Source organism: Lathamus discolor, chromosome 6 (genome assembly GCF_037157495.1).
Source record: "Lathamus discolor isolate bLatDis1 chromosome 6, bLatDis1.hap1, whole genome shotgun sequence".
Taxonomy (NCBI): Eukaryota; Metazoa; Chordata; class Aves; order Psittaciformes; family Psittacidae; genus Lathamus; species Lathamus discolor.
Genome location: NC_088889.1, coordinates 19181752 through 19252981, shown reverse-complemented (window position 1 = coordinate 19252981; position 71230 = coordinate 19181752). Strand labels below are relative to the sequence as shown.

At 42.5% G+C, this 71230-nt stretch overlaps 2 protein-coding genes and 1 long non-coding RNA gene across 10 annotated transcripts; 2 read left to right on the top strand and 1 right to left on the bottom strand.

Moving 5' to 3' along the window:
- The first annotated feature begins 4966 nt into the window (after window positions 1-4966).
- On the top strand, window positions 4967-6647 carry LOC136017474 (uncharacterized). The gene is made up of 2 exons (XR_010613941.1): window positions 4967-5405; window positions 6516-6647. It is a non-coding gene; the product is annotated as an uncharacterized LOC136017474 (long non-coding RNA).
- Window positions 6648-15583: 8936 nt separating this feature from the next.
- DHRS7 (dehydrogenase/reductase 7) lies at window positions 15584-35688 on the top strand. Its single transcript, XM_065682706.1, has 7 exons — window positions 15584-15799; window positions 19914-20066; window positions 25969-26075; window positions 27019-27258; window positions 32599-32721; window positions 34545-34760; window positions 35481-35688. Exons 1-7 carry the CDS (start codon window positions 15664-15666, stop codon window positions 35514-35516), a joined length of 1011 nt encoding a protein of 336 aa, XP_065538778.1. The 5' UTR covers window positions 15584-15663; the 3' UTR covers window positions 35517-35688.
- A 2115-nt stretch (window positions 35689-37803) lies between these two features.
- Window positions 37804-56914, bottom strand: PCNX4 (pecanex 4). Of its 8 annotated transcripts, XM_065684127.1 has the most exons (12): window positions 56066-56555; window positions 55467-55634; window positions 49479-50205; window positions 47674-47853; window positions 47068-47582; window positions 46135-46235; window positions 45865-45987; window positions 45251-45614; window positions 42548-42651; window positions 41052-42088; window positions 40299-40485; window positions 37804-39933 (listed from the first exon to the last, which is right to left on the bottom strand). In XM_065684127.1, exons 3-12 carry the CDS (start codon window positions 50165-50167, stop codon window positions 39682-39684), a joined length of 3552 nt encoding a protein of 1183 aa, XP_065540199.1. In that variant the 5' UTR covers window positions 50168-50205; window positions 55467-55634; window positions 56066-56555; the 3' UTR covers window positions 37804-39681. The 8 variants fall into 8 exon arrangements, with proteins under 8 accessions (XP_065540199.1, XP_065540200.1, XP_065540198.1 ...); XM_065684128.1 differs by lacking the exons at window positions 55467-55634; window positions 56066-56555 and adding an exon at window positions 56575-56914; XM_065684126.1 differs by lacking the exon at window positions 55467-55634.
- Window positions 56915-71230: the final 14316 nt, after the last annotated feature.

Sequence of the window (71230 nt, the reverse complement as noted above, 5' to 3'; positions counted from 1 at the left end):
GGTTCTCAGAGCTGATCAAATCACCTGCATTTCACATGCTTCTTTCTATGAGTAGCAAAACGGCACTGAAGACCTGGTAGCCAGGAAACTTTGCTTTTCATGTGGAATAGCAAAATTAAAAAAGAATGCCAATATAGTCTACAAGCATTTTAAAGAAAATGAAAAATGAGGGAAAAAAAGCCATTTAAATACTGAGTCCCCCTCCTCTTCGCCAGAATTTCAGCTGCCTCAGTAGTTGAAATGGAAAGGTCTTGGCCTTTTGTCCTGTTTGTCTTGAACTTGTCTGGTTTGCCCCTTTTTATATAACATGTCTGATGCCTGAAGAAGTGCTGGCATGGCCTGCCAGAGTAAGCCAGTTCATTTTGGTTGCTGTTCATCTACTACATTCATGAAGGTACTATATAAGTGGTCTTGTTAGGACTGTCTGCTTTGCTCTTCAATGCAGAAACCATCAACCAGCTTGAAGCAGCATCAGTAAAAAACAGAAGTTGGTTTGAAGTACTCTAAGGGCTGGGCTGAATTGACACATGACAGGACTCCAGCATAGGCACCTTTCTGAGGTTCTTTCCAAGCTGAAGGGGATACACCTTATTACATCTTCATCTATCAGTGGTCAGTGCTTACATCTTCATGTTCAGTTGCTGAAAGTTTAATTTTCTTGACAAGATCTTCTTTTGCTATATGATGAGGTGTGTCCTGGGTTCAGCAGTAGCAGTCATTTTTCTCCTTCTTAGTAGCTGGTGCAGTGCTGTAGTTTTGACTTTCGGCCTGGGAACAGAGCAGGTAACACCAATGTTTTTAGTTACTGCTCAAATGTTCAGGCTTACTAAGGACTTTCTGAGCCTCATGCTCTGCCAGGGAGGAGGGGAAGCCAGGAGGAAGCAGAGATAGGACACCTGACCCAAACTGACCAAAGAAGTATTCTTTGGCCACGTCATGCCCAGGATGTAACTGAGAGTTACTGGGAAGGGCTAGTGGATAGCGGGGTTGGACGAGCTACTGGTCGGTGCGCAGTCAGTCAGGCGTGTGAGGTGTCGTATTCTCTTTCCTTGTTGTTTCCTTTATCATTATTATTATTGGTGTTAGCAGTAGTGGTTTGTGTTATACCTTAGTTACTAAACTGTTCTTATCTCAACCCGTGGGAGCTGCATTCTTTTCTATTCTTCTTTCCATCCCTCTGGGAGTAGGGGGAGGGAGGAAGGGGGGAGTGAGTGAATGAGCTGCGTGGCTGGGTTTAAACCACGACAAGCTGTGAAGTAGAAAACAACCAGAATATTTTATCAACTAGACTTTAGCCCATTCTGTTCACTAGATGGTTCTTCTGTTTTAAAAATGTTAGGGTAAATGTAAGTTGCTGTCTTCATTTGCTATTAGTAGTCTGTGCATGAAGGCCTGTATCCTCACTGAAGCTGGGGACAAAGCTTCCATTGACCTCAGTGTTGCAGGATCAAACCCTTAGTCATTAGCATGTTGTAAAAACAGCTGTTATCCCAGCCAATTTTAATGGACCTGCCGACAATTGTCAGTTGTTTAATCTAAAAATTAGCTTAGCAATCTCAGCTAGAATTGCATATCAGACTGTTGATGCATAAGAATACTTCATACTGAGTCATCGAGAGTCTTGTGATGTTTTTAGAGTCTTATTAACATTTGAGCAGGAGATTCTGAAATTTAATAAAGACTGAAATTTCCAGATGTGAAGGAGATTAGCTGTGATGAGAGGATAAAATTTATATTCTGTAAACTCTTTTTTTTCATATTACTAGTCGTTTTTGTTAAAATAGCTGGATCTAGTTGCCTTCTTTGTACAGCCAAACACAAGTTACTTTTTGGTATGTTCATTCATATAAATCTGCTGAATCAGCTGTCTCTTAAGAAACCTGTTAGTTGGGACACAACTGAGGAGATAATTCTCTGTGTGTGTTTATTAAACAGTAAAATTACACTAAAAGCAACATGTCAGAATAGAACAGCCAATGTGTGGAGATATTTGAAATCTGAACCTTGCTTAGTATTTTTCAAAATAGGTTTTCCACAGTGCCAAGGATTCTGGAGAGTCCAGGATTTAAAGGTTAATCCTGTTCTGGAGCTGGATTTTACCACTTACGTCTTTTTTTTAGTTGACAACAAAACTGAAGTTTAAATTTAGTTTCATTACATAGATGCTGATGTGGTATGACTATCAAAAGTAAAGACATTATTTCATGTTTGCTGGTGTAAGGGACATGATAAAAATGGATATGAGATCACAAGCTATATTTGATGGTTTTCTTAGAAAAGCAAAACAAGTATAATTTGCCTTTTTAGCATTTTTGTGACAACCCATGATGGTGTGTTTCTTTATGGATGGTGAAGAACAAAATACTAGCAAAGCATTACCACTGTGAAAAGAATATGCTAGTTGTGCAGGTCAAGGTCAGAGTTTCAGGAGGAGGAACCTATCAGGAAAAGATGAATTGCAGGTCACTTTAGCATATGTTCTTTTGTAGAACATTTAAGTGTAAGTCATGTGATGCAGCTTTGTCTCAAGAGTATTACTCAAACCATGGATGCTACTTAGAGATGATCCAAGTCTCCACCCTAAACAGAAAGATATCCTTCCATTTTGGGAAATTTCAGTTAATCCACTGGATTAGAAGGCCAGCTACTTTTTGAGAGGTTTGGGAATGTGTTTTCTTTTAAAGACTTGAAATATGTTTTCTTGATTGTTTCAGTTTATTGTATATCACTCATGTATTTATTAAGATAAATCTGTGTTTCCATTATATTTGTGTGTGTAAAGGCATACATTATATTTTTACAAACACATTTCTTTTTTAATTTTTTAACCTTTATAGGAATAATCAAAATATTTGGCTAGTGCTTGACATTTATTGTGTTGCATTCTCATTATTCCCTTGTGATCACAGAATCACAGAATCACAGAATCCCAAGGGTTGGAAGGGACCTAAAAAGATCATCTAGTCCAACCCCCCTGCAAGAGCAGGGTAACCTACAGTACATCACACAGGAACTTGTCCAGGCGGGCCTTGAAGATGTTTCTGTGATGGGGCTATGGAATTGATGGACAGGGGTAGAGCAGTTAATGTCATCTACCTGGACTTGTGCAAAGCATTCAACACTGTCCCGCGTGACATCCTTGTCTCTAAATTGGAGAGACATCATTTTGATAGGTGGACCACTCAGTGGATAAAGAACTGGCTGGATGGCTGCAAGCAAAGGGCTGTGGTCAGTGGCTCAATGTCCAGCTGGAGACCAGTAACGTGTGGTGTCCCTTAGGGATCGGTGTTGAGACCGTTCTTGTTCAACATCATTGTCGATGACATGGACAGTGGGATTGAGTGCGCCCTCAGCAAGTTTGTCAATGACACCGAGCTGTGTGGTTCGGTTGATACGCTGGAGGGAAGGGATGCCATCCAGAGGGACCTTGACATGCTTGTGAGGTGGGCTGATGCCAACCTTATGAAGTTCAACCACGACAAGTGCAAGGTCCTACACCTGGGTCGGAGCAATCCCAGGCACAGCTACAGGTTGGGCAGAGAAGAGATTCAGAGCAGCCCTGTGGAGAAGGACTTGCGGGTGTTGGTAAATGAGAAAACGAACATGAGCCAGCTTCAGTGTGTGCTCGCAGCCCAGAAAGCCAACCGTATCCTGGGCTGCATCAAAAGGAGCATGATCAGCAGGTTGAAGGAGGTGATCCTGCCCCTCTACTCTGCTCTTGTGAGACCTCACCTGCAGTATTGTGTGCAGTTCTGGTGTCCTCAACATAAAAAGGATGTGGAACTGTTGGAACAAGTCCAGAGGAGGGCCATGAGGATGATCAGGGGACTGGAGCACCTCATGTATGAAGACAGGCTGAGGAAGTTGGGGCTGTTCAGCCTGGAGAAGAGAAGGCTGCGTGGAGACCTCATAGCGGCCTTCCAGTATCTGAAGGGGTCCTATAGGGATGCTGGGGAGGGGCTTTTCATCAGGGACTGTAGTGCTAGGACAAGGGGTGACAGGTTCAAACTTAAACGGGAAGTTTAGATTGGATATAAGGAAGAAGTTCTTTACTGTAAGGGTGGTGAGGCACTGGAATGGGTTGCCCAGGGAGGTTGTGAATGCCCCATCCCTGGCGGCGTTCAAGGCCAGGTTGGACGAAGCCTTGGGTGGCATGGTTTAGTTTGAGGTGTCCCTGTCCATGGCAGGGGGGTTGGAACTAGATGATCTGGAGGTGGGGTTGGAACTAGATGATCTGGAGGTCCTTTCCAACCCTAACTATTCTATTATTGTATAATTCTAGGTTTTACTTTATTTTATGTCCAAAATAAACAATATAATACCTTGTTCGAGCTAAGATGAGGAAGAGGAAAAAAGCTTGTCTTACAACCATGAGAAAAATGATGAGGTGAAAAGGGAAAACAGTGGCAATATTAATACGCAGCAGCCTGCTGGAAACAGGCTTGAATTATTAGCTCACTCTACAGAGGTCACAAAATTGCCATTCTATGACATAAATTTCAATTAATATAGACAGTGTCTCAACACAAAAGTAGCAGTTGACCTGAGCTGAACCCATGTTACATGAGAAGCTCATGACCAGTAACAGTTAGCAAACATGAATTTTCCTGCAATTGCAAACTGAAAAACAAAGTTACGTACCTGCAAAGCACTAAGCAAACATTTCATTCTGCTGCTCTCTAGGCAGAAATTGTGAATCCTCAAAAATAGTTGATGTGCAATGCTTCGTTCTCATCTTGCTGTGAAAGCAACCTGCTGAGAAACCTACAGTAAAAACCACCACCATCCTAATGCAATTTCTAGTGTTGCTGACAAAAATGAAGTTTAGGATCTTTTCTGAACATGAATCCTAGAAGTGTTGAAGTTGTTCCAATGCCTTTCAAGTTAAACTCAAGATTCCCACTGACATCAGTGAGTCTGGATTGGGTTTATATTTCTTATCTGCTTGGGGAAGCATTAATACTGTCAAAATAACTTCCATCAGTTTAAGATGGAGTAATGATACAGCAGTCACTTTTCATAAAATCATAGAATAATTTTGGTTGGAAGGGACTTCTGGGGGTCATCTAGTTCAAGCCCTGGCACAAGACATGTACAGTGATATGGACTTACTTAGGTCTTTGTCCAGCTGAGTTTTTAATATCTTTGAGAATGGAAATTCCACCTCTCTGGGCACCTGTTTCTGTTTCCAGTCAGAACTTCCTGCATTGCCATTTTTGTCTGTTGTGTCTTTTCTTATCACTACACACCTTGAAGAGTCTGCAGTTGAAGACAGCAATTAAAATCCTCCCTTTTCTTTCTTTTCTTACAGCTCAACAAAGATGGTTCTCCAGGTCTCTCTTCATCTTGGTGGTCCTCCAATGCACTGTCTCCAGTATGTTGACGAATCTACTTACCCAGGAAAGGTACCAGGAGAATTGCTTAAATAGCTTTGATTTACATACTTGTAGGTAGTATTTTGCCTGTTGCTGTGACACATATCATCCTTTTTAACCTCATTAGAAAACTCAGCTATGCAAAATAAAACATTACTATATTTTGCGACTCTCCTGAACCTCTTTGTGTTGACACCTGGGCTACCATACACAGAAAGCCGTATGGATCCTCAACAAAGGCTGCTTTCACTGAGGCTTAATGTCAAGTAAAAGTTGGCTTCAGAAAGTGGAATAGGTGAAATGCTCCTCAAAACACATACACATCTTGGGTTTGTGTTCCTGTAGATTTTAAACAAAACTTGCAGCATACCATCATACACACCTTGAAGAGGAATAGGGTCCTCCTGACAGATCTATATCTCCTTTCCTGGGCAGTGCAGGAGACTTGCTTAGATGCTGGTAGTATTGAGAGTGGTCTTAGAGCTGCCTTTTCTTGGTTTTGGTACCAGAAAGAGACTGTTAGAGTACCACATGCGCCAAACTTTCCCTCTCCCAGTATCAGCATGTCCTACCCTTCAGCCAATTAAGAAAGCACTAGGCTCTAATTTACCTTTCTGACACTCAGGGATTTTCTGAGATGAATAATTAGATCAGCTTTCTGTTTTATTGTGTTGCTGGAAGGGAAGCTAATATTTAGCCATGGTATTTCCTTATCACTGACTCCTTAAAATATGTATTATCTAAGCAGGACTATTGTCCATGACTTCTGCTAACTGAGATACACAGGGAAAAAACCCATCCACAGTAGCATATGCTTCTAGAGCTCCTTGCAGAACATCATCATTAAAATGCCGATCACAGGGTTCTGCTAAAGCCAGGTCAGGCTGTGATTAGATTTTTAGGCCATGTTCATTTTTGGACTTTTTGCCTGAGAAATTCCACAGGTTCACATGCTTGATTACACAATTACTTTCTTGAATTCATTAAAAATCTCTCCCCATGCTCAGTTTATAGGCTCCAAACTGATCTTTTGCATAATTTATGTTCTGATAGTAAAAGGTTAATAAACAGAAATCTGGATTTTTCCTTTAAAATGTTGGCAATGATCATTCTCTGTTATTTTGTGTTCTATTTTGGTAGAACCAGCAGAGGGTGCCTGAACTAGAGAACAAGTCCGAGATTTGTGCTGGAATTGATAATGTAAGTGTAAAAAAGGAAATAAACTTTGATTTCCTTCTCTATTAAAACCAATGAGGAGTATGTTAATGAAAATGAAGATTGAAACTAACTGTCTTAGGGAAACTGAACTATTAAAAACCTGTCAAAAAAGTAGTGCTAATAATGAAGAGGAAAAATATTTGGGGACTAGGAAAGGATTTTTCATTATCTGATTCTGTCATTGGCTAACAGCTACTAAAGGACTGGTTCCTTGTGTTTACTGAACACATAAGCTACTCCATAAGATACCTCTGTGTAAGGGGACAGAGCAAGAGAAAATCTTTCAGTGCAGGATTCAGAGCAAGCTCCTAATTTATGTTCCCTGGCCGCCCCACAATGGAGTTAGTTCCTGCTGACTATAGTGGGTGCTCAGGGAGACAAAATTCAGCAGAATCAGACTTTTGGACACCACCTTCTCCTCCTCCTGTCCCTCAATATTAAATGTTGCAAGAGAGAAAGTTTTTGGTAGTTCCTTTCATGAATAGTCTTTTCAGTACCAGTACAGAGAGCCCATGCAGAAAGAAACATGTATAGATTCATCACAATATATTTAAATTGAATAAATATTGTTTTACATATCTAAATATGTAACTGGAAAGTGCCCCATGTGGAAAGGGGATTGACTTTGGTGACCTTGGAACCCTTAGCTCAGGAGGATAGATTCAGAACAGGGATCTAAGAATCAGAATGTACGTATCAGTGACAAAGTCTGCCTCTTCTTCACCATCAGAAGAGGTTTGTTCTATATGAAGAAAGCAATAAAGCTTTTTTTTTTCTTTTTAAAGAAAAACATTAAATACTTTATTTCCCTCAGTTATCCACCTATGATAAGATTCAGCTAACATGGTTTGTTCAGCTATGTTCTAGCCTTACCTATGGCTATTCCTCTGAGGAAAAGTCCTTACATATCTGTATCTTGATGACTTCTAATATTTCATTTGTTTGAATAACCATGAAGCGTTATGTAGAAGTAATGTCACACAATGGCATTATCAGCAAATGGAATTTTGTTCAACCTACCTGAACATGTTCTGTATTTCTGTTATTTATATAAACACAGGTGATGCAGTCACACCCCTTAATGTAAACTAGTGAAAGTATGTTATGAAAGGGAAATGGGTAATACTACTCAAGGAACCTGGGTTCCATCACTGTCCCATCGTGCTAAACAAATCTTGTCTTCATATAAATGGCCCATCTCCTGCAGCAAAGACTGGAGTTTTTCTGGAGTTTTTCATTATTTCTCTGAGTAAAAGTGCTTTTAATGTTAATAAATAGAAGTCAAAGTAGCGTGGTCTAGAGGAATGCGCAGAGCTCAAGCAGGTATACCTGAATAAAATTCACCCTTCTGCGAAGGAGAAAGCTGGAATACTTAAGTCACCTTGAAATATCCGGTTAGGTCAGTGTGGGAGACTTGATGCCCAGGAGCTCTTTGTCTGGAGGTAAATGTCCTTTAAAAAGTGACATGCCCCTTTTAAGCAGATACAATTAATGCAGTGTCAGTAAAAGCTTGTGGAGCACTTTGCAAATGACAAGTGAAGTTAAGCAGTTTGTAACCTAATTGAAAAATCGTGCATTTGCAATTTAGAAGAAGGGCAGGGCCGAGCATCACTGCAGGTGGCTGGGATCACTGTGGAGTTCTACAGCTTTAAACGTAAGTGTCACACTGCGTAGAGGGTAGGAAATGGCTCTCACCTCTTATATTGAGGAAATCCTTCCCAGGGGATGCCACAGAAAGTCACTGACTAGCAATTAGGAATCATCTGCTTCTGTGTCTGAAGATGTTTCCTGTATTTGTCCTGGCTGTCTGAATAAGAATTGCCTTGCCACTGTGTTTTCATATTACTGTTTTGTATTTTTTGTGATTCTCTGTTGTTAGGAGATGTTTTCCTATGGTTTTCTGAGGGAGGAAACAGTGAGGTGTAGGGTGAACCCAGGACAGGAGGGAAGAGGAGGAAAAAATTATTTACTCACAATTACACTACTTTAACTTGGCGTTTACTTGACAGTTGCAAAGACTTGTGTAACCATCTTTGCTATGTCTTTGCTAGTAAGTAAAACAGTCTTTGGACTTTCTATTCCTGAGACCAACTGGCCTGCCCTGGCTTGTGTCTGTAGCTGATGTCGCTCAGACATACATCACCTTCCTTGGGACAGTGTGGGCAAAGCCATACCATGAACCACAACAACTGTTTAGAAGTATGGATGATCAGCTGCTACTGTATGACTCCTTGCCTTAGCCGGGTTTCATTTACTGGTTTAGATGGAGCTTACTCTGGCAAAAAAGTGATTTTTCTGGTTTACTTTCTATTGCTTGGGAAGAGGTTGTACTGAACTGTAATGCAGTGGCCAGGAAGGCAGCACCAACAGCTTTATTTACTGTTTTAAAAATGGATAGCAGACATGGTAGCTCAACTTGCCCTAATTAGAACTAGACTTCAGGTTTTAAATTAATGGGAGCTCACAAACAAGACCTTAACTAAACACACTGAAATGAAAAGGATGCGATAAATAAGTCAGATTAAGGAGAGATCTGAACATTGGAAAGATGGAAGTTACTTCCTTCAAGCCTCTGTAAGTAGCCTGAGTAAGGAGGCAGAGGGATGGGGGACTGTGTGTGAAAAATGATGAAGATAGAGCAACATGCTAAAAGCTGAAATAAGAGATAAGCATAGGTAGGAATGCAGAGACTTAAGCACACAAAAACTCAAGGACTTGAACTCAAGAAAGTAATGCTGAAAGCAGACACCTTGTGCTCTGTCCTGAGTTCAGCAGTAGCAGCCATTTTTCTCCTTCTTAGTAGCTGGTGCAGTGCTGTGTTTTTGACTCTCAACCTGAGAACATTGCTGATAACACCTATGTTTTTAGTTGTTGCTCAGTAATGTTTACTCTGACCAAGGACTTTCTGAGTCTCATGCTCTGCCAGGGAGGAGGGGAAGCCAGGAGAAGCAGAGACGGGACACTAGACCCAAACTAGCCAAAGAGGTATTCCATACCACAGCAAGTCATGCCCACTATATAAACTAGGGGCAGTTACCTGGAAGGGCTAGATCACTGCTCGGGTCAGGCTAGGTATCAGTTGGCAGGGGATCAGCGGTTGTATTCTCTTCCCTTGTTATTTCCCTTATCATTATTATTATTATTGGTAGCAGCAATGGTTTGTGTTATACCTTAGTTACTGAACTGTTCTTATCTCAACCTGTGGGAGTTACATTCTTTTAATTCTCCTCCCCATCCCTCCGGGAGTGGGGGTAAGGGGGTAGGGAGTGAGTGAGCAGCTGCATGGTTTTGTGTTGCCGGCTGGGCTTAAACCATGACAGTTCTTTTTGGCGCCCAATGTGGGGCACGAAGGGTTGAGATAACAACAGATCTGACTGGAGTGTGTCTAATCGTATTTGTGATAAGCAGTCATTGTTTTGGATTAATAGTCACTTGTCACAATGCTGATTTATTGGCTCTCAAAGTTGTTGCTCTTGATCTCACAGTTCCAGCATGTCATACCTTACAGCAGGTATTTGCTGTGTTAGTGTTCATTGGCTCGGGGCTTTAGGCTAAGGTTCTTGTTTCATTGTACGTTATGGTAATGACTTGTAATACAATAGACTCATTGCTCATGAAACTGATCTGGCTTGCTTTCCCAGTGTGGTCACCTCCTCTGTACTTTGGGAGATATATAATAGAAGTGTATAGCAATTACACATCTTTTTTCCCCTCCTTGGGTGGTCAACCTGTGAAGGAGACATTCCCTTACCTTCCCCCCCCCCCCCCCCCCCGACTGTTTACAGCATAATTTGAGAGTTCTGAAGGTTTTGAATGGCCTTTGGGTACCCTTGAGACCTGCCTGCTGATTGTGATGGGGATCACCATGTTGGCACACATACAGAGTGTTTTTTACCCATGACCATTTAGTCTGATCTTGAAAGTTAAGCAGAGTCGGGTTTGGGCCTTGTCTAGGATTAGATGACGATACAGGAGGACCAAGAGATTTTCCCCGAGGCTGGACAGTCATGAGTGGCAGGGTGTGTGGGATAGTACGGGCAAGTATCTAGGGCAGTGGACCCCTCCAGTGCTTTGGAATTTCACCACTGAACAAGTGCAAAATCCAGAAAAATTAGTAAAACATTTAAATGAGGTGTGTTGTCATCCCGGTCATACCAGAGAGGGACAAATCACGGCAATGTGCTGGGGCTTGGCCTATGCTTACAGAGCCCTGTTCAACACCATCCAGCACCTTCGAAGGGAAAAAAAATATCTCTGGATCTGATGGCAAAGCAACTGACAACGCAGCTACTCTAACTCCAAATACAGCAGCTACACCAACTCCAAATACAGCAACTACACCAACCCCAGCGACAAGTACAGCAGTTACTCAAACTCCGACCGCAACAGACAGCGCAGCTACTCCAGCTCCAAGCACAGCAGCTATACCAGCCCCAGTGACAAGTACAGCAGCTATTCAAACTCTGATCACAACAGACAGCGCAGCTACTCCAGCTCCAAGCACAGCAGCTACACCAGACCCAGTGACAAGGACAGCAGCTACTCAAACCCCGACAACAGATACTGCAGCCGTTCCAACCACAGTGATAATCACTGCAGCTAAACCAGAGAACCAATTCATGCTAATATCGGTTGCCCCTGTATGCAAGGTGAAAAGCAAAGAAGAGACAAGAAATATGAAGAAGCAAGATGAAGAAGCAATGGCAATGCACTTACTACCCGGGACAGTATCTGATCAGGAGTCATCATCACACGAATCAGAGGAAGAAGAAGAAGAAGAGGTGACTTCTCAACCCTGGACTCCAACTGAGCTATGGAATATGCGGAAAGATTTTACCTTTCAACCAGGGGAGCACATCATTACCTGGTTGCTCCAATGCTGGGTCATTGGAGCTGACAGTCATGAACTAGAAGGTAGGGAAGCTAAGCAGCTGGGATCACTTGCTAGGGAAGGGGGAACTGAGAAAGCAATTGCAAGAGAGAAACAGTCCCTAAGCCTTTGGAAGCGGCTCTTGGCAGCTGTGAAAGAAAGGTTTCCATACAAGGACAATGTTATGAGTCGTTTGGCCAAGTGGACTATTCTAGAGAAAGGCATCCAGACTCTGAGGGAATCAGCCATTGTAGAGATGATCTATCACAAGCCGGATGCCAAGGATGCACCCATAGATCCAGATGAAGTCGAATGTACATGACCCATGTAGCAGAAATTTACACAGAATGCACTGTTATTATATGCTCATTCATTGGCAACAGTAACCTGGAATGAGGTAGTACCACCAACAGTGGATGAAGTGATTCACAAACTCCGAGAGTTTGAAGACAACCTCACCCCTTCCATCATCTCAGCTGTGGAAAAACTGTCCCAGGATCTCAAATAATTGAGGGACGATCTATCTGATCTATCCAGCTCCCTATGTGTACCAACACACGTCTCAGCTATTAACAAAAGGTGTCCTACTGCTCAAGAGAGAAGATATAAAAGGTATACGCCATGGGCCACCCTATGGTTTTACCTGCGGGATCACAGAGAAGACATAAGGAAGTGGGATGGAAAACCTACCTCAGCTCTGGAGGAATGGGTGCGAGAATTGAAGAGGAGAACAAAGGTCAAGGATAATCATCCCATGAAAGCTGCAGCTTCAGTCTCTGGTGAGCAGATTCCCAGAAGGAGTGGAAGAGCTGATTTTACTCCAGCTCCTGTGATAAAGAAGAATAATCCCTTTCTACAAGACTTAAGTGTCCAATGTTGTGATGACTATTAGAGGGGCCCTGCCTCCAGCCAGGTGGAGGTAGGGGACAATTGGATTTACTGGACTGTGTGGATCAGATGGCCTAGCACATCAGTCCCACAGAAGTATAAGGCTCTAGTAGATACCAATGCACAGTGTACCCTGCTGCCATCAAGCTGTCAAGGGGTGGAACCCATTTCTATTTCTGGAGTGACAGGAGGATCCCAAAAGTTGACTGTACTGGAGGCTGAAATCAGCCTGACTGGCATGAAGTGGCCAAAGCACCCCATTGTGACTGGTCCAGAGGCTCCATGCATCCTCGGCATAGACTACCTGAGGAAAAGGTACTTCAAAGACCCAAAAGGGTACCAATGGGCTTTTGGTATTGCTGCTTTGGAGACAGAGGAAATTGAACAGCTGTCCACCTTGCCTGGTCTCTCAGAGGATCCTTCTGTTGTGGGGTTGCTGAAAGTCGAAGAACAACAAGTGCCAATCGCGACAACAGTGCACCGGCAGCAATATCGCACCAACTGAGACTCCTGGATTCCCATCCATAAGCTGATCCATAGACTGGAGAGCCAAGGAGTGATCAGTAGGACCTGCTCACCCTTAAATAGCCCCATATGGCCAGTGCGAAAGTCTAATGGAGAGTAGAGATTAACTGTAGACTGTCATGGCCTGAATGAAGTCACACCACCACTGAGTGCTGCCGTACCGGACATGCTAGAACTTCAGTGTGAGTCAAAGGCAGCCAAGTGGTATGCCACAATTGATATTGCCAATGTTGTGGTTTAAGCCCAGCCGGCAACCACGCAGCCGCTTGCTCACTCTGCCCCCTCCCCTTCCTCCCCCCACTCCCGGAGGGATGTGGAGAAGAATCGAAAGAATGTAACTCCCATGGGTTGAGATAGGAACAGTCCAGTAACTAAGGTATAACACAAACCACTGCTGCTACCACCAATGATAATAATAATGATAAAGGAAATAACAAGGAGGAGAATACAACTGCTCACCCCCCGCCAACCGATACCCAGCCTGACCCGAGCAGTGATCTAGCCCTTCTGGGTAACTGTCCCCAGTTCATACATTGGGCATGACGTGCTGTGGTATGGAATACCTCTTTGGTCAGTTTGGGTCAGGTGTCCTGTCTCTGCTTCCTCCTGGCTTCCCCTCTTCCCTGGCAGAGCATGAGACTCAGAAAGTCCTTGGTCAAAGTAAATATTAACAACTAAAAACATAGGTGTTATCAGCAATGTTCTCAGGTTGAGAGTCAAAAACACAGCACTGCACCAGCTTCTAAGGAGAAAAATAACTGCTACTGCTGAATCCAGGACATGCTCTTTGTAAGAAACATGGAAACATGTCACTGACCTAGTGACAGCAGAATTGTACCTCAAACCAGCATCGATCAAAATTATTCTTGCATTTAAAAGGCTCAAATGGCTGTCCCTTACCTCAGATTATTTTTTCTGTTTTCAGTAGATGTTATTACAAAAGAGACATTTTCTTAAATAATCTTAGGCAGTTAAACCGGATATGAAATAAAAACTATAGAAAGAATGTACTTACCTACTGTCTAATCAGACAGATGCATGTAGGAAGGATTTTTGGCACTCCATTACATTTATGTGGGACTGTCTTTGCCTGGATGTGTGTTTGTGTGTCTCCTCTTCTAGCAACACTAAGCCATATGGCGTAGGTAGCATTCTGAAGCAGATAGCCTTATTTCACTTGCACTCATTTTATGATGGGTTCTCCCTAAGGTTTTATTTTCCTAAACAAAGCAAAGAGTTTTTCTCCTTAGAAGCTGTTCTGTTTTCCTCACAATGGACGAGGAAATACAGGGAACGGGAATATAGTGCTGCTGTACTTACTGCTATTTGTTTTAATGTTATTGTACCCACATAAATAATTTAGTGAAGTAAGAGATTTTTCAAATCTATTTTACACAGACACTGGAATAATCTCAGGTAATTGCTCTGGAGCTTTATTTACTCTAGCATAGATCAAAGAAATTGCATGGTGGTACCATGGAAAATATTCATACTCATGCTCCTGCAGTATTATTACCAAGCTGGCATCAAGCCATCTGAGGCCCCCTTGTGAACGTTCAAAGAGGAAGCACTTCACCCATACATATCTCTGAAAATGTACTCATTTTATAAAACCATAGAATGGTTTGTGTTGGAAGGGACCTTAAAGCTCATCCAGTTCCAACCCCCTGTCATGGGCAGGGACACCTTCCACTAGAGCAGGTTGCTCCAAGCCTCCTCCAACCTGGTCTTGAACACTGCCAGGGATGGGGCAGCCACAGCTTCTCTGGGAAGCCTATGCAGTGCCTCACCACCCTCACAGGGAAGAACTTCTTCCTAGTATCTAATGTAAGTGTATCCTGCGTAGGTCTGCATGCATTTCTGTCGAGTGCCTGGCAAAGAGGCAGGAATTATTATGGCCTCCCCTTTTATATTTGTACCCTTTGATGTGAAAGACTTTTAAACATTCAGGTAATAAGAACAGAGTTTTTCTTGTCTGCACATAAACGCTAGCAATGCAGTGGTGAAGAGCTGTAGGTGAGAGTGATGCCCATAAACGCCGCAGTCCCTGCGTTTTTAGCAGTTGTGGGTCTCCAGCACCACGAATTTGAGAGCCCGGGGTTCAAACCCGGTGCCTGAAACGCCGGCCACAGCGGGTGTAAGTGAGAACCGGCTGCGCCTCCGCAGGCGGCGCCGCGGCAGGCACGTCAAAGGGCAGGGCTGCTGCAGGAGCACGGCCGAGGAGGGCTCCACGCTGCGGACGGGAGGCACATGGCCTGTGCCCAGGGCCGGGGGTGCTGCAGCCAGGCTGGCTGCCGCTGCGGAGCTCCGGAGTGACCGGAATCGCTGCTGTCCCCAGGGGTCAGCCGCGAAGCTTTCCTCAGTAAGGCCACCACTGGCTCTTGATCTCTTAACATCAGGCGTGCAGGGGCCAGCGGCGTGCAGGGGCCAGCGCTGTTTACAAGCAGAGAAAGGCCGGCCAACCCAACCCGGCCCTCCCCGCCCCTCCCCTCGGGGCCACGTCCAGGGAAAATCAGAGCGCCCTAACCCCGAAAACGGCCTTCACCCTTGTCGCACGCGTGGCCTCTCCCCTGCAGCCTTGACTGCTCCAGCCCCGCCAGCCCGGGGCGCCTCGGCCTGGGCACCGCACGGACAGCACCACTCCCCACCCTGCCCGGCGGGGAAATGGGGTGGCAGGCGAAGAGAGAGGCGGGGAAGGGGCCGGCGCTGGCTCCAGGCGGCGGGGCGGCTCCCTCCGCGTCGCGGCCCTGATAAAAGGGCCCCGCGGGCAGGTCGGCGGTGTCGGCCATGGCGTGGGGCTGTGCTCTGTGCTTGGTGCTCGCGGGCGGCGCGCTCCTGGTCCTGCTTGTGCAGGTGCTGCGCTGGCTGCGGGCCGATGGCGACCTCACGTTGCTGTGGGCCGAGTGGCGGGGCAAGAAGCCAGGTAAAGCCGCGTGCCAGCGGCCGCCGGGAGCGTGGCGGTGGGTCTGCGGCGACCCGTGAGGGGAGAGGGGATGGCGGCGTGTGGGGAGGGGAGGGGACCTCAGCGGTGGGGATGAAGTAGCCGCAGGCTCGGTAGAACCAGTCCTCAGCAGCTGCCCGGAGGCTCGTCTGTAGAAATAACCCCCAAAGCGTAGTTTTCGTGCCCTTACCCAGCAAGGTGTGCGGTGCTTATCGTGCCAGTAAAGCAGTTCTAAAAGCAGCTTGAGAGAGTAGTGAGCTCCAGCAGATTTAAGGGGAGGGCTGGCTTGTTTGGCCCAAAAAGGCTTGTTTTGTACTGTTCCTGGGCAGATATCCAGTTCTGGCATGAGCATGCGGAGGAGCTGAGGCTGCTTGGTGAGCACGTGATGGAAGGACTGTGTCAAAGGAAGGGCTGATAAGGGCCTGTAGTGATAGTAATAAGATACACTGCTTGCTGTATTGTGCACGTGCAGTTGGTAGCCACAGTCGCAGTTACTGCATCTTGGGCCTAGGACCAAGTGACCCTCTTAAAACAATAAGGAATTTATGGGTCCCTCCAGATTCTGCTTGTGTTTGAAGGATCAAAGGACAACATCCAAAGTGACCATTCGATTAACTAATCTGACAAGAGAACTAACATTTTGAGTTGTCCGACAGTGACCTGTCTTCATTATAATATTAAAAATCATGGCCACAGCTCAAAAAAACGCCTGGCCCAGGTGGAGACCCTTCCCCTGAGCATGTGTAGGAACTAGAAATATCACAGCAAATACTACAATTATATGTAGATTACAAACAATCACTGTAATTGGGAGTGTACTACTTTTTGTAGTAGCTTTTGTGTATAAATGTACAGAAGAAAGCCAGCATTGATGTGCTTCATTTGTGGAACAGTCTACACTCAGGCCTGAATAAACAGTATCTTTCGTGAGCGTGTGGAATTGATTTACTGCATGCTGGGCACAAATCTGTTTGTCGGACAACAATAGGGTGAGGGGTAGTGTTTTTAAATTGAAAGAGGGTAGATTTAGATTACATGTAAGAAAGAAGCTCTTTACTGTGAGGGTAGTGAGGCCCTGGCACAGGTTGCCTAGAGAAGCTGTGGTTGCCTCTTCCGTGGCAGTGTTCAAGGCCAGGCTGGATGGGGCTTTGAGCAACCTACTCTAGTGGAAGGTGTCCCTGCCCATGGCAGGGGCACTGGAACTGGATGAGCTTTAAGGCCCCTCCCAACCCAAACTGTTCTGTGATTCTGTCTCTTTCTCTTGTGCTGTAAACCATAATTATGGAGAAAGGTCTTAATACAGGTTAGACTAGTTTAATTTCAATTATTCAATTCTAGAAGGAGAATTCAGTTCTGGATTGTATCACTATCAGGTGCTGTATTGCTTCCCATCCTCTAAATACTTGTGTGGATGGGAGACAAGGGTTTCTGGGTGCTGGGCAACTTTTCCTGATGGGTTGTGTATTTCATCACCTGAACAGCAGTCACTCTAAACAGTGTGCTTTTCACAGGCAGAGTAATATTATCAAGACAAGGAGGATCCTTTTATCTGTGAAAGCCTACATATCTGAGAGCCAGCTCCTAAAGCTGGGAATAATGGTATGTTTCTTTAGGCCTGTGGGGAGGATGTTCTCCTTTAAACCTCCCCACCCCAAAGTTTTTTCATAAATGAAAGGACATGGCAACCTTGTGCTACAGGAGCTATAAAATGTTGGGAAAGAAACCTAAATAGAGCTACAAAAGCATTTCCTGGATCACCTGTGGTACTACTCTGTTCAGCCTCTCGTGTGCTATACCTTGTAACACAGTAGTTAATGGTTAGTATAATATGATTTATTTTTTAATTTGGCGAGGTTAATTTTTAAGCTTATTTCCAGTAGCAACAGGACATTAATTGTGAAGCAAGCTGGTGGTTTGATACTTGTTCTACGTTGGCATTTGAGCTAGTTTTTCCATTATGTTAACTCCTAGTAACTCAGTGCATAGTAACTGTCAGTGCTGGGGAATCATTGGAAAACTTTCCTTATTTCAGTTAATTATTCTGCCCACAGAACAAGATCCTGAATAACTGCAGTGAAGCTGCCCAAGACAGGTTGGGAACAGTGAAACTAAGTGGTAGAGGGAAGTGGATTTCTTTTCAGTAGCAAGAGGAGATAGATGAGTGTGGTAAGCAGGGTTCAAAGTATGTCCATGTGTTGTTTTGTTCACATAGTGTTTTGTCTACATGGGTTTTCTGCCAAAAAAGTAACAGGAGAGATGAGCCCCCATGTTTCTTGTGGCTAATTCAATGAATTTGTAATGTATTGGAAAGAGTGCGAATAGGCTTTACAGACAGCAGCTGTTTGGTATAATGAATAATACCGTGATCATACCTACAACTTCAGCAACACCCCTTTCCAATTCACAAGTTCGTAACCTTAGAATCCATCTCTCGCTTAGAAAGTGATTGTTGTTGCTGCCACTGTTTTTGGAAAAAAACCCCAACAAAAACCAAAAAACCCCAAACCATCAAAGCTTGGTTTTTGGAGAGGTTTTTCTTTGGCTAAAATACAGTCAACTTAAAAAAAGATGAACAACAGTCACTGTCAGTCCCAAAAACTCCAGCTGAGCTCTGATAGTCTTAAGTGCTCTCTGCTCTTATCGGAAGGGTAGAACATTTTGGTGCTGGTCTCTTCATGGGATTTGTGTCATTAAGACTCTGAAAGTAGAAATTTGAAACATGCTGTGGTGTAGAGAGAACTAGGAACTGATTACTGAAGTAAGCAGGAAGTAAAAGCACTTCCAGCTTGTGGCTGCAGTTAAAAAGAAGTACTTCTGCTAACTTAAAAGAGTGGGTAAATTTCAGTAAGCTGAGAAGTGCTGGTCTGGCCTTTATTTAAGAGTAGAGCTGGCTTTAATTCTCAGGAACTGTATTTGGCTCTGCTGTTTGAGTTATACCATGAAAACTTTCTTGGTATAATATTGTTCAAATGCTCTTCTCTACAAAGTTGAAAAATAGAAGGAAGAGCTCCTGTCTGTGCTCTTGAGTACTTGAGTCAGATTTCCAGTAAAACTAGCATTTGCCAATCTTGAACACATGCAGGTGTTAAGCAATGATGTGTTCTGGAAAGTGCTCTGATATTAGTGATCATTCATCATAGAATCATCGAATGGTTTGGGTTGGAAGGGACATTAAGGATCATATAGTTCCAACTCTCCTGCCACAGACAGGAACACCTTCCGCTAGACCAGGTTATCAAAAGCCCTGCTTTGTACACTTCCAGGAATGGGGCATTCACAAATCCTTAAATCACATTCTAGAATTAAATGGGTGGTTTTCAGGCATCTATTGTATTTGATTATTTTGGATGTGTGTCTGGAAAGCTAAGCCTCTTCTCAGTCCCCAGGTGTATCATGAAGTGGGGAAGATTGCAAACAAGGGGAACAGGCATATAAGCAGAGGAGTAAAGGGAGTAATTTTTACTACCAGTTGAAAAAGCGTGTCTGGGCAGAGACTATGAGTACATGGAAAATTCACACATGAGCTTATACCTTGGGAACTCGATGTACTGTACTCTGTCCAATGCGAGAACTAACCTGCATCAGATACAAACCAAAGTGGATGAACACGCTTTTGGTTTGTTATGGTTAATTGTCTTTGTTCAGAGAGTTCTATTCTGTTGGCAATTACTTGGGAACATTTTTGAGGTAGAACATTGTTGGGAAAGGTTCACATAGGCTTTTGTTTGGATTTGCGATACAGTAACTGTTTCCTGTCATTTTCAAGAATTCTCTTGTCTGTTTTCATCTGAAGCTCTTCTTGATGAGGTTAGTGAAAATGTTGTGTATGGATGGCTTGCAGAAATGCCATGCCTACTATCTGGTCAATAAACAGTGTTTATTCAGGTTAGCCTTGGAACAGAGTTCAAGTGGCAACAGAACAGCTATGAACAATTTCACAACTACGTGTGACCAAAACATAATGAAGTCAGGATTTTGTCATAGGCCCTCCAAAAAACCATATTTCTTAAAAACATTGAGATTATACCCCTGCAGTGACTTTGTGTTTCTCCTAACATTGGCAGTATGTGAACTGCTGTCTTGATTATTTTGATAGAAAATGAACTGCGTGGAAAGGTAGTGTGGGTGACGGGAGCTTCGAGTGGAATAGGAGAAGAACTGGCTTACCAGCTATCAAAGATAGGAGCCTTGCTTGCCATCTCAGCAAGAAGAGAGGATGAGCTGGAAAGAGTGAAGAAGAAATGCCTTCGTAAGTACAACTTACTACTTCATGTGAGCAGTTTTGGTCTTGCTGTGATGAAGTTGCTGCAGAGATACTAACCCACATATTGCAGGAATGAATTTCATGGTGAAAGTAAACTTTATACATAGCTTCACTGGACATTTGAAGCTGGTGTTTTTTTTTTTTTGTGAGTGAGAAGCCCTTGTATAGCCTTGCATTATGAGTTCCTTCATAAGCTAGTGTTACCTAAGTATCTTATGATCATTTGCAAACGGTCTTGTAAGATTCTAGATTAAGAAAAGGAATAAATGCTGTGGGGAATGGAGGAAACAGTCTCATGGGTATCATCCTATTAAGAACCAAGCCATATGGCTGCATGCTGCTAAGTCTTCTTTCTTCAGGTTTGTGCCTGTTACAGACAGACTGGCAGCTGACTTTCCTTTTTGGGGAAGGAATTCATAGAAATGTTCAGAAAAAGTTGTTCTGAGCAAATGCAAGAAAAGGTCTCCTGTAGATCAAGAGGAACAAATGTAAAGTAGAATGTTAAACTATTTCAGTTATCTTTCATATGTCTCAGTCAGTGGGCTTTCATTTATCCTATCTCTTTTTCCTTTCTGTTTTTGTGCTCAGCAGTGAAGGAGGTAGTTAATTCATGCTAATAAACAGAAGTTTTGAATGTGATTAACATATCTTTATCAATCTATTTATCCTCCACAGCTCAGTATGCAGTGTTTTATACTGCATTATCACAGTTCATTCCCAGTAATGTTAATAGAATGTCCACAGTTACTTGGAATGTATGCTAGTGAATAATGAAGTGTTTGTCTTGGGTTAGCATCTCAGCATTTCTAGAAATCTAAAAGTTGGCATACTCCAAAAATCTGTCAGGGAGCTTTCACTGTGCAGTTCCTTAGTTCTATTTTCTGATGCTTAAAAAGCTCACTCAAGTAGTTATCTATCGTGTGGTGAAGTGGTAGTTTGTCAGGGCAAAATTCCAATGCTGTATGGTGCAATGTTTAGTGGTCAGTAGTACACAACTACATTTGCGCCTGTGGCTGGTTTTGACATTGCAAAAACCCACTAGATAGGCTGGCAGGAGCCATAATCATGGCTATGCATTTTCAGACAACACTTGTATGAGAGTGCAGTATGCTAAGGAATACTCAAATAGTATCTAAATACATGTGAACCAATTTGTCAAAAATTATTCCTACCTCTGCCGACTTTTAAGTGACCCTGTGAAATGTCTTAGCTGTGGTATATACTGGCTTATAGTCTTATGTAGCCATGTGTTTTGCAAGTATATGCTACTGAACTGTAAATATAGGTCAGATTAGATGTATTGAAACTCTACAGTGACATAGTTATTCCATGTTTTCCATAGCCAGCCTTTAAGTAGTGGAAGAGAGTAATTGGGGCCACTTCCCCTCTTACCCTTCTCAAGACTGTGTAAACCCAGCTTCAGCCCCTTCCTTTGATTATGATGTGCAGTAGCCCCCCCAGCCATCTTAGTGGCCCCATATGCTATCTCCAGTTTATCGGTATTTGTCTTGAGCTAGTGGTGTCCAAAGCTGCACACAATACTCTAGATGCAGTCTTAGAACGCCGTGCAGAGGCACTTAAAAATCACCTCCCTCAATCTGCTCTTGTTAGTGCAGCCCACTAACATCTGTAATTGCCAGAGCTAATCGCTGAATTACATTCAACTTGCTGTTGTCCTTCCATCTGGATATTAGGTCTTGTTTGGAGAGCTGGTAGGTAGCCATTTGGGTGTTGGCCTGCAGTAGTGCATAGCATTACTCTGTCTCAGGTGTGAAATTTTGGATTTGACTTACTGAGCTTAATGAGGTTTGTCAGACAATTCTTGCAGCTTGTTAAAACACCTCTGAAATGACAGTCCTACCCTCTAGCACAGCAACTGCTCCTTTGAACTTGATGTTAACTGGAAGCTTGATGAAAACCTGTGTTTTGTTCCATCATCTGGGTCATTAATCAAGACATTAAAAGATACTGATCATGGAGGGATACCACTGGCCACTAGTTAGACTTTGAATGGTTGGTTACTTTTTTTTTTTTTCCCCTCTGGTGATCCAGCCTGTTTTTTCACTGGCATTGTAATCCACTTGCCTAGAACCCTGATATTTCCCCAGTATAGCTTCCAGGATGCTGTGGAAGACAACATAGAAAGCTACTTAGTCAAGGTAAAGAACCTCCACTGCTCTCCTATTGTCCCCAGAGCCAGTCATCACATAAAGCAGTTAAGTTGGTCAGGCGTTATATAGTCATGCTAAATCTATGCTGGATTTTCCCATTCACCTTCTTGTCCTTCATGTACTTGGAAATTGCTTTCAGGAGGAATTGTCACATAATTTTGCCAAGGACTGAGGTTAGGCTGTGTGATGTCTGTGTGATACTTGGTTTTCTCTAGTTAATGGAGAGCTACTTGACTTACCAGGTACCTTCCAAAGATGAGTGACATTGGTCAGCTCTTTTGAATCTTGGATGTGTATATTGCCCTGCTTGTATGTGAAGTTTGTCCCTAACTTGGTCTTCCTCTGACATTGGTAGTATTTCTTTCCCCCAGTCTAGCCTCAGGAGTGCAGGAGACCTGAGAAGAGATCTTGCCAGTGAAGACTAAGGCAAAGAAGACAATGAGTACCTCATGTTTTTCTGTGCCCTTTGTCACTTCCTCACCATTCCTATTCAGCAATGAGCTCCCTCTCCTGTCTTCCTTTTGTTGGTGCTGTACCTATAAGTCCTTGTTGCCTTTCACATTCCTCACCTGTTTCAACTCTGAGAATTGATCTTCTTGATCCCATCCCTGCATGTTTGGGCAGTGGGTCCATGTGCTTCCTGGGTGGCTTGTGTTTGCTTCCACCTGCATGTTTTCTTTTTGCAGCTGAGTTCAGGAATATTCTGTAAGGTTTGAGTAGTGCAGGATGGATTAAGATTGAGCTGCAGCACGTAACATCAATTTGAATTTGGCTGAACTATAAGGCATACTTTGAGCTAATGGCCTGCTGTAGATGCTGTACACAGCAGCAATGTAACTAGGTGATTTTTATATTAATGTCAGAAACCAGCACATGTATCTTGGTCAAAATTTAGAGACACCACCCTGTGATACATGTTTATGCATTCTGCACTGCTTAAAAGCTGAATGAGAGAGAGAGAAGGAATGTACCGTAAAAGCTATGGTAGTACCTGTTGAGTCATGCATATGCCAATTTAACACTTCATTGCACTTCTGCAGGAGGGAGAGAAAACAGCTTGTATAGCTTGCATGGTTCCTGCAGGTGGCTTCTCTGTTTCCCCCAACCCCTCTCTGCAGCATGAGTTGAATTTCAGCAGTAATGTTGGAGGCTGTTTTCTCTCAAAAGCCCAAAAAAGTAAAAATGTAGGTGGGGGAGATGTTTCTTGGTTTGACAAAGCTCAAATAGGATTTAAATATGGGTAGGCCCAATGAATGACAGACAGTCTGTAAATTGTGGAATTACATAGTAATTAATGTTGGAATGGACCTCAGGAGGTTATGTTGTTCAGCCTCTGCTAAAAGCTTATTATCTATTAAAGGACATTATACAAGATAGAAATAAAAGGTAGAAGAAGAAATGCTGAAGAGCTGGAAAATAAAGGCCCTATGCTAAGTAATACTGATCATGTTACAAGAAACTGCTAACTTGGATTAACATGTATGTTGTTAATCTTAAACCTCTAGGGGATCCTGGGGGAAGGAGGTGTACACTTGATGTTGTAACAAAATACTATTCTAAGTCAACATTACTTAATGCAGCTGTCTTTCGAAAAACAAGTTGGCTTTGGGTGATTATAATCATGTTCTAGTTAAAAAGTAACTAGAACTTAATGGGCCATAAGCAGGGAAGAGGCAGCCCTTAATTGCTTTAATAGGAGAATATCAGAAGACCTGCTGCTTGGTGGCTGGGCAGTTTGATCCCAACCAGAAGCCATGTAGTGTAGAACTGCTATGTGAGGAGACTTTAAAGGACCTCCAGAAAACATAAAGCTGTTTCACAGCTGAGTGAAAGTGGCCATTGTTCTGGGTAGACTTGAGCTTTGAGAGCTCAGTTTCAGGTATGTCGCACCTGAGAGCTGATGGCTGTGTGCAGCTGACACTGTGGCTGAAACACATCACTAAAGGGTGTTTGCTGAAGTATGTTAGCATTTGCGTAAAATGATGAACTACAAACTAAGGTCTGGGAGCAAGTGTTTTTCTGTTCTTTGTTATAATTGATCCCTTAAAAACATTGGTTTGGTAACAGGCAGAAAAGGAGGTGGAATACTAGGGGTAAAAGGAAAGGAGAAGGTAATTTTGACAATGTATAAATTGGGACATGCATGTGCCTTCAACGCTGTGGACAGTTCAGGTCATCTACCAGATTAAAAACAGGATGAGTGGACAGTACAAGTATAGAAAAAGCGTAACAAGAATGTCAGAAGTCTTGTAAAAGCTGCCTGTGAGGCGTGACTAGAGCAAAGATTCCTCACCCTAGACAAGAACTAAGGAAAGTAATAGAGATGTACAAGTCTGAGTGTGTTGGGGATGGAAGCCAGATTGGACTGCAGATTGCTCCAAAAGAAGAACTGTTCTGGTTTGATATTTCCTGAAGTTTCTTACATTATGTAAAAGAGCATTTCATTCCTTATCAGCAGTCTCTGTCTCTTCCTTTGCTGTTTTTTCCCCTGCCTGGATAACTTTCTTGGCTGAGTTGATTACGTGGTCTTGTTAATCCACAGCAGAAACATGCCTTATCTCAGTAGGTTTTAACTGTGCAGATCTGCTTGAGGGAGCATGAGGTAGAGTTGTGTCTCTCAGAGAGGGGGTTAAACTACATGGATTTTAGTGGTGTGTTTCTGGAAGAAATGGAGGGGAAGATGCACATGGAATTGTTGGAGGGAGCACTAAGTGGAAATACTGGCAGCTTTAAACCAGACAGATGGTTTTATTTTAACTAATAGCCTAAACACTAATGACCTTTGAACAGAAGCAACTAACAGATTTAACTAACCTCCTTGTTTGTACATCACTGTAAAGGTAAAGTTCAACCTTACCTGTGTATGTGAGAAGTAGTAATCAAAAAGTCAGCCCTTGGCTCACTAAGGAGGGCAGCTGGTTAAAGGGGAGTAGGTACGCTTAGTTGTGGCTAGGAATCGATTTAGAAACAAAAGTAGCACTACCAAGCTAACATAAAAAAAGTAGAAAAAAAGAATCCTGTTAAATGTAGCTAAAAAAACCCTGAAAAGGTAAACCTTAAAAAGATTTTATTTTTGTGAGTCATCTGCCCCCAGATCCCAGGGTCACACATCATTGCTCAGGAAATATTTTGTGTGGAAAAGGTCAGTTCTGAAGGGACAGTGGTAAAAACGCTCAACATGAAGGCTTGCTGACAGCTGGCTTGTATTTCAGGAGATGGATATATTGAAAGCTGTCAGTTAAACAAAACCCTTCTCCTTCTGCCTCCTTCAGTAACTCTTCAACAGTCTAACTTCTCCGGACTCTGCCTCATAGCTACTCATATATAAACATGCTTGACCAGCTAACATACAAGCAAAGTGCCAAGGCTGCTAATACATCATGCTTCTGAATGTCTCAGTGAAAAATTTCAGTTATGTGTTACTCCCCAGAGTTGTAATTTATTTGGGGAATTGAGTGAAAAGCTACACAAAGTCAAGCTTTTCAGAAGCAAAAGCATAATGATGAGAAACATTGCTCTGTTGGTAGGAACAGATTAAAAATGAATTCTATGTGGACATCAAAATGAAAATGAAGCAAGCATTTTATTTCCAACTCAATGTTCTGGCTTCTTGGGTTCTTTTTAGTGAAAATTTAGTGTTTAAAAGCACGTTACATTTTCCGCAGTTGTTAACGTTAGTAGTCTTACTGGTTCCCATTTACTTTGTTTGTTTTTAGAGATTAGCAGCTTGGATGAAAAAGATATCCTTGTTCTGCGTCTTGACTTGACTGATAGAAGCTCTCATGAAGCTGCAACCAACAGTGTTCTTAAGCATTTTGGCAAGGTAAGGTATGCTTTTGGGGTTAAACTTCTTTTTTTCCTATGCCCTATACTTGTATTTATGTTCATGTTTCACTTCTGTTCTGTCATATGGTAAATCCACTTGCCAAAAAGTACCTGAATTTTCATCCCTTTCATTGCTTGTTTATGGGTTTCAACAGGCTTTGCAGAGGTGCAGCAATGAACAAATAATCAGTGGTCATTGCCAAGAACTAAAAATTCACTTGCTTGATGTCACTGAATTTCTGGGCCAACTGGAGCAATTTAGAGCTTAAAATTGTGTTTGGAAGTCAGAACATTTATTTTGTAGCTTCAGTAAGGCATGTAATTTGGGCTCAGAACCATGTGAAACAAAACCGGTTGTCAGGCACAACTATTTGCCTTCTGTGGTGCAGAGTTTTCTTGATTGCTAGTCCAGAGTACAGAGTTTAGGCAGTAGCAGTCAGATCTAGCCAGTGTTAAAAACAATGTACAGAAGTTTAAGCCTTTAGATCACTTGATTTCACTGTGAAAATAGTGGTACCAGGTTTGTTTCTTCTTTACTTTAGTTGGTTTCTGCTTTTGCATAAGACTTTTCAGAGGTTACCTTGCAGGACCCAAATGTTAGGTGCTATTTGCTGCAGTGCAGTAAGGTTAAAAAAATTGTAGTGAGGAAAATAAATTTTCAGCTGCCAGTGTTCTTGTACTAGGAATTAACCTTGTTTAGCATCAAACACTGTATTCCTGTTGTGTTGACTCAGCCCAAAATAGCCAGCCCTCCATTCAAAGAGGATATCTATTTGGGGGGGGGAGCAACTGCTGAAACTTCTTCAGCAGCTGATACATCTTATTGGCATATGGTAGAGATGACACTAGAGGGAAGGGAACAGCCACTTAACAATTGCTTGAGAAAGCACAGGTATTAAAGGAGATGTGTTCTATTAATTTATCATTGTATCTTTCCTGAGATTGATGTTTTGGTCAACAATGGTGGACGTTCCCAGCGCTCCTTGTTTGTGGATACAAACCTGGATGTCTATAGTGCCATAATAGAGCTCAACTACCTGGGTACAATCTCTTTAACAAAACATGTCCTGAATCACATGATCCAAAGGAAAAAAGGAAAGATTGTTACTGTGAGCAGTGTGATGGGTATCATGGGAGCTCCCCTTGCCTCTGGGTACTGCGCCAGCAAGCATGCTCTGCAGGTAAGTTAAATTTCTGAGGTTAACTAAATCATGTGTAATAGACCAGCATAGGTTAGTGCCATAGGAAAGGACGTCATTCTGCAGAGAAAACAGAAGTGTCACCTGTAATTGCACACAGCATGATGTAATTTCTTCAGGTTTTGAAAGTTGTTTGGAATTTATTTGCTCTGAAATGTGAAATATGTCTGCTCCCAGTGTAAATTTGTTTTCCTAACTAAAATTTAAATGTCATCTTAGTCGGGCTTAACCACTACATAGTTAAATACCAATGAGAAACCCAAGACCTTACCCTCTGGCTTTCAGATGAAGGAATACCTAAATCTGTGGATTATTCTGTTGCATCTAGAAACCCTAATGTTCTCACCTTAGTTCAGTTAGGGAGAAGTAAAAGTCACTGGTGAGAGTTTTAAGACTACTGGCAGTCTTTAGGACAGTAAAGTGAGAACGGTGAGTGGTAAAGCAGACTATTCAGAGATCAGAATTCCTGATCTGGTGGGGAACATCTGAATGAGTCTTCCCAACAGTTCTGAATCTTGCTGTGGTGTGAAGAACCAGCAGCTCATTGCCTTTTAGGGAGTTATCCTGTGCATAACCCTTAACTTTCAGTACTGCTTGGAGAGAGTTTTTGACAGGAGTCTCATTTGTGCAGAAAAACATTGAAGAGCTCAAAGTATCTGGGGGAAAAATACTGCCTGCATCACAGAGGAGCTGCTTATTTAAACAGCAGATTTGTTCAGATGTGTCTTTCATCACTGTTTGATTTCTGGTTTATGTACATTTTGATCTCAGTAAAATAAACTTTCACTGTGCTCAGGTTTGAAAAAAAACCTGCACCTTTTTACTCCCTGCTGGGTTTAAGCACATAATCTGAGTAAATAACATTGCTTAAGCTATGGGATCAATGGCCTTTGATGGTTTGTCTGACAGCAATAAAAATGTAACAAGTGGCTGACACTGCAAAGCCACCAGTTGCTTGGAAGAATGAAGATGTAGAAGACAGTGACAGGTGTCTGCTAATAAACTGTTTTCAGTTAGTGATGGGGAGAGATCTGCTGCTCTACGTTTGAGTGCCAGTGGTGAAATTGCCCATTAGAGGCCAACTTTTGGGTTAAGTCTAGTAGATTTAAATTAGAAGAATGCAAGGAGCAGAAGCATGAATTCCCCTTATGCTCCTTTATTTATTATGTATTCTTCCGGTTGAACTATCTTTTGGGTGTGGTGGGGCTGATTTAAGCATGGCTCATTAGTTGCAGAGCACAAGGAATTCACATCTTGCTGTAAAACCCCAAAACAACTCAGAACTCTGAATCTCTTGTTAAGGTGGAAAATATGGGCAAAGCTTTAAAGAGAGAGTTTCTGGCTTAATTAAAATAAGCTAACGGAACTGCTTGTCTCTTTGTTAGCTTCTTCCCCTGCTCAGTAACCAGGCCAGACCCCAAGCTTCCTTTCATGGTTTTCTGTCAGAGCAGTTCTGCTGTACGGAGTTGCAGGTGTTAAAACATGTGATTTGCAGAGTAGATTTTGGAAAGGCTCTGTCTGAGAGTCTCTGGTCACTCTGGAGTCGTGGCTGGATGTGGGCATGGAACCCCCAAAAACTAGAGAAGGTTTTTTTAAATATCAAACTTCACCAGTAAATTCAGGGAAGGGAAATCTGTCGGAATGGCAGGCCTCTCCAGTAGCCTGTTAACCAGCTCTGATGATGACCAAGAAGAAATCTCAAGAGAGAGGGTAGGTTAAAGATGTGACAAAGCATAAAGTGATGCTTTTCCTGTTGCACTTTCCCGGCATGGATCAGCCCATATTCTAAGATCTTATTGAAATGAAGATTGCATTTTGGCCACCAGTTATTAAATATGCAAGCCTATCTGACATGAATTCATCTATTACGGTTTTGGGGTTTTTTTTTTAATTCATGCTTTGGAGTCCACCACAGCTGACACAGTTACTGCTGCAATCTTATACAATCTTAATCATGCCTTTTATGAAAAAAGTCCCTTCTTTCTTCCTTTTGTTTGGCTTTGGTTGTAGTTTTTGGGTGGTGGTGTTGTTTAATTTCTTTTAAATGGCAGTTGGGGGAGGAAGGAAGGAATTCTGTTAAGAATTAAAGTTTGTTCTTGATACAGTCCTGCCTTTGATTCATGCCAACTGGAATTCTTCATGACAGTGTTCTACTGATGAAATTACCCTTTATTTCAGTTCTGGGAGTGCTGTAAGAACATGAGTTGAGGCCATGGGAGTCTGCATGTGACTGGTGCAGCTTCTCTCCCGGTGTGATGATGCTCATGGAGATCATGTGCCATTCATCTAGTTGCAATTCATGTATTGGAGGCATGTGGGGTGGATCAGAAATGGTGGCTTTCAAAATACTCCTTAATCATGAACTTGTCTAATGAGCACATGGACTGCACTGAACAGCAGCCATTACTCTGTTTTCTGGTCATTAGGGAATAGTTTCTGAATGTTTCTGTCATGATAGAAGTTGGCTCAGCCTTGCTGCCTTTAGCATCTCCTAGGATTTGTTTACAAAGCTGGAAAGGCCCAGGGGAAGGAGGAGGCACGCAAACCTCTGGAAATGGAGTGGGATAGCAGAATGGCCACAGAGAAGAAACAGGAGCTAGCTGTGATCTCTAGCTACATGCATTGCACCCCTTTAATAAAAGCACACTGACTTTGACAGTGCAACTCAAACAGCATTCTGGAAAAAAGCCTCAGCAGCCCTGTGTACTCCAGCTGCCGTGAAGGTGATTTCCAGAGATAACATAAGCTCACTGAACCAATGCGCAGGTTTTGGTACCTTGCAATTTGCTCAGGTGAGCAGGGCTCCACTTGGGATACTGGGAGAGTGGTGTGTGCTGCAGCCAGTGCCTTCTGCAGGAGGGTGTCTGAGGTTGCCTGCAGCATTGTGTGCCTCTGGTGGCTGCTCAGGGCTGCAGGCAGGTGTCTGTTCGTAGGTAGAACTTGGATCCCAGAAGCCTGCCAGCACTTGAGCTGATTTAGTGCTTTGTCACAAGGGATCAAGTGATGTTTCTGGATTCCTTTTCTATCACAGCATTTCCAGACACAAAACCTTTCAGCTCCTGGAAGCAGAATGGTAGAATAGTTAGGGTTGGAAAGGACCTTAAGATCATCTAGTTCCAAGCCCTGTGCCATGGGCATGGACGCCTCACACTAAACCATCCCACCCAAGGCTCTGTCCAGCCTGGCCTTGAACACTGCCAGGGATGGAGCATTCACAGCTTCCCTGGGCAACCCATTCCAGTGCCTCACCACCCTTACAGCAAAGAACTTCTTCCCTATATCCAATCTAAACTTCCCCTGTTTAAGTTTTAACCCATTACCCCTTGTCCTGTCACTGCAGACCCTAATGAAGAGTCCCTCCCCAGCATCCTTATAAGCCCCCTTCATATACTGGAACAAGTACATCTTGTGTTTATGTTCTTCAGGCAAAATGGGACTCAGTTCTGTTCCTCAGCACCCCAAATCCACAGGGTGTGACAAGGGATTGTGGGCTGGGAGAGGTCTCACTTGGTCCTGCTCATTAACTAATGATTGCCTAAAGGAGGGAGGACAGCTGTATAGGCCACTCTTCAGGCTGTGCTTCTAGGAGAGCCTGGCCTTCCCATCAGTGCTGGGTGAGGAGGATATAAAGCACTCACAAACAAGGAGCAGCACCACATCCTCCCCTTGCCCATGTGGCCATGCTCGTGACACAAGCTGCCTCCCTCTCCCCTTTGGGGTCTGGTGTCTTTACACTTGTTATGTTCTCCTCAGCAGGACTGGAGCAGTCCTGTCACAGAAGTTGTGCCGTGACTTGGGAGCTAAGGGGGCTTTCCTGAGATAAGTGGGCCCAGGACCCCTCAGGGAATGAAGGGGATGTGGACGGTGCAGGTTGGGGCTGTGGTACTAGCCTGAAGACAGGAATAGAGCCCAGTGTATTGGTGCCATGTCCGAAGGTGTGCACCGGGACTGGAGGAAGCTCCTTTCTTTCAGTGCAGGAGGCAATCTAGGGGAGGGCCTGGGTTTTTAATCCGAAACAGCTGGGTGGTTGGCAGATCTCCCATGCTTTCCCATGTGTTTGGAAGCAGACTCCTGGTCATATGTATCTTAATGTTAGCATTTAATCCTCTGGAATTTGCGCATATCTAGGCTTTGATAACATGCTGTGAAGGTCTGATACCATAGAGTCAGGGCCTGCAGGTACTTCTAACTTTAAATACACACTGTAAAGAAGCTGACCGTGTATGCGGTCTATAAGCTAGAATTAGTCACCAGCAACTGGGAAATTAGAACCTGTGTTCTTGGTTATATGTGTGCACCAGCAGCTTGCAGCCTGGCTTTAGTGTATAGCCCTAGATGATGACTTGTGTGTCAGCACAGGAGTATTTTTGGCTGATGTTAGCCCTCTGTTGCAATTTCTGAAGGGCTCTGGATCAGCCACCCCTCTTCCTGAGCTGGATGGGAGTACAGATTACACATTTTTAGCACAGTGGGAGAAGTTCATCAGCCTGTGCTCAATGTTTTATGATAAAAAATTGTGTGCTAGAATAAACGGGGAAGTGTTATTACCCAGGTCAAAGATAAGACACTGTGTGGTATTTGCTGAATCATATCTCTGCAGTGCTTGACCAGCAACTTTGGTAGGAAGCACCTTCCTGAACTGGTCACATTCCTATAATATTTGCTGTCTAAATGTGAACTTGTACAGAGATTAAGAAAGCTTTTATCCTGTTAGCTTAAAGGAAAGAAATACTTGCAGCTTTTGTAATTATAGTTTAACCTAGATATACTGGTAGCGTATTCCTGAGCTGAAATAAGATTTATAACTACGTGAATGCAAGTATCGAACTTTGCAGTGAATTCAGCAGTGTAGAGTTACCTCCTAAAAATATCAGGATGCGTCTTTGACTTAATATGCTGAAAAGTTTTCCTCCTCTTACATGGAACCAGTGCCACTTACTCAATAGAAACAATTGAAAATAGGAACACCGCAAAGAGCAATTCACCTGCAAAAGGTAATTTCCACAATATTGTAGTTCTTGAAGTTGGTGGTGCTTCCACTGCCAAGGCTGTCAGGGTTGGCCTCGGTACAGGGACAGCAGCATCTGGCTGTAGTTCAGAGAAACTACTGTGTATGTGAGAGGTCAGCGACACATACCAGTGTCTGTAATTGCAGATATTAGCCGCTGAATGTGAAAACTGAAAGAAAGTAGTAGGAATTGCTTTCAATGGAATACTGTTACCTTTACAGCATAGAGTCACTGGGTAAATATATAGTCAGGTAAACCTTGCTACATGTGGCAACATGGCAAAGCTGGATTACATCCTAGTCTTTTCTCCTAGGGCTTCTTTAATTCTCTTCGGACTGAGCTGACTGACTACCCAGAGATCAGTATTATCAACATATGCCCAGGGCCTGTACAGTCCAAGATTATACAAAATGTGTTTACGGAGAATCTTGCAAAGGTAAGGACCCAGTTCTGTTTGAGATAAACCTGACTTTTGCTGCAGGGTCAGTGATCCTTTGTCGTGGTTTAAGCCCAGCCGGCAACACAGAACCATGCAGCTGCTCGCTCACTCCCCCCTCCTACCTTCCCCTGCTCCCGGAGGGATGGGGAGGAGAATTGAAAGAATGTAACTCCTACGGGTTGAGGTAAGAACAGTCCAGTAACTAAGGTATAATACAAATCACTGCTGCTGCCACGAGTAATAACAATGATAAGGGAAATAACAAGGGAAGAGAATACAACCGCTCACCATCCGCCAACCGATAGCACAACCCTAGAAGTGATCTAGCCCTACCGGGTAACTGCTTCCAGTTTATGTACTGGGCATGACGTGCTGTGGTATGGAATACCTCTTTGGCTAGTTTGGGTCAGGTGTCCTGTCTCTGCTTCCTCCCGGCTTCCCCTCCTCCCTGGCAGAGCATGAGACTCACAAAGTCCTTGGTCAGAGTAAACATTACCGAGCAGCAACTAAAAACATCGGTGTTATCAGCGCTGTTCTCAGGCCGAAAGTCAAAACCCCAGCACTGCACCAGCTACTAAGAAGGAGAAAAATGGCTGCTACTGCTGAACCCAGGACATCCTTCCCAGAGGTCCCGGTTTTCTTTATCTCCTCCTAGCATACACTGACCTCACCTTCTTACCAAGAAATGCTTTGGTCAGTGTAGAACTATATATGGTCTTGTAATTATTCGTGGTATCAAGTCCATATCAAATGAAAATAAAGTTTGAGAGCTGTTCTGCCTTGTCTCTTCCAACACACACAATCCCAGTCTGGTAAAAATTGCCACGCTGCTGCTGTTCAGGGGAAAAAGCCAGGATTTTCTAGTTCTGCATGCAGAATACTGCCCTTCCTGCCCAGGTGCCTTTTTGTTTGCCCTAGTCCTGAGATGCCCTGCTTGGTTGATGCTGCTGTTGGCAAAGCCACTGCAGTCAGCTGGGGCAAGACATGCATTCCTTTCCTGTTAGTTATTGTTCAGGGAGAAAAAGCAAAACCTTCCAACTGCACAGTTGCTTTTAATAAGCAATTTAAATTTTTGCCTAACAAAATAGCTGGCAAAAATGGCTATTATGATACATCAAAATGTAATCTGTCATAAGTGCAGTGAATTTAAAGCTTGGGATAACCCACCAGTGAGGGGAGTAGGGGTGGGGGAAATCTCCTATGGTTGAATTGAGTTCTGAAAGGATTTTTTGGGTTGCAAAACTTCATCCATCTGTGAAAGACAAGATGTACTTTTTGAGCAGTCTGGAAAGCTTGCAAAACAAATTCCTCAGATTTTAGCATGGCAAAAGCCCTAGGAAGAAGAGCAAATCTAGATCAGAATTGCTTTTGCTCTGGGAAATAGGAGAACAGATTGCTACAGCAGTCTGTTATTACTAGGGTGACACATACATGAATTCACATGGCTGTGGCTTAAGTCCACTAAGTGATAGGCACGCACAGGACTTCAAGACACCTCTGACACTGAATAAGCCTGTTGCTTTGCTTTTGTTTGAGGTGGCTCCTTGCACAGCAGAGCTGGCAGAAATATTTAAGATAATGGGGAACATGGTCTCATCTGCTAACCCAGTTACTGAGCAACTTGTAGCATACAATGGAAACTGGAGGATAGTGAGGGTTGGGTTCCCCAGAGCCAGTCTGCTGTACCGGCTGGATTATTCTACTTGTGCCAAGTGAAGAAGCTGGGAGGAGTGTGCCTGTGGCACTGAGCTCAGCCCTTCCTTTCCTTCTGCTGCTCACAGAGATCCAGGTCTAATACCTCCTTGCTCTCCCCCCTCCAGTCCATAGAGAACAGTGGTGATCAGTCCCACAAGATGCCAACCGACCGCTGTGTCCGGCTCACCCTGGTGAGCACCGCCAATGACCTGAAGGAGGCTTGGATCAGCGACCACCCCTACCTGGCTGTTTGCTACCTCTGGCAGTATGCGCCCACTTGGGCCTGGTGGCTGATGAACAGAATGGGCAAGAGGAGGATACAGAACTTCAAGAGTGGAATCGTAGGTTTATTCCTCTCCTCTCCTTGCTTATTTGCCTTTTTTACTCTGCTGATAGACTCTTTAGCCATGGGAATGTTGGGATTGCATTTTGGATCAGTTTCTCTTTTCACTCCTCACTTCCCGGCAGCTGGTGCCAGGCCAGACTCCATTGCCACATGCCTGCTTGTCTTTGAGTTACTGCAGCATGGGCAGCACACGGCCAAGTCAGAACGTCTTGCCCTGATCTTCCTCACATGGGCTGCACGTTCAGAGCTCACCGTTAATGCAGAGCTGAGCTATAAGGCACTAGGATAAATTATTGAATGCAACTTGGATTTAAGACCACTGAAAACACCTCCCTGGTTGTAGCTATTTTTTGTATCAGGTATGTAATCTGAGCACCTCCTAGGAGTATGTTAAGTGATACCCCTGTCTGTTGGGGTTCTTCACTCACATTTTCCTCCCTGAAGACAGAAGTGCAGTGCAGGGCTCTGTTCTTTCAGAACAGAATTGGTATTTATTCCTGTTGTGGTTTAGTTGAACTTGGTACAAAACCCCATGTACTTCAGAAGCAGGAAATGCAAAAACAAGGGTGGCACGTGCAGCTTAAGACTTCCTGCTTCCACACTGTAACTGCCCACTGTCACAAGCCATTTCAAGCAAAATAACATTCTGGGTGAGGGACTTAAATGCTGAAGCAAGCAGGGTGGGAAATACTGACTGGATGTACTCTCACTGCAGGATGCCGATGCCTCTTATTCAAGAAAGAAGAAGTAAGGAGAAGCTTGTGCAAAACCCTGTTGCTCTTCTGCTAAGGTGGAGAAACTGTTTTCATGTTGTGTGACTGCAAACAGCAGCTTTTTTCATCTGTTGTACCTTTGTCATCATGTAAGCTGACAAATCTATCAAGCTGTATACACACTTTGCTAAATAAAAGTCTTTTTAAACATACCTGTTTCATGTCAAACTACCACAGGGTGAAGTTTTAAGCTTATAGGAACAGAGGCAGAAGAGGCAGTTTTTCTGCTGCTGTGACATTGGCAAACACTTACTGTGCAGGCTAAAAATTCTATGCCCGCAGGATCCCGTTTCTGTCACTTTCATTTCTAATGGACACGGAGGAAAGAAAAAACAGCCCACACGTGGAACAACAGGTGAGGATGTGCAGTTTGTGTCTGAAGTGTTCCTTTGGGAAAGGGAGGTTCTTTCCTCTTTGCTGAGAGCAAAATGCATGTTTAGGGCTAAATCCCTTAACTTCTGCCACAACATTTAGATGTATTTAACCGTTGGGTATCAGCACCACTGCAGTGTCCACGTGTATGCTGGACATGCGTGTTGGACAGCAACAGCCAGGAGGAACTGAGGACTGCTTTTAAAAGATTTACCATCCCACTGCCACTTAGTTCAGCTGTCAGCGGGGAATACCTCTTGTAATGGTAACTCACCTGTAGATACAAGCTCGGTGATCTTGCTGCTGACAGTGTCCTCTGAAGTATGTTTGGACATACCTCAGGCCACACACTATCCAGGTAAAAATTCTTACATCTGTCATTGATAATAAAACAACAACAGCCCATTTAGAAGTTGTTGACACTTTGCAACTACATCAAAGAGTAAGCCAAAAGTGATGTTTTCAATGTGACACTTGAGAAAGATGGAAACAACTGTCTAGGGACAAAACTAAAGACTAATAAAGTGACAAGGATCTGGTCCCACCTCCTTCTGGGAAAGAGGAAGGTTCAATTCCCGTGCTGTTGTTTGTGGAACATGCTAAGGAGGCAGTAGCAAGTCTGCATGACAAAACACAGTGACTTTAAATACAACACACATGCTTTTGTCTCCATGCCCTAATCCACAGAAGATGTTGCAGCACTGCACCCTACAGATGGCTTGTTTGCAGTTTACATCTAGGTTTTTCTGCTTTTCCCAAACAGCATGAGCCTTTGTGCCCAGAGAGGAGCTCGCTTCTCGTGCCTGAGCTGAGGCCAGGTGCTGCTGGACACGTTAAGCACAGACCTGCTGTCATGGACCATGCTGTGGCCACCACCAGCCTGAGAACAGAGACGACGGGAAGCAGGGGATGACAAAATTACCTGTTAGAGAGGAAGCTGATGTTCAAGGAAAATGCCAAAAGCAGAAACTTTCCAAAAAGAACAAAAGCATTTGCAGTTTGCAAATGTCACCTCCCTAACACTTCATGCCACTAAACTGATTCCTGTTGCTTTATGGTACACAACTGGGACAAAGGCAGTCTCCAGTATTGAATGTTTTTGGTAAAGGCATAAAAAAAAGGGGTGAAAATCCTCCAGTCAGGATTTAAAACTCTTTAAAACTGGTTCTCCAAAGCCATGATGAAGTTGTCTCCTCCTTACCTTTGTGTGATGAACATTGCAACCTGTAAAGCACGTAGATGTTCATGAGAATTAAGTAAAGCTGATGCACATACCTCATTAGAAAACAGCAGTTCTCAGTGGTTACATGGGAGAACGGTGGGGTGGGCTGTTATCAGCTTGGTCCTAGACACTGAGTCCAGCACTAGTACTGCGTTGGTAATCCCAAGTGCAGCACGTATGAGAGACAAGGCCAGGTTTGAAGACGCTCTAAATTCCTGATAAATCAAATAAATGCTCCAGAACAAAGCAGAAACAGTTCAAGAACACGCAAACAAAACAGCATGTTTAACAGGGGCACTTGGCTCCACGTATCTGTGATACAGGATAAGAGGCTGTAACTTGTGTTTCTGCCAAAATAATCTGAAGAGGGTTCCAGAAAATCATAATGTCAGTCGGGGTCATACTGTTGCAAAACACACTGGAACACGCAAACTGGACAGGCTGCCTGCAACAGCAGGGGCCAGGATGTTACGCTGCACTGGAGCCTGATGCCACATTCCCGTGCACAGACAGGGATTCTGGACATTTCTAAGTCTGTTCCTCCATCTGGTACCAACCGGGATCTCTGCTGGAACACCAGGGCTGGTTACCAGCAATGCTCTTCAAGTAGTTTGGGCACCAGATGGAGAGAACCAGAGGAAAATAAGAGGAAAGGATCACAGCACACTCCATTTTTTTCTCAATTAGTTTATTCAGTTTACAGAGGAGGAAGAAGGAGGGTTGAAATACAGCTACCTTCAAATGAAAGACTGCTGCTGCAAAGAAAAAAAGGTAATAAAATTTTCTGTGACCATACAGAAGACAAGTACTAAGAGGCTTACAAAGAGGCAGGGAGGTTAAATTAGATTTAGGAAAAACCCAACTGCTGCAAGAACAGCAGCAAAGAAGAGGAGTGAACTACTTGATGAGTTCATGATACTCCTGGTATTGGAAGTTCTAAATCCGATTATGCATTTCCCAGGAGTAGCTCCTTTTGAGCAGGAGCTGAAATGGGAGCTCTCGAAAAGCCCTTCCAGATCAGTTTCCATGAGTCTCTATTTCTAGATAGAGCTCATGGCCAAGCAAGGTGATTCTGGATTACCAGTGCTTTCTTATTTACACTCCTGTATGCCAGCCAATCACATTCTAAAAGCTGCTTACACTAATGTTTGGTGTGGATTTCATCCTGTACCTCGGAGTGCTATACCATGGAGTTTGACAGGGGTTTCTTTACCACCTCTGAAGTCCACTGCACCATCTGTATGTTTTAAAAAAATCATTTATGGTTACTGATCTAAAGAGCAGCAAACAGCTGAGTACACAGTCCTGTGACAAATGTTACCTGATACAAAAATGTCTTGAGGAGTAGAAGTCATAAACATGCTCCAGATAATACAACGCTGGGTGTTCTAAACCAGTACTAGTTCAGTTATGGATCAGATCTGATTTATATTGATTCTACAGGTTAAAGACAGACAACGTCCTACATCCCAGGCAGCACATGCAGCAGTAACTATGCTGTAACTACCAATCTATGGAGAAAACACTTACGTGCTAATGACTGGTGGTAACAAACAGGATAAATGAGCCACTGGAGAGATGACCCAGACCTGTTTTCAAGGAGCCCTGTAATGTTACAAACCAACTGCAAATGATGTTTTAACCTGTGGTAAGGTTACAAAAACTAAATAACTTCTGGCATGGACAGCTGCATTCCCATCCTGCCCCCCATTATCAAATTCTTTCAGTGTTTGTGGAAGACCGGTTAGTGCTATGGACACAGGCTGCAAACAACATATACACCCACGCACACACCACACACACATATATATATATATATATAAAATATATGGATATTGGAAGAAGAGATAAAGTTAATGCATTTGGCCTTAAATTCCTTCCCTCCCCTAATTATACGTTTACTTCATCAGTAGGTCACACAGGTTAACACAGTGTGCTATATATAAATTCTCTTTGCCCCCAAAACAAGTACATTGGTACAAATCGTCCTTCACAACTCACTTTCTTAAAGCACAGAGATAACTTACTGCAGCCAAGGAAGACAGCTGAAGTCATATAACAAATGCTAAAACTGAACTCAGTACAAAATGGCAAGAATAAAAAAAAAATCATATAAATAGTTGTATGTACACCTCGGTTACCAACTCTGCGGCTGATGATAGATACTACAATGAGCTGTAACCTGACTGTCAGTGCAAGTCACCTGTCTTAAGAAATAAAAATACACCAGAATACACCAAAAATAGTTAATGATCAGAATTATGCTGCTCTTCTCTAAACTGGAGAAGAGAATTTCAGCATCTCCTGGCTCATCAGCCACACAGGCAATGGTGTCTCACATGTTCCAGCAGCCAGAAAACTATTCAAAATTCCCTGCCTGCCAAAGGTCCTGGCTAGCACCACTGCTGTGCAAATCATGTACACTGGCTTGGCACTGCCACCCAGCGCCACTGCGAGAGCAGTGTATAAATGTTACACAAACACTGGATTCCCAACATGCGGATGGCAAATACAAAATAGCAATTAAAAAAGAAAGTGCTACTGACATTCTAGAACAAAGGTAGATGCAGAAGTTCAGAGGAATACACGGGGTAGCCAAGAGGTGGATCTGCAGCTTGCACAGTCAGGTTTCGAAGGAGAACAGGGTGTGCCTGGATGCTGTAGCGTTCTTCATCATCGTTTGTAGCATACAGTAGCTCCCAGGACAGATTTGCCCACTGACCTCGGACAGCTTCATCATTAAGTTTTCCCACTTGTACTAACAGCTCCTGAAGCGTGAGGACTCGCCCAGTGTAAATTCCCTGTAAGAATAAACAGATCCAAACATTCAGCACTCAGTACATTCTCCAAGCATTTTGGTTCCAAAGCACTAAATGAAGCTTTAGGGCTACATACTATGAATATCATCCCTTTAAAAATGGCGAAGCGTGTAAACCAGTCTCCTTGCTTCAGTTCTTCTGCCTAGAAAGATAATCAGGAAATATAGCTGCATCTGAAGAACAAAGTAGTGTGAACTTTCAACAGCAGGGATACGAACTCCTCTCCAGTATGAACCTGAACTTCTTTGCCCAGCCTTCATGTTTTGGAACACACAAGAAAAAAACACAAAAGCAGTGGAAAAAGCCCCCAAACTCTGACCTTGCTTACTGGTAATTTTTCTGCTTACCATGTTTGGGTCATGCCCCAGTGAAAAAAGGTATGGCTTTTCCTGAAGAACTGCTTGCTGCCACTCCAGATCTGATACCAGTCCAATGTACCAGTCGTTCTCATATTCTTCCAGATAGTTAACCAGCTCTTTGAAGTTCTCAATAGGACCCAGGCTTGCTTTGTCAACCATCAGCTTAAAAGTGTATCTGGAAGATACAGGAAGTCATACAATAAGTAGCACAGCAAAAGACAGGAGGAAGAAAGCCTCTTCAGGCTACAGTGGGTGGAGAGGCACCATTGAATGTTACCAAGCACTAGCAACTTTGTCAGTTACTGCTTGTCAGCTGAGTCACTGGAACTTGGTACAGGTGTGCTTTCAGCTGACCCAGATGTAAAACACATTAAGCTTAAACATCTTTTCATTCACCTCAAATGCTGTTCCTGCTCCCTGATAATGGAAAGTGCCAAACATCTGACCCCATCACATTTTCTTAGATTAGGGGGAGAATGAAAATGGGCTGATTTTTCCCCACTTAACACAGCAGATTTCCACTGCTGGAGGCAGCTTCTGCAGGGAAGGGAGGAAGGAAAGAATCTCCATATCCCTCTCTCCACTGCCTGGGGCTACAGGCAGTATTTATGTGGGAAGAAGCCACAAATGTATTTAAATGATACGGTTTTAATATGAACTACTCTTAGGGAAGTGTTACTTACTTTCACAGCACAGGACTCTCTAATAATTTTTATAAACTGAGGAAATGTTTTCTTTTACCTGAATGCTTTTAACGCAAGTTGGAAGAGCTCTGGTTTGCCGGTTAGCCAGTCCAAACCAACAGACCATGGAATACCACCAGTGTATGCTCTGAACACATGGCTTGGGGCAGGCACAGTGTTATCCAGTCCAAACAGACCAAAACAACACGACAATACTCCATGAACGTATAAGTCTTTCAAAGCTTTATCTTTCATAAGGGCTTCAGGTAAATTGTAAGGCTTTTCTTTCAGATGAAAGAAGTCCAGCTGACTCAAAATGAAGTGGTACCATTCTTCTGGAAACCTCTGCCTCATTTCATTTACTTTGGAAGGTGGAACCGGGGCTGTTCTCCATTCTTCAGGGATGCTCAATAGCTCTGAGTAAGAGCAACTAAATTCAACCCGAGGTAAAACTTCTTGCTGTTTCCCTTTGTCTACAGCAGGAAGCCCAAGCACAACAGCCCTGTATAGTTTATCTTCTGGTGACATTTCCTGTGGGAGGCCTTGGCCCTGTGTTTCTACAGATCCTGGAATAGACAGATGCACTTTTGGTGTATCTCCCAATGGCCCAGGTTCTTTTCTGTCCTTCATTCTGCTGCTGGGTTCAAGATCAAAAATGTCACTATCATCAGTCCAGTCCTCAATTGTATCAACACTAAAGCTATCTTCTTCCCTCAGAGGCCTGGATCTTTCTACTGCACCTTTACGCTGGTTTTCTGAAAATGATCCTTTTTTGCTCTTGTTGGCACTGCTTGGGCTTTCCCATGTTTTTGATTTTTTATAACAGTACTGAACAAGCATCCATACAAGCACCTTAATGAAATCATCTTTCAGATGCTTTAAATTCTCATGAGAGTCAATTATTCCAGATAACACATTTCTGGCATCAGAATACAGCCGCACGGGTAGAACAGTACAAGGAGTCAAAATGTGTCCAAAATGGTGATTAGGAGAGAGAATCTTTGTGTGCTCCTGATGTTCAAAGGCCATTTCAAAAATTTCATCGACTCTGTGAGCTTCAGCTGCATGACAGGATGTTTCCTGCAATTCTAACCCCTAAAGCATAAACAAAACCAATTCGGTTTTAGCCTTCACCAGTTCATATCCTTAAATGCTAGCAAGCTGGTTTCTTGCAGTGATTTTTTTCTGAAGAAGATACATTCCATTGCCAGTACTTCCACAATTGAACCTACAAATCTAACTAGAGATAATAGTAATACTAAAGCATTCATTACAATAATAGACACAGCTCGATATCTAAAAATAAAGAAATCTTTGCCTCAAACAGATCTTATTAGCCAGCTTATTAAAGATAATGTGTCACAAACTAGATAATAACAAAATTCACATCCACTAAGTGCATGTCAGTTGCAAGACTAGTTAGTATAGCAATAACCCACATCTTAAACAATCAACTTTAACATCAGGTTAATTAGTTACACTGCTGACATGTTATACAGAAAAAACATCAGTATGATTCAGAAACATTAATGTCAGTCCTCAGCATGCAGTTACCTTAATGTTAACACCACAGTAAGTGAAGCCTTTTTCTAGCACCAATACCCACATCAGTCTATCCTGAAAGCGGCACAAGTAGTGTGATCCAGGTAGAGAGAGACCTAGACAAGGAAAGCAAGCAAACAAAACAACTCAAAACCTATGGTATTATTGTGGTTTTATACTGATGAAAACTTTTCTACAGGCCAACTGAAGAATTCAATTGCAAACACAAAATATTTCTGCATCAACACCAAAATCAGTTCAAACCAGCTAACTAGTACCCTGGAATCTTAAAGAAAGTAGCTGCAAAGCTCAATCTTGCAATTGCAGTGGTATGTTTGAAAAAGTCATGGAAAACTGGGAACCCCTCCGAACTGCAGGACTACAGGATTCACGCTGCACTGGGGTTAAGTCACCCCAACCTCAGTTCCCTTTGTAGAGATGGCTTCAAAGATTAAAGATCATCTTTGGTTGCATTTCCAACCGCACAGTTCCCACTGATGTCACCTAGAGATCTAAAATTCTTATGACCACCAAACACATTAAAGAATCATCATGGCACATGAGTATCTTAACAGTCCTATTTGCTGTGGAGCATGCAGTTTATTTGTTATGGAAGAAATAAAAAAGCAACTCAAAGGGATTTGTTACCTACACTACCAGTTCCTAAACAGACTTGTCTGTATTCCGGAATGATTAGAAAATATCCCTTAGGATGTGAAATCCAGAGTGTAAATCATTCTTTTCAAGTGTCAGCTTACCAGCGACACAATATAACACCCATTTTATGGATACATAAATAGAGGCAAAGCAAGAGCACCTGCTAATCTTTAAAGATGTGTGAATTAGCAGCATACACACTGAACACTAACAGTAAATACAGTAGAAATCATCTGTAGTCTTTCTGAAATACCTCTGTGTGTGGGAATAAATCTGATGCCACTGTATTGTTTGACATCACCAAAAGTACAGCCACACAAAATAAACTGGAATTTGACATCAAGTCCTGAACAATTTCAGATCACACAAAGTAATTAGTACTCAAAACCCCCACAACCTGGCTCTCACTGTAAAAATTAGGTAACACATGTCAAAAAAAGGTACCTTTTTTCTCTTCTGCCTATTTCAGTAGAAGTGCAATGCTGAACTTCCTAGCAACTGGTGTATTTCTTAAGTTATCCCTACTGTCAGCTTCTCCAAAACAGTGGTGCTGGTTTTAAGCACTCCATTTGCTGCCAATTTATGACCTATTTCTGCTGTCTCTCTTATCCAAATGACCACTCAATTGAACAGAGAATTTTAGATTTAGAATGTTGTAAGATGAGATCAGTGAAACCAACCATTAAGCTGTAGTTAAAATTTAAGTAACCTTTTCTATCCCACTGAGCTAATGAAGTGCATTTTCTTGCTAAGATTTTGCAAAGATTTTAATTATTTTCTTGCTAGCTGTTAAAGCTACTAGAACTCCTTTACATAGAAAAAAGCATGGTTTTAGACACACACAAAGTGGTACCTCTTCATTTTGAGCTCATCTGAGAACACCACATTTTTTCGTGCTTGAAGACATTAATTCACAGATTTTCCCATTAAAGAGAAGACTCTCACCCCCTCAAGACTAGTGTTTTAAATTATTTAATCTGGGGCATACATGCTGCCATAGTCATGATGGCTGTGGTGTCATGATGGGGATATATATAAAAAATACGTATATATTGAAAATATGTATAGATATAACAGATATATAACATATATATATAAAAACATACCTAGGTTTCTATATGCAGTAGACAAACTGAAGTGTCTCTCTTCTTTAGAGAAGAGCTTCTTAGCTTTATTTTTTAATACCTTTCTCTACACCAGTACTCTTCAGAAAAATGTCATTAAGGTTCATTTCCACTCCCTTCAAGTATTAGCCCATTTTTCTAGTCATAGGCCATTTTCTAAGAGGCTTATGTAGATATTTATGCCTTGTCTAAGAATCAGAATCCGAGAATACCAGGCTGGAATGGATCTCAAAGATCATCTGGTCCAACCTCTCTGAGCAAAGCATGACCTAGACTAGATGGTCCAGCCACCTGCCCAGCCAAATCTTAAAATGTCCAGTGTTGCGAAATCCACCACTTCCCTGAGGAGATTACTCCAGTGGCTGATTGTTCTCATTGTGAAAATTTTCCCTCTAATGTCAGATCAAATCTCTCTGGGAGTAACTTTACACCTGGGAATGTCCATTACACCTTGCCTTTTCCATGTGACTCCTTGTAAAAAGGGAGTCTCCATCTTCTTTGTAGCTACCCTTTAAAAAGTGGAACATGGTGATAACGTCTCCCCTGAGCCTTCTTTTCTTTAGGCTGAACATCTTGGTTCTTTGGTCAAGAGAATTCGATTTATTCCCTCTAATCAGGTGGGATGAATGCATACTGTTCTTTTTTATACTATATAAAATAATTAGGAGTGATACCGTTTCATCACCATTTAATTTCTCCTTATTTTAACGATAAACTAGAGGTTGTTTTTTTTTTTTTTAAGAATGTAACAAATGGAGATATGAGAAAGATGAAAGTACTCCCTTTCTCCTTAATTGAACAATCTCTGAACATCAGCTTTAACCTACGCTGTGAAACGTGGTTTAAAAAGATGCTATGAATCTCCTGGTCTCCAGTAAAATTGTTTCCTAAAGCATTGAGCTCCATTCCTTCACAGTGTTGCTAGTGTACCTACCTAGGCTACCGGCTGCTAGTGCAGACTGCAGAGCAACTGCCAGACTTGGAACCATCTGCTGGTAGTACACAGTATCGGAGCAAACACACGCTGTAGTGCCCACAGGTCCCGGCCAGCTTCGGACAGGCCTGGGAAATCCAATCAAAAACACCGGTAACGTGAAGAGTGGCAGCAGGGGAGAAGAAAGGAGCGCAGAGATGGCAATGAAGGTCAGCAGGATTGGGAAGAAAACAACATTGAGTGTGATTAAGGTGGCAGTAGATTTACGGCGTTGTTTTTTCTCTGTCCACGATGTCAAAAGAATAGCAATGGCAAACTGCAACTTTGAGACAAACTGGAGCAGTCGATCCCGTAGGATGCCAACCTGCAAGATACATACAACAAGGAAGTTTATTTGTATCCTGTATCATAGTGTATTCAGCACTGCCAAAGCTGCCTTATCAACACTAATTTTTTATAAAATGAAGCATGATTATCACTAACTGGTGTTAAGAGTTTATGGTACACAGTTTTTTTAGCTTCTATTTGCTAGGTTCTGGACTCTAAAGGGGAGGGCAAGGAAACAAAGGCTGTAAGTGACAACTATCAGCTCAAATTTACATTATGACAATTACCAGCAAGAGTCTGATTCCTGTATCAAGGCTCCTGTTCCACCAGAGGTCTGGATTAAACACCAACATTTGTGCTACTGACACAACCACTATGTCCATTAGGGCATTTTCTGTATTCTGCCAGACCTAAATAAAGATACATTAGACATACATTTAAAACTGTATTTATCTATCTCTGCTTTCATGACCTGGAATATTTCTTCCAAGTCACCTTAATACTTAAATCACATACAAGAGAATTTCTTAGGCTAACATATTTAAAATTCAAATTACCATCCTAAATATCCTTGTGAATCCAATGCAAACAGACACAGAATGAAGATTTTGTAGCGAGCGGTCTAGTGCCAGGAATGCTATCATAGCAAATGGAGACACTGTAATTAAAATAAAACAATTACTGATTTCCTTTCAAATCCATAATTAAAGAATAAGAGGTAAGCAGTCTTATTTCAGAATGGAAATCTTAGCATAAAAAGAGGATTCTTCCCTCCATTATTACAAACTCCTCTTTGTATTACGCTTTGAGGTTACCAGTGTATTTGCGCTAATGGCCTGAGACGGCAAACATTTATATTGATGCTTAGCTGTTACTTGCTATTACTTTTTTGTTGTTGTTTCCCCAAAAGAATGGGAAGACTTGAACAAGTGAAAAACAACAAACATGGGAACAGCACTCATCAATCCACTTCCCCAAACTGGTCGTTCTTTATGAAATTAAATAATTCAGATCAAACCTTGGTTCCCCCAAAGTAGATACGTTTGTCCCTGACCTACCAGAAAGAAGACTGTTCTTTTTACTAGTAAGTTGTAAGAACCAAGTCTTCAGTAACCTTGAAGATTCTCAACTGTTTCCAGATGGCTTTTAAAAAGATCTACAAGAGCCATTTTTTCAAAAGTGAGTACTGATGTTATTTATGACTAAAACTCTTTTAAAGCCCTTGGTTTCCAAGCTGGACTTTTTAAAAGCTCAACTTTTTTGGCTTACCATTAAAAAAAGGAATAAATAACATCACTGACCACTTTTAAATATTCTGATCCAGTAATTTCGACCTCAACGCACAATCGAGCAAAATATCAACAAATATTTCCATCTACTTGTTTTTTTCTCAGGTAATTCATAGAATCTTGCACACATAGTAATTCTAGTGTTGTTTCAATCTTCCTATAAGCATTATCTAACAAACAACAGACAGTGCGTATTCCTACCTAGTGTTAGCAAAATCCTCCTGACAACACCAACTTTCATTAGCCTTCTTTGCTTCTCCATGAACACAGTCACAGTCCTGACATCCTTTGGGTAATAGGGGTTTCGGAAGACTCCAAACAAGTACACTCTCTGAATCTCTCTAAGAATCCACATAATTATAAGTAATATGATCAGAATGTAACTTGCTATCGCCTGGGGACTGCCTTTGGAAAATGACGAAAAGCCTGCAAACTGATGCAGCAGGCTAGCTTCTATGAGAGCAAAAGTCAACACAGTCAAATAAAAAATAAATTCCCTCCACCCAAACTGTATTCTAAGACCTCTGTGCATATTTTTAGATTTGCTGGAGGCTAAATGGCTGACCATGGTGTGTTTGAAGGCAAAACCAATCTCGCTTAGGTTAAGACTCAGTATGAACCCAAATCCAGTCATGAAGAGGATCACACCGAGAGTGCTGGGAATGAAATACGATGCTATTGCTGTTCCAGCAGAAATGAGAAACATTACTAATAACCTGTGAAGGAGAAAATAAAAAAGATTTGCTTGAAAAGAAAAAGGTTATAAACAATATTGATATATTTTACAATTATATAAACAACATTTACTTTGTGTTACTTGACATAGGTGAACCTCCTAGTCCAAACGCCAACAGTTGTTCCATTCCCCATAGAAAAAGTGCATCAAGTGGGGGCAGAATTCCCATTGCCCATAAGAATGGCAGAAAGAGAAATACAATGTGTAAGATCTGGTTTGTCTGTTCTAGAATGGGTGCGTTGACAGCAAACCTGGATAAAAGAAGAAATGTATTTGACTTCTGTGAAAGAAATATAACCGATGTGTGGGAAGACTTTTTAAGTTCTACAGCAAACCCAGAAGTATAAACACTGCATATTCAATCTACAAAACCTCAATTATTATTTTTTACAAGCAAAAATAAGGACATACATTTATGCTTGGGGCAGTAATATGCCAATTAGAACACCAGAACACAGGCTAATTTGTCATTCAAAAGGGCTGAAGCATTCCCTTAACTCATCTGCATAACCTGATGTAAGTATCAAAATTGTTTTGATACTGTTGTGATAACACACTCAAGAAATACTTGTGCAAAAAGGCTTTCAGAATTACTAAAGTGAAACTTTATGCAAGTCCAAGACCCAAGAGGTAAGCCTGAACTCTGAAAAAACTGGCATGTTGCCTGTACATCAAGGGATAAAATCTCTTTAGGAATATAAAATGTCATTTTCTGTGTAAAAGTATTAAAATGTTCCTGTAAAAATACAAAGATCAGTATTAGAAATCTGCATAAATTCTAAGTCATACATAGTTTACCAGCTAGCTAATTAAGTTAAAGGTAAGATATTTGGTTTCTGTCTACTTCTTAATAAATAAATAAGCAAGCTTCAAAGGAATTTTGTCATGAATTTAAATAATGTCTGAATTTTCTCCTAAGGAAATTAAAAGAATCTGGGGTCCAAGGCCACAGGTATACTACTCAGACTATGGTCTGAGGCAACTAGGGTAAAACCATTAACAAAGACATCTCCAAATGCAAGACAAGTAAAATCAAACATGCTTTTTTTTTTTTACATGCATTTGAAGTACCTCAACCATAAAGTATGCATATGACAAAGTGATATAAATATCACTTGACAGGGAGAAGGAATGCGCAGAGCAAATCTAAAAGGATTTTGCTTTAAGAGATTCTACAAAAACTTCATCTAAGACACTCATATGAGGACTGGAAATACGAAAGTCTCCTATTTGCAGACTGACATAGTTCTTGTGTATTACGAAAGCATTTAAAAATCCAAGTTCAAAATCCATATAACAAGATATAGCAATATCCACATTTGCTTATCCATTCATTGAAACCAAATTCACACTCCTTTTTATCTGTAGTTTTAAAGCGTCTGCAATCACTTTGCAGAGATTAAATTAGAAAATATTCCAGGATGAAATCTGGATAAAACCCCAGTAGTCCTGAAGTTTGTGGTGTTTAGATCTATGATTCCAGGTCAGCAACATGTTTTTTCAAAACACATGCTTTAAAAGGATGTTAATGCAAATGCTCTGGCACAAAAATACTGAAACTGACACAGTAGAAGATAATTTTAGTTATCTAAAGATAATTTTAGTTATCTATTTAGTTATGCCCCTTCTTAGAAACTGCTTTAACCACTCTTCTTAATTTACATGGAATGCTATAAAAATTTAAGAACCACTTTTCATGCACAGTGTAATGCCTCAATTTTTACCATATACTCTCCTTGCTTCTTTCTCTGGAGTTCCTACAGTTGATGAAAATACCAAAATAAATTTTCCTCAGAAGAATAATTTAATTTTTCTCACAAAAAAAATACACGGAATGCCCATTACTTTAATTAGCTAAATGCTGCATTAGGTTTACCTGTGTGCAAGATCCACTGCAATAAAGACAAAAATGTAGAAAGGTCTCATGAGAGCAGTGATTTCGTAAGTGTCCAGTGCTTGGAAAGTAGCTGTTTCAGTAGCTGTATTTATGATTAATGAATACTCTCCTATACATATAGTGAGCCATCCAAATACAAAGATCGTAACAGTTCCTCCAATGTTGCTATACAGCAAGGTTATTCTGTTTGGCAGCAAATACCAAGTTCCCAACCCACACAATACCCCTGCCAGAAGGGAATGAAATACGGTGTTGATTATATACTTCTTGCCAGGAATAATAAATTTTACTGTCTCTGAACCTATACAGCTGGAAAATTCAAACTCATCTTCATCTGTTAGGGTATTCTGAATTTGCATTCTTTCTACTGTCACTGTTTTCTGCTTTGCATATAGATTTGTCATCTGAAGAATAAGTGCAGTAACAAACATCAGTCCTCCTGAGAGTGCTGCTGTATAGTAGTCTTTCATAATGCCTAATTGGTACAAAAGTGTTCCTACTCCTCCCAAAACCCATGGTATCAAGAAAAGAATAATCTGATTCACATATATGTAAGGAGGGGCACAATAGCCTAATTTAAACCGGGGACCTCCCAGCACAGTCTGTGGAAAGCGCTTCAAGAAGAACTCCTGTTTGTAATCATTCAGCAGAGGTACATCTGGACCCATTCTTATTACTCAGGAATGCTGGATAAATATCATTTTTCCTGTAAGAGAACAGAAGGAAAAAGAAGGATATATTACTGAATTTGGAACTCAGAACTTACCCAGGGAATTATTTTCTGCTATCTTAATTTACCAAGTTATAGTGGAATTGTGACATGTTAGTGTTAGACATCATCCTAAAGCACCCATAGAATCTGCTACAATACAACTACAAAGCAAACACTGAAACTGGAAAAAGACTCTATTTTGAAATGTGAACATATGCTTTAATCTGAAATTTCAGGCAACAAATAAAGCATATAATCTGTTCTTGGGAGATGATAGAACAACTCATTTCCACACCACAAGACCTTCCTAAAAATGAAATTTTCTTCCATCTGGTCTGGTTCGAATCATACCTTGCCATAGACCTCTAGTTCCAATCAATCCTGGTAAGTATCACCATATACGAACAAAAGAATCAGTGATTTCAGTAAACAGCCATGTGAGTGTGTCCTGGGTTCAGTCATGAGTGGCAGGGTATGTGGGACTGTATGGGCAAATATCTAGTCCACTGGGCACCTCCAGTGCTCTGGAAGTGTCGGAGATGGAAGGCAGCTGTATTGAGTCCCCGACGACAAGCTGCACAAACCGCTGAAGGAGAGGGTGAATCGAGTCAGTTTGCCGAGGTGAAAGCCATCCAGCTGGCCTTGGACACTGCTGAATGAGAAGAGTGGCCAGTACTGACTCATGGATGGTGGCAAATGCCCTGTGGGGGTGGTTGCAGCAATGGAAGCAGAACAACTGGCAATGCAGAGGTAAACCCATCTGGGCTGCTGCACTTTGGCAAGATATCGCTGCCGAGGTGCAGAACCTGGTGGTGAAGGTCCGCCATGTAGATGCCCATGTACCCAAGAGTCAGGCCACTGAGGAACACCAGAACAGCCAACAAGTGGATAAAGCTGCTAAGATTGAAGTGGCTCAGATGGACTTAGATTGGCAACATAACGGTGAATTATTTTTGGCCCGGTGGGGGCATGACACTTCAGGCCATCAGGGCAGAGATGCAACATACAGATGTGCTCATGATCGAGGGGTGGACTTAACAATGGACACTATTGCCCAGGTTATTCATGAATGTGAAACATGTGCTGCAATTAAGCAAGCCAAACGGTTAAAGCCTCCTTGGTATGGAGTACGATGGGTGAAGTACAAATATGGGGAGGCCTGGCAGATTGATTACATCACGCTCCCACCAACCCGCCAAGGCAAGCGCCATGTGCTTACCATGGTGGAAGCAACCACTGGATGTCTGGAAACATACACTGTGCCCCACGCCACTGCCCGGAACACTATCCTGGGCCTTGAGAAACAGATTTTGTGGTGACACGGCACCCCAGAGAGAACTGAGTCGGACAGTGGGACTCATTTCCGGAACAAGCTTATAGATACTTTGGCCAAAGAGCCCAAGTTGAGTGGGTATATCACATCCATTGAGTGGGTATATCACACCCACTGAGTGGGTATACCACATCCCCTACGATGCACCAGCCTCTGGGAAAATCGAACAGTACAATGGGCTGTTAAAAACCACACTGAGAGCAATGGGTGGGGGAACTTTCAAACAATGGGATACACACTTACCAAAGGCCACCTGGTTGGTCAACACCAGAGGATCTGCCAACAGAGCTGGCCCAGCCCAGTAAGAACTTGTACATATTGTAGAGGGTGACAAAGTTCCTGTGGTGAACATGAAGATTTTGCTGGGGAAGACAGTCTGGGTTATTCCCGCTTCAAGTAACGGCAAACCCACTCGTGGGATTGCTTTTGCTCAGGGACTCGGATATACTTGGTGGGTAATGCAGGAAGATGGGGAAGTCCGATGTGTACCTCAAGGGGATTTGATTTTAGGGGAAAGCAGCCAATGAACTCAATTGTATGCTGTTGCCTGTTATGTAGCACTTCTGTAGCCCACCAACTAGATGTCTTCAGGTCACCAGCGGCTGGCCCTGACTTCCCTCCAACCATCATCCCAACAAAGAATGAACTTTGATAACACCAGATGAGTTCTGCAGTATCATCAGCAGGCAACAATCCAACACTGCACAGAGTCTCTCCTGCTCTGAATGACTGTTACAAGAGGTGGAGCCCGACATCATGGACCAGATGAACTCAGCAGCTTTACAGGGATTGGTCCATGCACTAAGGAATGATCTCTCTCTCTCTGTGTGTGTGCGGATGTGTATATATATATATATGTATATATACATATATGAGACAAGAGTGATGGTATATTGAAAAATGTGAGATCTGAGCATGATGTGAATAGTATAGAATAAGTGGTGGATACTGTCCTGGGTTCAGCAGTAGCAGTCATTTTTCTCCTTCTTAGTAGCTGGTGCAGTGCTGGGGTTTTGACTTTCAGTCTCGGAACAGCTCTGATAACACCGATGGCTTTAGTTGCTGCTCAGTAATGTTTACTCTGACCAAGGACTTTGTGAGTCTCATGCTCTGCCAGGGAGGAGGGGAAGCCAGGAGGAAGCAGAGACAGGACACCTGACCCAAACTAGCCAAAGGGGTATTCCACACCACAGCACGTCATACCCACTATATAAACTGGGGGCAGTTACCTGGAAGGGCCAGAGCACTGACCAGGTTGGGCTGGGTATCGGTCGGCGGGTGAGCTGTTGTATTCTCTCCCCTTGTTATTTCCCTTATCATTATTGGTGGTAGCAGTAGTGGTTTGTGTTATACCTTAGTTACTGGACTGTTCTTATCTCAGCCTATGGGAGTTACGTTCTTTGGATTCTCCTCCCCATCCCTCCAGGAGCAGGGGGAGCAAGTGGGGCTGCATGGTTCTGTGTTGCCGGCTGGGCTTAAAGCACAGCAGAGTGCAAAAATACAGCCACACGGAGGTCCCTCTAAAAAGCAAAACCTTATGAAATAAACTAAAAAAACCCAACCCCTCAAAATATTTGTATAAACATTAAAAACCACTTTCCACATCAGCATTTTTACTGTCCTCCTTACACAGCCTAGCTGCAGAACAGGATCTCACTGTACTAAGTACTACACAAAACATAAACAGTTTACTTCCCACTTCCTAAAACATATAAAATAAAAAAAACAAACACAATACTGTGAGTTTGGGCAGAATTGGCATATATTCTTCTATATGTCAATGGACAAAGCTGAAAGAAGGAAAAAAAAAAAAAAGACACCTGTAGGCATTTACAATGAATCATCAAATAGGAAGCAGATATGAATACTCATTTACAGGATAGGGCAATGTAGAAATAATGAATATAACTGGCAACTATGATATTCAAATATAATTTTATTCTTCTAATCACAAAAGTAAGAATCCATGAATGACAGGTAGAAATACTCCAGCTAAGAAACAGGGTGAAAAAAACCTCACAAAAATTCAGTGCTAAAGCACTCCAATAATAATTCTAAAAAAAGGATTGGTTGGGATGCAGTAGATGTGCAAGTACTGAAATTCTGACTTTCTTCTACTGCTCCTGTATAATCTGATGAACATGTAGTAAACGTAATTGCTGAGGTATTAAAAATGAAACATGCGGCTGCCATGGAACTTCAAAACTACTGTAATCCCGTCTTTCTACAATACCAATTGCATTTAGGTGCTCCCAAGAACAACTTGGTCCTTACATTTAAGCAGGTATTAGTCACTTGACTAAAGGTAGAGACCGGTCATCATGGGACTAAATTAAAAACCAGCACAAGTAAGAGATTAAGGGCCACTCATATGCGTTATCACAACTGGAAATTTGCATTCAGGGTCCACTAAGTCAATCCACTCCACAATGAAAGCAGGGCCCCACAGCCTATGTAACGACTCTCCTTGCAGGCTGTGAGTTTTCTATTTCCATTTTGGAATTCCATTCCATTTTGGAATTTTTACACACAGAATAATGAACATGGAATACTGAAAACATTGAAGGCTTTTAGTCATACTATTAAAAGCCACTGAAAGTTTCCTAAGAGAAAGAGAAGGCAGCTCAGTCTTAATGGAAAAGACACATGTTGACAATGGAGAGAGGAATTCATCACAGTCATCTCAGGAATTTGAAAATGTAACAGGGACACACCCAACTAAAACCAAATTTCAAATGCAATTAAAAAGAACAAACCCAGAACAATTCAGCCAATCTTGTTTAGAAAAAGAAATACTGTTTAGACGGGTACATTAGGCATGAAAATAAGTTGCTGCGAAAGTTACACGAAGTTGAAGATCTGTACGTGCGCAAATGCTAGAAGTCAAGTTTTAAAAGAAACAGACCCAATAGGTGCTTTTCTTGAAAAACAGTTTTCTGGCAGCTTTGTTTTTCTGCTCTAGGAAGGACTATTTTGGTTTCAAGTTCTAGCCTGCACTTGTGTTTGTCAATTTATATTGCTAACAAAAAGTTAATAAAACATTCCCCTTACAGTTTCTGTGTAAACAATAGACATTTTTGTATGAGACACAAAAAGCTACGCACGTAAACAATATAGTTTACAATATAGTTCTTCTTGGCTATGTTCCAAAGCAAGCCATAAAAAGAACTGCATTTATTTTTAAGTGAAAATCCCAAGACTGAAGTTCACAAACTTTGGAAACGATATCCTCGACTATCCTGGCTTCCAAATAGTCAGGTAGCACATTAGGATGTCGGAGGCATTCCTGAGTGTCTCGTTGTTTCTATGCAAAGGCCTAGCAACAAGGCTGCACTTGGTGAGCATTTACAGGACCTGGCTTCAATACACATTCCTAACATACAGGCCTGGCCTGACTTTGACAACTTGCCTGGTTACCCAAACAATCCGCACAACAGTTTGTCAACCCCAGCAGGGATCCGTGTGAGATACTATCGTAACAATGATGGCAAAATGACTTCATATTGTAATGTAATTTAGTAAGTTCCCCCTTGCAATATCCTCTATATGTCCTCATCACAAAAGGGAACAAAGCTAATCTTGCTCAAATTCATGCAGAAATTCACAGGAAGGCATGAATTTTTGTCTAAACAAACATCATCCCTCACATCCACTGCTGGCGGATCAGCTCAGTGCAGTTTGGTTTTATTTCAAGCTGATTACAAAACACATGTACAGCTCTCAGCCATCTAAGCTGCTGAAGCACATAAGGCTTAAAAGTATTTACCTCGGTGGTCTTCAGGTCTTTCCATGCAACACTAAGCAACGGTTATAAACCACCTGCCAGCATGGGAGGGAGGAATGCCAGCATGGGAGGCATAGGGGAGCCCTGTCCAGACAAACTCTGGGGTACCCCATGCCCACCTGCATGCCACACACGCACCTCTACTCCATGGTTGAAGTCCAGAGGTGCTGCAGGCCGGCTGCCAACCCAGGAGCCAGACGGAGCAGGCTGAGGCCCCTCCTCACGGCACCGCTGCCATCCTCCAGGGATGCAAAGTTTTAGGCCAACACGCTCCATCCGGTTCTGGGAAGAGCATCCCACAGCCACCTTTGGGAAGGGCGGCAGATCATCTCCTTCCCGAGACATCTCTGCACCTTGCCAGAGGGGCTCCCACCACAGCCGCTGCGCTTCCCACCCAGGAAATCAAAGTAATCAACGAAGTAGCCTCTGCTACTGCAGCTCCGGGGGGGAAGGCAGACCGCCACCGGGTCCGCCGAGGCACGGCCGTCGGGCAACCCCGGGAGGGGGCAACGCCAGACGGGACAGGCTGCCTGCCCCGACCGGCCCCCGGCTGTCCCCTCATCGCCACCTCCCCGCTTAGGGGAGGCCCTGCCGCCTTTGGCTGCTCCAGTGAAGGGCCCTGCGGCGCCCCGGTTCCTGCCGCCCCGGCCAGAAGCGAGTGCCTGCCCATTACGGCGACCGGTCGGGGCCAGCGAGAGGCAGCCGCGGTAAAGAGCCTCTGCGCGGCGGGCACCTACCTCTGGCCCGGGCGCGGAGCAGGTCAGGGGCTTTGCGGGGCGGGGGGCGATGAGCAACAGGGCTGAGCCTGCCGCAGGAGGAAGGATGACGGAACGCTCCCCCCCACCCCGCGGCTGTCCCGGGGAAGTATGAATGGCACAGGCCACCGCCAGGCGCTCCTCCTCCGCGGCCGTGCCCCGTCCGCCGCGGCGCTCCGGCTGCTGCTGGGGACCGCAGGGTGTGCGCAGGGGGAGGAGGCGGTGGCTAACGGCGGCAGTAAGGCCCGGTATTGCCGCGGCAGCCCTCTCGCGGCACCGCCCCCTCCTCCCTCGTCTCGGCCGGGGCCGCCATTTTGCCCGCCTGAGGAAGCCGGTGGCGGAGAGGCTGGACGGGGGGTTGCGCCGCCTGCGGGAAATGGCTCCGGCTCGCGCGGTGCTGGGCGCCCTCCGGGCGTCTCCTTGGCGGAGTCGGTGCAGGAGCTGCGAGCGGCGGCCAGGACGAGGGCTGGCCGCCTCCTCGCTTCACTCACCCTCACGGCAGCCTGGTGCCCGAACCCGGCCGCCCCCCCGCTGCCCTGCCCGCGCTTCCTCAGCAGCTCCGCTTTCCACACGTAACCGTTGTCCTTCGGTTGTAAAATGAGGTGTGAGGCGTTTCTCTCGCTGTGGCCTGCCAGCAGGTCCCCGAGGTGAAGGGAAGGGTGAATAAAATGCCTGCCCGCAGAGGCGCCAGCCGGACCTTGTGGCTGCTGGCCCTACTCCGTCCATTGGTCCGTGTTCTCCCTTCCAGCAGGACTGCTCTTCGGGTTTGATCCCTCTTCAGCTGATAAATTTCTGACCCAGACGTCTTGGGTTTCTTCAAGTTTCCCAGTGTCCCTCTGAGAGGTCAATGGATGTGTCAGTGGCCGGTTTTTTCATCACTTCTTAGGTCATTTTCGTAGGCTTCCCACATTAGCAAAAGTGCAAAACCAACCAGATCAGTCTGTTTCTTTAATTATTGCAACATTCAACATTAATATGCAACATTCTAATATATTAAAACGTTTAGCACAAATACTCAATCCACAGCATTCTGATAACGATACTGAAATACTCCTTGAATGATAATGGTCTTTCTGTGTTTATATGTAGCTAATCCAACATGAGAACAATGGTTCTAGCCGCAGGTAGGGGAAAATACATTCTTAGTTTTCTTCTAGGTTAAATAAGCATTCACTGGCAAATTGGAATGTAAATCCAAATACTGCAGTACTGCCTACCCCTTCACATTGTTCCCATTAAACATTGAGAATATTTAACAGAATGAGCATGCTTAATATAATTCATGTCTAATAATACTAAAAGGTATAACTCACTATATTCATTAGGACACCAGGGTGTGCATGTCTATCTTAATATCTGTGTTACATCAATTACCACATAAATTCTTACAAACACTTATATTCATTTTAATGTGAATCCGTAATTTAACACACAGGCATATGCTTAGAATTGATGTAACACAGATGATAACCCTAATGAATACAACTGTAAAAATTTATATAGTGATTCACTGTAATCAGTTCTTACCAGAAGCAGCATAGCCTTTTTATAAGTCTGTTAATGTTTATTCTTCAGAAATAATAAAAAGGCAGTTAGATTGAGGTATCCAGTGGAAACACTTCCAAAGAAAAATGTTAATTTATTTTTACTGTATTTTTTTTAAATGAAGCTCATTGGGGCAGCCTCCTGGAAGACAAATAACAAATATCTTAATAAAAAAAAACCAAACATGCTTTTTTTTTTTTTTTGTTTCCTTTTAGGATCCTTGAGTTAAGATTTACTCACCCTGTCCTTCAAATATATCTGTTGTAATCCTATTAAATTTTAGAGTTTATATGTCTCAGATATTCCAAGGTAAATAGTGTATCTGTACAATTCAGTAAAGGTTAGTAGCAGGTGTGTACTTTTTGACTGACAAGTTTGATCCTGTCCAAATTTACCGTCAGTTACAGTTTTGTAAAGATGATAATTCTTTTCTGGAATATGTAAATTCTAAATGACAATGCCGGGGTGGGGGGTGGCGGGAGTGGGAGGTGGAAAGGGGAGCTTACAGGCGATTTTATTTTGTTGCAAGCTCTGCCACTTGTATTTCAAAACTCAGAGGAGGCTTCTTGCATGTCCTTGTTTCCTGTGATTTCGCTTTTGCTCAAAATAATAAATCTGAATTTCAGTCAGTACAAACTCCGAGCTATTTACTGGAGAAGGGAGCATGCTATTTTATTTCTCTTAAGAGTTCTAAGAATTTCCTTGGTCATATAAAAGAAGTTAAATGGAGTAAACTGTTCTGGGTAAATTCTACCAACCTCCAGGTATCCTTGGCAGATGTATAGTACAATGTGTAACTGCAAGTATGTGAAGTATCCCACTGAAATTAATAGAACTCCTCATGTCCTTAAAATTATAATACATAAACTATTTGCACACTTGGGACTTGAGTTTTAGCTTGCTTGGTTTTAGTTTGTAAAAGGGCTATAGTCCAGACTCTCCAAATAATAATTTGGCATGTTTCCATATTTTTAATGTTTACTTTGTTTAGAATGATACATGCAGGAGCAAATATTTTTCTTCCTGGCCATTCTCATCTTAAAAGATAAACCAAAAAGTGATTTCTGTTCTGGAATGCATCTTTGTGTACAGTTATAAGGGTAGGAGAAACAGATTCTTTTTCTTATTTACTGATTATTAGCGAAGACAGAGCATGTAGGAAATTATTCTTTTAAAGATAATTAGTGCTAGTAAAAAAAAAAAGATTACTTCCAAATCAGATCATGGATGTTGGTTATTACCTTTTTCCTGATGCCCAAAGTTATAATTATTGTCACATCGAGGTCTGTAGGCTGGCATTCCCAAAGCGATGTCAGAGTGAAACCTGACTCCTCATTTTACTCAGTCTTTTTGTTCTGCATCCTGTAGGGGACCCATCTTGTAGCTGTCTGGAAAGCTGTGCACACTGGATGTGTGTTACCCATGACTAGTTTTCTGTGGCTCCCTTGGAAGTAATGCCTTTCAACAATGCGGCCTTAGGCTGACAGGAAAACAGACTAAGGAGCTTGCTTCTTTCTGGATGACTTTGTCCTTTTAGAATAAACTTCATGAAAAAGTACTCCTTTCCTACCTCTAAGTATACCTTACTGAGGGTAAAGGCTTTTGATGTCATTTCTGAGCTACCATTAAGAGCTCAAGGGTAACAGTCATCCATGTAATGAGTTTTACCAACTCAAGTGTCAACCCCCATTCAGCTACCCTTCCTGTATGGGGGCTAAGCATATACTTCAACTAATTTCAGAATTGATAACTTAGCCACTTACTATGACATTCAAAGCAATATTAAAGTATTTCTTATCAGTTTTGTGTATAATGTAGTTTGAATTTTAGGAGAACTGTATTATTCCAATATTGCTCCCAGTGGAGTATAAAGCAGTCTGAGTTTACAGGGTTCCTTCTAGTTTGCATAGGATATTCTTAAAAATGAGGAGCCATGAGCTGAATTCTTTTTGTTGTTTTCTTTTTTCCTCCTTAAATTTAGTGCTGAAAAAGTCCTGATTAAGAAAGTAATCTAGTCAAATATTTTTTGTTTTGGGAAAGGCTCATTTGCCTTGGAATTGTCTTTGAATTGCTGTGTTTTTGGGAATTTATCACTGATCTGAGGAGAAAGGGACAGAGAAAGAAATACGCATTGCAACTTTGTTTACTACTAGAATCATAAGTGACAACCCAGGATTGACTATGGGATATTCTGCATCTTTAGTCTGACAGGGTGCAACAGTCCTGTGGCTATACAGACTTCACAGTTGTCATTTATACCACAATCTGTGGCCTCACAGATGTTGTGGTTATAAATGGAGACAGATCGTGTGCAAGACGCCCCACTCCAGTGACAACCTTTTACTTTTACGCAACTTTTTACTGCTGGAGCTGAAGGACCTTAGCAGTCCTTGCGCACTTCACCCCAGTTAAGAACGGTCATATGCTTTCCTGCTAGTTGTTAAAGGCTAGGTTTAGATCACCACTGTCCTGCATCCGACCTTGCAATGACTTAAAAAAATATTCTTGACCCAAAAAATTAATTCAGAGATCTGAGACATCTGGGCTTTGTGCAGGTTTAGGAACAGAGCGAAATAGGTGTCTCTGGAGGATAGTTCGATGCTCTTTAAGTAGCTGCTGGTCTTAGATGTTAGGAAACATTGCTCCAGGAGCAGGTCTGAGCTGCTGTCTTAGTGCATCTGATTTGTGGTTGTGCATAAAATGCCTTGAATCCCTTGGGGAAGTAATGCCCTGGACAGGGCTGGTACCTGCTTAAGAAGGACTAAAAGGCAGTGGTGTGGTGCCAGGAACTGCCTTTAGTGAAGTAGGCAGGTGGCTGCCCACCCCAAGAGGGAGGAGGCTAAGGACCTTCTAAGCCTGAAAGAGTCCAACTCACTGTGCCATTCTGTAGAAGATGTCATAACCATGAGCCTACAAACAAGGCTATGGAAGAGCTTTTATCTGCTATTATCTACTATTCTAGTAAAATCAGACTAGAGAGGAGACCTGATCCCATTACCCAAGGATGAGCATTTCCCTTGTGTGCCTGGCTGAAAGTATTAGTCCTTATGTGTTGCTTCTAATTATGTCTTCAGAAAAGCAGACCAGTGAGGGAAGAGCTCAGTGTGAAGATTCTCATGTGAAATTCCCACAATATTGTGGAGTTCAGCTATGGTGTCTTGGTATACACCAGAATCATCACTTGCTTGTACAGCATTACAGGTTAGATCTGCTAATAAATCTCCCACACAGGGAAGGGATTCACTGCCAGCCATCAAAATTGCTTCCCCAGAGCAGAGCTGGCCTTTCAGCACTCTTGGGTGGCAGCATTGAAAAGTCACCTTAGACAGGAGAGGTACGTTTGGGGTGAACCGGTTGCTTTTCAGAAGAGCTTGAGAGCATGCTTCTGTTTAAGCCTGTCCAGCACTTTCCTTAGTAAACCAATAAGTATATATAGATGCAGATGGTAAAACACTGTTCTGTGCTGGTGCTCGGCACACTGCAGTACTGTTAATTAAGCTTTGTTAGTTTGATGTCCAGTTTTTCTGACATAGGTTTTTTGATCTACTCTTGCAGAATTCTAAAAGCCTGCCTTTTTTATTTTTAAGTGCAAGTGCATTTAAAAAAGATTTTCATAATTTCTTTGTGTCCAGCTTCTCTAATAAGATTGGACAGATTCTCACAGTTTCTGTTGCTAATATGATTCCTGGCAAATAGAGCAGAAGGTTCAGGAGAACAAAAGAAATGATCTAATTTTAGTAATGGTGCAGACTGAGTCTGTCATTTTTCTCTCTGTTATCCGCCTACCCTTTCTGAATGTCAGAACCTCTCCCAGCACTGCCTGTTTTCAGTTTGAATTGAATTCTTGTTCTTCCTCAAGGACTGGGCATGATGGATTTTTAGATACTCCTCTGAACAGAAAATGGAGTATTTGAGCAGCTTATCAGTGAAATTTTGACTTGTCACAGGTAATTTGCTAAGAATGAACCACTTCTAGTGAAGTTGTTTTTGCAAATTAGAAGACCTTATACCTGAAATTTCACTTAATATGTATGTCCAATTTCTATTACCCATTTTAAATCTTAAATTGAAGCTTGAGTCTTTGACTGTATAAAGACAGTAAAGAAATTTAGTTTCTGAAAGACAGAGGTTGCATTTAGTGTAGTAGGTCTGCTTAGCTAGGAAGGTGCTCAGACTTCTCTCCAGTGAAGTTCTTTAGCCTGTGCATAATTGAAGTATGAGAATTAACATAAAACATATTCTTTCAAAGGCAGTGGAAATACTAACATGTTTAAAATTGAATATATGCTTACAAACTTTGCTAGTTTTGGATCTCGGGGGGATTGTTCTGTAGAGCAACAATTTAGTCAACCTTTATTCTTGCGTTCTTGGTTTGGATGTGAGAAATAAACAGGCTGTATTTGCAGCTTGGAAGAAGAAAATTACAGACATCTGATGTGCAGAACTGGACAAGAAAACAAAGAGTAAAGAATAACATGGTTTGAAGTGAAAGTTGCTTAAGCAGTAACAAAATGCAGAGGACGTCCTTTCTTGGATGTTAATGTATCGTGTGTACAACAAAAATACTGTTGTGGTTAGAAATAAATTACAATTCAACATTGAGAGACATAATATATTACAAAATGAAAAATAAAGCCAGCCTAAAGATTAATTTTGTTCCTGAGAAGGTCTACTTAAATAACCTTGTCAAACTTAATAAAAAATGTGCAGTCATTTTTCAACATAAGTCATCCCTTAGTGTGTAGCTCCAGTTTGTTTAACTTCATGTCATCTATATAGAAGGGGGCAGGCAAACACTGCAATTAAATCTGTCAAACTTATAACCATATTCATGTTAAAATAACTTCTATGATTGATACAACAGACCACACTATTAGGCCTAAAACTTGGCTTTGGAATACACTTGATGTACTTCAGAATAGTATTTTCATCCGCAAATGCTCAGTAAATAATTAGGCAGACCTCCTCCCCTGACTTACTTGACAGATGTAAAAACTAGGCTGAATGATTTTGAGATGGGAGGAGCTTTGTGTCTTTAGGAGTTGTATCTACGTTGTTTTTTCTGAAGTCATTAGGCCTGAAAAAAATGAAAGTTAAAACGTATTCCAGGAACTGGAGCTTACAAAAGCCCTCTGCCAAACAGGCATGATTTGCAATGAAATCTCCCTTATCTTGACCAAGCAGCTCATCATTTAACCAGGAAATGGAAGGGAAGGACCATTCTCTCTCCATTCCTGTTTCCCTTGCATGAAGAGGTTTGAATGCTTCCATGCTGAGGCTCAGCTGAAGTGTTCCATCTGGGACAATGTCCAGCCTGAGGGGCTGGACGCAGCAAGTTGGATGGTGGTGGGGAATGCATTGCACCATGCAGTGTGAACAAGAGTCAACTGCCCCCTTTCATCCTCTCCATCTCCTGCCATGGTAAATGCATACATAGCTGCCAGCCTACCCCTTCCCAGCAGTGCTCAGTCTTGCTTATGCCTTACCTCCTTCTGCCTGGCCGTTACTCTCCTTCCACCTGCAGTCATGGAATACCACAGTGATTAAATGAATGTTCATGAAATGCTGCTGCTCAGGTGGAAGAACAGAAATGGACCAGAAGATCTGGGGGTTGCGGAGACTTTTCCCCAGAGTACAGGAAAATCAGCTCTCCCAGGCCTCGCTGCTGGATGTTCATAGCTCTTGTTTGTCACGGGATGATTTTCTGGCTGGTCTAAGGCATCTGTACCCCTTCTGGGCCATGTTCAACCACCATTTCAGCCAGCCCCTCCCACTGCTATCACAGCTCTTATTGGGGTGCTAATACTGTGGTGCTGTGGTAATGATGTCTATGTTCTTGAGGCACATTAAGAAGTCTGGCACATAGCCCATGACTGGAGCTCAGATTCTGCAACAATAATGTTTATGTTGGCAGGCCTTCAAGCAGAAACTCACATTCACTCCAGCTGGCTGGTGTGATTCTAGCAATCAGTTCAGCTTTTCCAGTGGCAAGAGTTTGTTGATACAGCTTGTTGCTCTTCCTGTGGCAAAACACATCAATAACCTGGGAAGAGAGCTAGCTAGGCAGTCACAGAATCACAGAAGCTTTGAGGTTGGAAGGGACCTTTGGAGGCCATCTGGTCCAAGCCCGGCTCAGAGCAGGGTCAGCTACAGCAGGTTGCTGAGGGCTGTGTCCTGTCAGATTTTGAATATCTCCAAGGATGGAAACTGACATTCTGGGCAACCTGTTCCAGTGTTAGACCTTATACCCAGTAAAAACTTCATACGTTTGAATGGAGTTTCCTGTTTCAATGCATATCCATTGCCTCTTGTCCTCTCACTGGGCTCTGCTGAGAAGAGCCTGGCTCTATCTTCTTACTCATTCACATCAGGTGTTTATATACATTGATAAGATTCTCCTGAGCTCCTTCACACTAAACAGTCCGAGCTCTTTCTCATACGAGAGATTATCCAGTCCCTTAACTCTCATCCTGGCCCTTTGCTGGACTCATTCCAGTGTGTTCATGTTTCTTCTATGCTGGAGAGCCTAGGACTGGATTGAGCACTGCAGATGGGACCTTAGCAGTGCTGAAGAGTGGAGAAGGGTCACTTCCCTTGACCTGCTGAAGACCCATTGGCCTTCTTTGCTGCAAGGTCAGCTTTCTGGTTCATGGTCAGCTTGGGGTCCCCTAAGACTCCCAGGGCTTTTCTTGCAAAGCTGCTTTCCAACTGACTATTCTCAGCCTTTGCTGGTACTTGGAGTTATTCATCCCTCAGTGCAGGACTTGGCAATTTTCTTGGTTGAACTTGGTGAGATTGCTGTTTGCCTGTTGTAAGCCTTTATAAAGAACTACCCAGGATAGAGCTGGAGTGATGGAGATATAAATACCTGAGGTTCTCACAAGATCCACATATTGTTAGTTGCCTTATTTTTTAACTCATGATCCTCATATCTGTAAGAACCTGTCATCAGGATCTTACCATCATCAGGATATTATCATCATGAGCTCTGGAGGCTGTCAGAAATCTGAGATGAGGACAAAAGCAATCCATACAAAGGTGAGCTTTGTAAGTCTATGAAGGAGAAAGGAACTGCAGTTATTTAATTCTCCATGTTATAATCTGAGTCCTAAAATTTTGTTTAAATGATAGCAACTTTGCTCCAAAATAAATGTGTATAAATGGAATCCTGTTGGTTATGAATGAACCACTTATTTTCTGTATATTTATATAACTGAAATTCATAGTTTCCTCTTTATACTGTGTTTTTTCTGGAAGGTTGTTCTTTCCAACAACAAGGCCTTACCGCCTCTGCCCTCAGCTCACCCATGGTGACGAAGTAGTGTCCATGTTGTTTCCCGAGTGTACAAAATATAGGAAACTGCTGGCTATGAAATGTCACTGACTGGAATCACCAGAAGATTGAAAAATGTTCTGAATATATACATTTTTTTTCTTTGCCTTTAACATGGTGCCTGTTATTTTGGGGACAGAGGGACCTAAAGCCTCACAGAGCAGTCTGGTAGAACTTTCAGTTTCTTCCTTTGCTTTTGCCATTCACATTGGACAGTCATCAATTCACGATGTGAATATATGCCCAACTGTGAAGATTTGTTACTTCAGGCCCTACCTTGAATCTAGACTTTCCAGTCTACAATGGATTTCTCAGACAGTGCATTAAGGACATCAGAAGCATAATCCTGGTTTCTGGGGAGTCAGTAATGAATATGCTTTTATGCTTTTGTGTTGGAGGCAGCTTGTATTTTCAGCCCATTTGGAAGTCAGGAGTACCCAGTCCTGTTCTTTTATCCACGCTGAGAATTCTAAGCACATTCAAAACCCTCTACCTCCGTTTCTTTACCCAAACTCACTGAGTAATTTTTAACAGATAAAGATAACCTACTTTGAGTTTACTACTTTGGTTTGAAATTGCTTTGGTTTCCTTCAGGTTTTATGCTGCAAATTTATCAATAGCACCAAAAATTAGATTTGACAAGCTGGTAAGAAACTAGAATATCGACATTATAAAGACAATGTAGCAAAGAAAGGAAGTAGAAATGTTGCTAAAATTAATTTTGGATATTTATAGTTAATCTGCTCACTTCTGCAGGTCATGGCATAGGGTCTTCATGGCATGGTAGTATGAATCTCTTTGGGTGCAGAGAAGTCTGGACTGCAGATACTAACCCCTCAGCTCCATTCCTTGCATGGCCGGCTGTAGCTGAGTGCCTTGCCTGGGACTGCCTTGCTGTCTGCATGTCCTGCAAGTACAGTGCCCTGCACCTTTCCACTGGGATGCTTTGAATCAGAGGGTGAAAGAATGGCCTTCTGTTTAAGTTACCAGACTGAGATGCTTCCAGGATAAAAAGTGGACATTTCTTTAAACAAATGGGGTTTCATTTAACCTTCATTAAAACTGGTAACTTCAGCTTTCCCTCTGGAAATTAGGTACTGTCAGGGTAAGCTGGTTGGATACCAGGTAGTTGGAGGGAAAACATAATTATTAAAAAACCCAAAACCCAAATCCTGCTTCATAAACAGTGTTCATCTCTTGTAAGTAAGTCAGAGTTGCTGCAGAAAATGTAGTGGTAGTCATACTAACAATGGGCTCTGGTTTGCTTCATAGATCCTGTTAACATTTTAGACTCTTTCTCCCCTTTTTAAAATTTCGATTTTGAAGTCAGATGATTCATGCTAGTATGTTTTTCTTTTTGCAGTTAAGACACTGGGCAGCAGCTTTGGGAAGCCGTGGTGGTGAGTCCAGATCCTCAGGTCTCTAAAGGAAGCACCCGTGAACCGGTCCCTGGGATTAAGGAGGAAGCAGAGGTTTTAATGAAGTAGACTCCATTCTTTGGAGGGGTGACTGGAGGTACGGGAAGCTCCTGTTGCTTATGTGATTGTTGCTAATTACTGTAATTGAACATCCTCATGACCAAAATATTTGGTGCCTGAGGTAAAGCTTGATTGCTTCTGTCCTGTTTTCAACTGTCTCTTGGTGCCCTCTCGAGGTAGGAGATCAGCCAGTTTTATTTGCAGTTTTACAGCAGCTGGGACTCAAACTGGAAACACAGACCCTGGTGAAGAAGCTGAGAAATTGAAATTGCTGTTTGCTTAAAAAAAATAAAAAATAAAAAATTTGCTGTAAATTCGTGCAAAATCGGATTGGGTTTTTTTAGTTCAATTTAAAAAAAGTACATGAATTTCTCTGTGTCCAGCTTTTCTGTGAGATCAAGCACTAGAGAGACACAAAAAGCGCAGGGGATGCTACTTCATAGTGCCTGAGGCCACAAAGGTGCATATCACTGCAGTGCGAACAACAGATCATCGCAAGGTGTCATGGTTTAAACCGATCCACACAGCTTGTCCACTCACTCCCCCCCTTCTTGCCCTCCCCCTGCTCCTGGAGGGACAGAGAGGAGAATCGAAAAGAATGCAACTCCCACGGGTTGAGAGAAGAACAGTTTAGTAACTAAGGTACAACACAAATCACTACTGCTACCACCAATAATAATAACGATAAAGGAAATAACAGGAGGAAAGAATACAACACCTCAACACCAGCCGACCAATAACTCGCCCCACTCCCCCCAGCCAAGCACCGACCGATACCTCGTCCAACCCTGCAGTGAACCAGCCCTTCCGGGTAACTCCCGGTTACATCCTGGGCATGACATGCTGTGGTATGGAATACCTCTTTGGTCAGTTTGGGTCAGGTGTCCTGTCTCTGCTTCCTCTTGGCTTCCCCTCCTCCCTGGCAGAGCATGAGACTCAGAAAGTCCTTGGCCAGACCAAACATTTGAGCAGCAACTAAAAACATCGGTGTTATCAGCTCTCTTCCCAGGCCAAAAAAATGAAAACATAGCACTGCACTAACTACTAAGAAGGAGAAAAATAACTGCTACTGCTGAACCCAGGACACAAGGTCAAAGGAGGAAGGAAGCACATTTCCCACAAAATGCTCTTATGGCCTTGAAGCTGAGCACAGAATGCAGCAGGAAATGCTGACATGTTTGGAAACTAAAATGGATTAGGAAACCTTGACATATTAGAAGGGCAAACCTTTGGGCTCAGGTCACCTAGAGGATATTGTGCTTGTGGGGAAAGTCTGTGAGCGAGGTGCCTGTCCTTCCTGTTCGAGGAAGCCAGGTGCTTTGGATGTGATCACCACCGTACTGTGAAAGACTGCAAACTATAGGTTTCTCTTTAAAAGTGACTATGGGGATTTTGGTCTTGAAATATCTCTTGCCAGGTGACAGCAGATTTTCCTTCCAAAATGCCTCATCTTAAATCCATCAAGGACTGGCAATACTGTGGGTCCTCAAGAGTCAGTGGGATAGGGTTGATGCTGGGTGTTTGGGGCAAGAACATCCTGTCTGAGAGATCAGCACGCCATCGGTGCACAATTATTTACGGGTAGTTTCCCTTAGTGCGGAGCAGGATGTATTTAATCTCACCGTACAGCCCCTGCGTTCACCTTTTCACAGGATCCTGAGTCATTCCAGGCTGTTCCTGTCTGATCCCATTCAGTGCTGGCATGGGGGTTTCAGGAGTATAGACACGGAGGAAATTGCTGTCTGTATTTTGTTAAAGTATGCGTCCTTAACTTTACTTGTTAAAGTATGTGCTCTTTCCAAGTTCCCAAACAGCAGCAGTCACTGTGAAATCTGCTATGTCCCTTTGACCAAAAATTTGTTTCTTTGTTTACAGTATAACCTTCAGACTAGATGAACACAGGCTGCTCCATCTGGACTTAGTCTGAGAGTGAGTGGAGGCTGTGGCACCCTGTGGAGGTATTACACTCACAGAGTGTGCACCTTCAAGGCCCACCAACATGGTGGGGCAATGAATGCAACTCTGCTTGGCTAAGTGAGTGGTGTGACACCTTTTCGCCTCCTGATAGCACAAAATCCATGATTTTCTGAGGCACCTGAACCAGTAGGTACCTGGGGAACAAGATTTTCTTAATGAAGGGTTTTGTTTTGCTCTGATTTTCCTCTGCTGCTCTTACATACCATGGACTTTGTGAATTAGTCACAACAGCCCCTCTTCCATCCCATCTTTTATGTTCAGCTTCTAGAGTTTGGAAGGCTTTTAATGTGTTGATTTTGTGTCCAACTTGGATACATTGTAAAAGTTTTTTTTTAACTATCTCTGCTTCTCATAGAAAACTTTTGATGGGTACAGTTGGAAATAAATGTAAAAAAATGCTGAACAACATGCTGGATCTGCAGGCATAAATGCCCTCCACAGACCTGCAAATTGAAGACTCAAAGCTCCTGTTATGTTGAAAAGAGGAACACTTGGGCTCAACAAGGGGTAAGATGTTAATAACACCTTTGTTCACTGTTACAATAGGGAATAGCTAAATGTGGTTTGGGGTTTCTGCCAAGTTAACCTTGACTTACTCCCATTCTCAAAAGTACTGCTAAGAAAACCCTTAACTGTTATTAAAGATAAAGAATGAAAAACAGTTAATACTTTTCATTTTGAATGCTGTATTTAAAGCAGAAGGTTTTATTTAAAAAACATTCTTTTTTCTCTTTGCCTCTTGCTAGACCAAGGGCTTTAAAGAAAATTCACATTTTATGTGGCGTTAACTTTGTGAGTAAAAACCAGTTATCTTAGATGGTTTGAAACTGGCCCTGTCCTTAATATTATTGGAGTCCTATTTTTGTTAAGATGAAAGTGCAGATGTTCTGAGTCCCCCTGAACAATGCTAACCCAGATTATTTGACTGTTTCCTTCCCTGCGGTCTGTTGGACCCTGCCCATCTATGGTCTCTTCCCTGCTGTTGGTAGCTCCTTGGGGCAGGAGCAGTGTGCATGGAAGATTTAGATCCATTACTGAACAGAATTGCTGTGGTAATTGGAATAATAACAACAAAAATAATAATAACACGGAAAAGCAAGACAACATTCAGTCAACATTTCAGCTTTTTATTTCTTCAATGAGTAAAGGCAAAAGAGAGACAGCTTCTGTCTACAGTCTTGCCTTTCATTTGCAACTGTGCTGTTAGGGACACAAAGGCTACTCAATAAATGGTCTTGGAAACCCTTTTGATGAGTAGGAGGTTGTAGGAGGTGCTGGTTTAGGTGCATCTCCACAAGAAGCTGGTAGTGATGCGATGATAAGTAGTATTACCTTGACAACTAGAGAAGAAATGAAGGAGAGAGGTAGCAGGTGTACCTGGATGCTCTCTGGTCAGGTCAGGATGTCTTGAGCACTGGGGCCACAGAGGTCCAGCAGGCTGGCGGAATATGCTGGGGTGATAGTCACATATTTTTTTCCAGCCCTCACACCCTCCTCTGCTCTCCTTTGTGCCACCCACTCATCTAAGGAAAAGTGACATCTTTATTCTGGTAGAATTAACTAATCAAAATACACTATGGTGTTTCAATTATAAATGTTTCCTCCCATTCTTAAAATGTTTCCACTTGTTTTCTTGGCAGGACCTTGAGGATCTCTCCTGAGAGTTCCTTTTACATAGATATGCACAAAATGAATAGTTTATCTCCACCTCCTGCTGACTTTTATAAATAATTTGATGTAAAAAACTGAATTGGACTTCTGCTGTGTTGGATGACTAGGGAGTACCAGCTTCTAATATTCCAGCCACAGACCAGAACAGATTTTCCAGTTTTAGAGGCCAAAGTGGCCTCTCTGGCTTCCACTCACCTGCAACCTTGGAAATTTCTGATACCTTTCCCTCCTGGCTGCTTTGGGCTCCCCAAAAATAAGAGAGGCTTTAGGGCTTCCATCTGGCAGAACTTCTCTTGTGAATGAAAGCTGTTTACTTAAACAAATCAGATATGGTGGGACATAGGACTGTGATTTTTACTGTTTCTTGTTCACCTTCCCATGTACATGCCAGAAAATCCTGTGCTCACTCCTGAAGGTGAGCAGCTTGGTTTTTGGGGTGTATTCATCTGCGCAGTCTCATTGAAGGCAGACAGAATTGCTTCTCTGAGTCATGTCACATATGTGCCTAAATGATTGCAAAAGACTGAAAGGAGCTGGGAGTAGAAATAATAGCACTACTTCATCTCTCACAGAGCAGTGCCAACAAAATAATGAAGCCATGTGAATAAGGAACTAACATAATAATCAAGCTCTAACCATTTTTGGAAAATTAGCACTTCTTCCATAACAGTAGCGGCTGCTGGGAAAATGGTACAAAATATTAACTGTCAGGTTAAGCACACCTTAATCGACATATGCTGAGTCCCAGTGATGTGTCCTCAAACCTGTTACTTAAGTACTTGTTAAGGCCAATTAAATAAAATTTTAAAGCCTAATAGCACAAACCACATAAATAACATAAAAGAGCCATAATGGTTGAATGGGTGGATGTTTAGCCCTTCTTGATTTAAAACAGTGAAGTGAAAAATGTTGGAGCCCTTGAAGATGATTTCGAAGACGGGGAAGTGACTGTGCTACACAAACAGCAATCAGAGACAATTAAGAGAACTGGGACAAGTGCCTCATTCTCTCTGCAGACTGCATGGGAAATTGCGCTTTACGTTTCAGTCTCGTTGCATTTCAAATAAGGCCCCCAGCTATGTCATTTTCCAAGTCCAACTCAAATCAAAAGATACTGCTTAAAATCTTCCTATTACTCCAGAA

Bases quoted from the DNA above. Each gene is read 5' to 3' on its own strand.
- DHRS7 (XM_065682706.1), top strand. From the start codon at position 15,664: ATGGCGTGGGGCTGTGCTCTGTGCTTGGTGCTCGCGGGCGGCGCGCTC. The intron at 27,259-32,598 runs GTAAGTTAAATT...CTTTTCTCCTAG, and splicing joins CCAGCAAGCATGCTCTGCAG to GGCTTCTTTAATTCTCTTCG. The intron at 34,761-35,480 runs GTAGGTTTATTC...CTCTCACTGCAG, and splicing joins AGAACTTCAAGAGTGGAATC to GATGCCGATGCCTCTTATTC.
- PCNX4 (XM_065684128.1), bottom strand. From the start codon at position 50,167: ATGGGTCCAGATGTACCTCTGCTGAATGATTACAAACAGGAGTTCTTC. The intron at 47,854-49,478 runs GTAAACCTAATG...TCTTTTATCCAG, and splicing joins GCAGTGGATCTTGCACACAG to GTTTGCTGTCAACGCACCCA. The intron at 46,236-47,067 runs GTAGGAATACGC...TTTTAATTACAG, and splicing joins GAGGATTTTGCTAACACTAG to TGTCTCCATTTGCTATGATA.